This window comes from Oncorhynchus keta, chromosome 8 (assembly GCF_023373465.1).
Source record: "Oncorhynchus keta strain PuntledgeMale-10-30-2019 chromosome 8, Oket_V2, whole genome shotgun sequence".
NCBI classification, from domain to species: Eukaryota; Metazoa; Chordata; class Actinopteri; order Salmoniformes; family Salmonidae; genus Oncorhynchus; species Oncorhynchus keta.
This window is the reverse complement of record NC_068428.1, coordinates 35,986,969-36,059,057: the sequence shown is the minus strand read 5'-3', so window position 1 is coordinate 36,059,057 and position 72,089 is coordinate 35,986,969. Positions and strand designations below refer to the sequence as shown.

The following is a 72,089-nucleotide window of genomic DNA, read 5'->3' as shown; positions in this document are numbered from 1 at the left end:
ATGATTATTATATAAATAAAACATGGGAAATAAGAAAGGAAGCTATATACAGGGTCAGTGCCAATACCAAATGTACAATGTGCAGGATACGGAAGTATTTGAGGTAGATATGTACATGTAGGTGGGGTTTAGGAAAAAGTGACTGGTAGCAGGATCCGTAATAATAATAATAGTAATCAGTGGGTGTGAAAGAAACCTTCCTGTACTTTCCTCCACAAGTAAAGCCTTGAAGTCAAAGAATGCAGAGTGCAGACAGCCTCATTGACAAACGTTTGAATATAAATGTACAATCCAACCTGAAAACTGAAAACTATTTCTACTTAATTGATGAAGTGAGTATTAAAGTATTATTATTATTATCGTTATTATTACATGTACATTATTTATTAAATGTGTATGTTTTAATAAAAGTATTCAAAGAATGTGAGCGCTTTGTCTTATTCTTACCTCCACAATCTCTGATTGGGAGGCTACATGACAGAGACTTGTCTTGTTGTAGGACTCAGCATTATAGGGAAGAGGAATGGAACATTAAAAAACCCAAGTTCCAAGGTTGACAGAATATTTATCCATTCTGAGCAGATTGTACTTCTGTCTATAACAAAATAGAGTCACTCTCATTTCTCTTTTTCTAAAGAAAATGGATTTAAACATTTTTGCAGACCAACTCACTTGAATCCACTTTTTCCTAAGACATCTTTTTTATTTTCTCTTGTCTGAACTCTTCCATGGTGGTTGGTGGGCTATTTTCTGTTGCCATGGAAACATTGTTTCATTGGCCAACCCTGGCATTATGGAGAGAGAAGAAAAGTTCAGCCACGTGAACAATGTACCATTGTGTACCCAGAATGACCCATGCAAAGATCAACCACAGGTACCAGCATTCTGATGATTCTCCAGTGTGTTTCAGTGGCACCATCAACATCAACTGACTGGTCTGAAAGTGACAGTAACCTTTAACCTACCATAATAAAACACACAGAGAGAGAAATAGAGACAGATGAGAAAAGAGAATGTGAGAGAGCGAGACCGAGAGTGAGCGAGAGAGAGGAGAGAATATTACATTACATTTAAGTCATTTAGCAGACGCTCTTATCCAGAGCGACTTACAAATTGGTGCATACACCTTATGACATCCAGTGGAACAGCCACTTGCATCTAAATATTTTTTTTTTGGGGGGAGAAGGGGGTGAGAAGGATTACTTACCCTTACTTACCCTATCCTAGGTATTCCTTGAAGAGGTGGGGTTTCAGGTGTCTCCGGAAGGTGGTGATTGACTCCGCTGTCCTGGCGTCGTGAGGGAGTTTGTTCCACCATTGGGGGGCCAGAGCAGCGAACAGTTTTGACTGGGCTGAGCGGGAACTGTACTTCCTCAGTGGTAGGGAGGAGAGCAGGCCAGAGGTGGATGAACGCAGTGCCCTTGTTTGGGTGTAGGGCCTGATCAGAGCCTGGAGGTACTGAGGTGCCGTTCCCCTCACAGCTCCGTAGGCAAGCACCATGGTCTTGTAGCGGATGCGAGCTTCAACTGGAAGCCAGTGGAGAGAGCGGAGGAGCGGGGTGACGTGAGAGAACTTGGGAAGGTTGAACACCAGACGGGCTGCGGCGTTCTGGATGAGTTGTAGGGGTTTAATGGCACAGGCAGGGAGCCCAGCCAACAGCGAGTTGCAGTAATCAAGACGGGAGATGACAAGTGCCTGGATTAGGACCTGCGCCGCTTCCTGTGTGAGGCAGGGTCGTACTCTGCGGATGTTGTAGAGCATGAACCTACAGGAACGGGACACCGCCTTGATGTTAGTTGAGAACGACAGGGTGTTGTCCAGGATCACGCCAAGGTTCTTAGCGCTCTGGGAGGAGGACACAATGGAGTTGTCAACCGTGATGGCGAGATCATGGAACGGGCAGTCCTTCCCCGGGAGGAAGAGGAGCTCCGTCTTGCTGAGGTTCAGCTTGAGGTGGTGATCCGTCATCCACACTGATATGTCTGCCAGACATGCAGAGATGCGATTCGCCACCTGGTCATCAGAAGGGGGAAAGGAGAAGATTAATTGTGTGTCGTCTGCATAGCAATGATAGGAGAGACCATGTGAGGTTATGACAGAGCCAAGTGACTTGGTGTATAGCGAGAATAAGAGAGGGCCTAGAACAGAGCCCTGGGGGACACCAGTGGTGAGAGCGCGTGGTGAGGAGACAGATTCTCGCCACGCCACCTGGTAGGAGCGACCTGTCAGGTAGGACGCAACAAGCGTGGGCCGCGCCGGAGATGCCCAGCTCGGAGAGGGTGGAGAGGAGGATCTGATGGTTCACAGTATCGAAGGCAGCCGATAGGTCTAGAAGGATGAGAGCAGAGGAGAGAGAGTTAGCTTTAGCAGTGCGGAGCGCCTCCGTGATACAGAGAAGAGCAGTCTCAGTTGAATGACTAGTCTTGAAACCTGACTGATTTGGATCAAGAAGGTCATTCTGAGAGAGATAGCGGTAGAGCTGGCCAAGGACGGCACGCTCAAGAGTTTTGGAGAGAAAAGAGAGAAGGGATACTGGTCTGTAGTTGTTGACATCGGAGGGATCGAGTGTAGGTTTTTTCAGAAGGGGTGCAACTCTCGCTCTCTTGAAGACGGGAGGGACGTAGCCAGCGGTCAGGGATGAGTTGATGAGCGAGGTGAGGTAAGGGAGAAGGTCTCCGGAAATGGTCTGGAGAAGAGAGGAGGGGATAGGGTCAAGCGGGCAGGTTGAGAAGAGGGATATATATATATATATATATATATTAATATATATATTAGAGAGAGAGAGAGCAATAACGAGAGAGAGAGAGAGAGAAAGATGAGAAGAGAAGAGGGAGAGAGAGAGAGAGCAATAATGAGAGAGAGAGAAAGAGAGAGAGAGAGAGAAAGAGAGATGGGGGGGAGAGAGAGAGAGCGAGAGAGAGAGAGAGATGGGGGGGAGAGAGAGAGAGAGGTGAGAGATATGACAAACATCAGCGCCACAGGTAACTTCCACAAAGCTGTGAACGATCTGAGAGACAAGGCAAAAAGGGCATTCTATCAAAAGGAACATAAAATTCAACATACCAATTAGGATCTGGCTAAAAATACTAGAATCAGTCATAGAGCCCATTGCCCTTTATAGTTGTGAGGTCTGGGGTCCGCTCACCAACCAAGAGTTCACAAAATGGGACAAACACCAAATTGAGACTCTGCATGCAGAATTCTGCAAAAATGTCCTCTGTGTACAATGTAGAACACCAAATAATGCATGCAGAGCAGAATTAGGCCGATACCCACTAATTATCAAAATCCAGAAAAGAGACGTTAAATTCTACAACCACCTAAAAGGAAGCGATTCCCAAACCTTCCATAACAAAGCCATCACCTACAGAGAGATGAACCTGGAGAAGAGTCCCCTAAGCAAGCTGGTCCTGGGGCTCTGTTCACAAACACAAACACACCCCACAGAGCCCCAGGACAGCAGCACAATTAGACCCAATCAAATCATGAGAAAACAAAAAGATAATTACTTGACACATTGGAAAGAATTAACAAAAAAACAGAGCAAACTAGAATGCTATTTGGCCCTAAACAAAGAGTACACAGTGGCAGAATACCTGACCACTGTGACTGACCCAAACTTAAGGAATGCTTTGACTATGTACAGTAACAGTGAGCATAGCCTTGCTATTGAGAAAGGCCGCCGAAGGCAGACATGGCTCTCAAGAGAAGACAGTCTATGTGCTCACTGCACACAAAATGAGGTGGAAACTGAGCTGCACTTCCTAACCTCCTGTCCAATGTATGACCATATTAGAGACACATATTTCTCTCAGATTACACAGATCCACAAAGAATTCGAAAACAAACCCAATTTTGATAAACTCCCATATCTACTGGGTGAAATACCACAGTGTGCCATCACAACAGCAATATTTGTGATCTGTTACCACAAGAAAAGGGCAACCAGTGAAGAACAAACACCATTGTAAATACAACTCATATTTATGCTTTTCCCTTGTGTACTTTAACCATTTGTACATTGTTACAACACTGTATATATACACACAATGACATTTTTAATGTCTTTATCTTTTTGAAACTTCTGTATGTTTAATGTTTACTGTTACTTTTATTTCACTTTTGTATATTATCTACCTCACTTGCTTTGACAATGTTAACATGTTTTCCATGCCATACAGCCCCTTGAATTGAATTGATATATACACTGCTCTAAAAAATAAAGGGAACACTTAAACAACACAATGTAGCTCCAAGTCAATCACACTTCTGTGCAATCAAACTGTCCACTTAGGAAGCAACACTGATTGACAATACATTTCACATGCTGTTGTGCAAATGGAATAGACAACAGGTGGAAATTATAGGCAATTAGCAAGACACCCCTAATAAAGGAGTGGTTCTGCAGGTGGTGACCACAGACCACTTCTCAGTTACCATGCTTCCTGGCTGATGTTTTGGTCACTTTTGAATACTGGCGGTGCTTTCACTCTAGTGGTCGCATGAGACGGAGTCTACAACCCACACAAGTGGCTCAGGTAGTGCAGCTCATCCAGGATGGCACATCAATGCGAGACGTGACAGAGTCTGGAGACGCCGTGGAGAACGTTCTGCTGCCTGCAACATCCTCCAGCATGACCGGTTTAGCGGTGGGTCAGTCATGGTGTGGGGTGGAATTTCTTTGGGGGGCCGCACAGCCCTCCATGTGCTCGCAAGAGGTAGCCTGACTGACATTAGGTACCGAGATGAGATCCTCAGACCCCTTGTGAGACCATATGCTGGTGCGGTTGGCCCTGGGTTCCTCCTAATGCAAGACAATGCTAGACCTCATGTGTCTGGAGTGTGTCAGCAGTTCCTGCAAGAGGAAGGCATTGATGCTATGGACTGGACTGCCCGTTCCCCAGACCTGAATCCAATTGAGCACATCATGTCTCGCTCCATCCACCAACGTCACGTTGCACCACAGACTGTGTAATTTTGTTGTTAGCACATTCAACTATGTAAAGAAAAAATATTTACTAAGAATATTTCATTCATTCAGATCTAGGATGTGTTATTTTAGTGTGTGAGAGAGAGGAGAGAGAAGAGAGAGAGAGATGACGGAGGGAGAGATGAGAGAGAGAGAGAGAGATATGAGAGAGATATGACAGAGAGAGCGAGAGATATGACAGAGAGAGAGAGAGAGAGAGAGAGAGAGATAGCCTTGCTATTGAGAAAGGCCACCATAGGCAGACATGGCTCTCAAGAGAAGACAGGCTATGTGCTCACTGCCCACAAAATGAGGTGGAAACTGAGCTGCACTTCCTAACCTCCTGCCCAATGTATGACAATATTAGAGACACATAATTCCCTCAGATTACACAGATGCACAAAGAATTCGAAAACAAATCCAATTTTGATAAACTCCCATATCTACTGGGTGAAATTCCACAGTGTGCCATCACAGCAGCAAGATGTTGTTTTGAAACTTCTGTATGTGTAATGTTTACTGTTAATATATTATTATATATATACTGTTATATATTATCTACCTCACTTGCTTTGGCAATGTTAACACATGTTTCCCATGCCAATAAAGCCATTGAATTGAATTTAATTGAGAGAGAGAGAGATGACAGAGAGAGCATGACAGAGAAAGAGAGAGAGAGAGATGACAGAGAGAGAGAGAGATGACAGAGAGAGAGAGAGAGATGAGAGAGAGAGAGAGAGAGAGAGAGAGAGAGAGAGAGAGAGAGAGAGAGAGAGAGATGACAGAGAGAGATGACAGAGAGAGAGAGAGATGCCAGAGAGAGAGAGAGGGAGAGATATGACAGATGACAGAGAGAGAGGGAGAGATATGACAGATAGAGAGAGAGAGGGAGAGATATGAAAGAGAGAGAGAGAGAGAGAGAGAGAGAGAGAGATATGACAGAGAGAGAGAGAGAGAGAGAGAGAGAGAGAGATATGACAGAGAGAGAGAGAGAGAGAGAGAGGGAGAGATATGACAGAGAGAGAGAGAGGGAGAGATATGACAGAGAGAGAGAGAGAGAGAGAGAGAGAGAGAGAGAGAGAGAGATATGACAGAGAGAGAGAGAGAGAGAGAGAGAGAGAGAGAGATATGACAGAGAGAGAGAGAGAGAGGGAGAGATATGACAGAGAGAGAGAGAGAGAGAGAGAGAGGGAGGGAGAGATATGGCAGAGAGAGAGAGAGAACCAGATAACAGCAATTGGAAGAATGCCAATTCTCTTTTTAGCAGTGGCCTTTCAAATGTAGACTTTAGCTTTAGGATTAGAGAGGAAACATGCCTGACTACCATTGTCAACGTCACTGGCCTTACTAGATGGCATAAATATGGGTTTGTTACATCTAAGCCTTGCTCTCGGTAGGTCTCTATCTCACGACCCAGCTGTCCCGATAAGACACCACACGATGTTAGATGAACACTTTTGTTTGAATAAATCTTGCCAGCCCAGTGGATAAAGGAGAGAGGAAGTAAATGGCAAACTTGGGAAAGGGAATAAATTACCTGTTGCCGCCTCAGCAGGAGCTCACCTTAGCGAGACCCCTTCGCAGCGCCAGACACATTCATAAATCAACCAGAGCTTGTGCATCAGGAAGTTAATTGTGCTCCCTCCATACGTAATAGGGTCGTGAAAGCGCTTTCCTCTCTCCATCTACCTGTGATTTATGTAGCATCTCTAACTTTTGTGAAATATTCAATTTCGACAACATTAATTCAGCACGGCATGCATGGAGACGAGAGGCGCCTCAGGAGAGTGAGCAAGTGCGGGTGTTGTAGGTGTTGACCAACCTGCTGACTTGACTGCTTCTCTGATCTCCATCCGGCTGCTCCATCCTCTGCTCTACCCTGAGCACAATACCACTTCCCAACGTGAGCATCGTCTACTCTACTACGCTACAAACCTTTAAATCACTTCGTTAGCCACGCTAGCTGTCCTGAGCACAAATACCACTTCCCAACGTGAGCATCGTCTACTCTACTACGCTACAAACCTTTAAATCACTTCGTTAGCCACGCTAGCTGTCCTGAGCACAAATACCACTTCCCAACGTGAGCATTGTCTACTCTACTACGCTACAAACCTTTAAATCACTTCGTTAGCCACGCTAGCTGTCCTGAGCACAAATACCACTTCCCAACGTGAGCATCGTCTACTCTACTACGCTACAAACCTTTAAATCACTTCGTTAGCCACGCTAGCTGTCCTGAGCACAAATACCACTTCCCAACGTGAGCATCGTCTACTCTACTACGCTACAAACCTTTAAATCACTTCGTTAGCCACGCTAGCTGTCCTGAGCACAAATACCACTTCCCAACGTGAGCATCGTCTACTCTACTACGCTACAAACCTTTAAATCACTTCGTTAGCCACGCTAGCTGTCCTGAGCACAAATACCACTTCCCAACGTGAGCATCGTCTACTCTACTACGCTACAAACCTTTAAATCACTTCGTTAGCCACGCTAGCTGTCCTGAGCACAAATACCACTTCCCAACGTGAGCATCGTCTACTCTACTACGCTACAAACCTTTAAATCACTTCGTTAGCCACGCTAGCTGTCCTGAGCACAAATACCACTTCCCAACGTGAGCAAGAGTCCCATCTATATGAACATACAGGTACTGGAGCGCTGCCTTTGGTGGGTACATATCAATCACACCTTCGCCACTAGAGGCCTCATCAACACCGAGAGAGAGATGATCATCCCAAATGGCACCCTATTCCCGTCTTCGTGCACTACATATGACCAGGGCCCGTAGGGCTTGAACACGACTTCGTTATTATCCCAAAATGACTTTACAAATACAAAAGACACACTTACTGTGCACCGTTTTACTACAGATCTCTACAGAGGTTTTTTGTGGTGTAACAACATTTTAGTTCAGGAAGTGTCGTAGCCTCGTTCAGGTAAATGTGCAACACAAAACGCCTCAGTGGGAATCTGTGTTAAAATGGTGCATCTTTTTGTATTTATAAAACTATTTTGGGTGGTGTGAAAGCAGAGTTTATTAACAGGATTATTAACGGTTAGACAGAGCGTTGGGTGCACTGTGACCAGTAGTCCACTAGGGACGGCCCATTGGATTCTCAACACTAGACACAACCCAGTAACAGGTCTCTGCATTACAATATGAAGCTAATATAACAGTGTTAACAGGTCTCTCTCTAAAGCAGTAAAACACTTTGTCTAAATTATGGATCATATCATGACAGTGCCAAAATATCCATTGAGACCTATGCCATCCATTTAGGCCTCTCACTACCAAATTCAGTTTTTGCTTTACCCTTTCTCTCTCTCTAAGACAGAGTCGAAGACACAATGCTCTGAGCACACAATTCATTAATCTATATTTCAGCAGCAAATGTATGTCTTGGACCCTGACCAACACTTATGCGTCTGTGTGCTTGGTCATTACTCATGACTGAGGTGTGTGGCCCTATTAAACCGAACAAACCCGAAGCGTGCTACCAGCATCCTGCCCGGACATCCCATCTAACCGCTGGGATTCATGGTTTAAAATGAGTTTCTTTCTTGTTTCCCAACTCCATACCCAGTGACTAGGTGGAGTGCTGTGGTCCTATAGCAGTGAGACTCATCAATCCTCACCTCTACAGCTCATTGTAAAGATTTCCTGACCAAATAACTGTCTAGATATGGGTTGTGTTCATTCGTCACCAAAAGGAAGAAAATGGACTGAAACAGGGAGGGACTACAAGGACTAGCCAACAAGAAAGGCTGATTTGTTTTATAATGGTCAGTCAGGACTAAACCCAATACAAAAACATGGGAGGGAACAAACATCATATAAAACATATATATAATCACAAATGAATCAGATGTCATGCAGTATCAAACTAGAATCCTCCTAACTCAACTCCAAAAGACGTACTCTCTGAAACACAGATGGAAATGCAAAATAACTTCTCCGTCCTTTAACGTTGAGCAATAACGTCTCCGTCCTTTAACGTTGAGCAATAACGTCTGTCCTTTAACGTTGAACAATAACGTCTCCGTCCTTTAACGTTGAGCAATAACGTCTCCGTCCTTTAACGTTGAGCAATAACGTCTCCCTCCTTTAACGTTGAGCAATAACGTCTCAGTCCTTTAACGTTGAGCAATAACGTCTCCTTCCTTTAACGTTGAGCAATAACGTCTCCTTCCTTTAACGTTGAGCAATAACGTCTGTCCTTTAACGTTGAACAATAACGTCTCCGTCCTTTAACGTTGAGCAATAACGTCTCCGTCCTTTAACGTTGAGCAATAACGTCTCCTTCCTTTAACGTTGAGCAATAACGTCTGTCCTTTAACGTTGAACAATAACGTCTCCGTCCTTTAACGTTGAGCAATAATGTCTCCTTCCTTTAACGTTGAGCAATAACATCTCCTTCCTTTAACGTTGAGCAATAACGTCTGTCCTTTAACGTTGAACAATAACGTCTCCGTCCTTTAACGTTGAACAATAACATCTCCGTCCTTTAACGTTGAACAATAACGTCTCCGTCCTTTAACGTTGAGCAATAACGTCTCCGTCCTTTAACGTTGAGCAATAACGTCTCCCTCCTTTAACGTTGAGCAATAACGTCTCCCTCCTTTAACGTTGAGCAATAACGTCTCCCTCCTTTAACGTTGAGCAATAACGTCTCCCTCCTTTAACGTTGAGCAATAACGTCTCCGTCCTTTAACGTTGAGCAATAACGTCTCCTTCCTTTAACGTTGAGCAATAACGTCTCCTTCCTTTAACGTTGAGCAATAACGTCTCCGTCCTTTAACGTTGAGCAATAACGTCTCCTTCCTTTAACGTTGAGCAATAACGTCTCCGTCCTTTAACGTTGAACAATAACGTCTCCGTCCTTTAACATTGAGCAATAACGTCTCAGTCCTTTAAAGGACAGAGTGATTAACTAATATAGTCTGTGTAATAATCCAGGAAGGAAATATTCCATAGAGACAATGACACTATAAATATGCCAGTTTATGTCAAATTGACATAAAAAGTTTCAAACTTTTGCATTTTAGCTAGCCCTAACCCTAACCCTTTCCCTAACCTTAACCTAACCATCCTAACCTGCTACAAAAAGTCAATTTTTACATCATTTGTATTCTATCTAGTCAAAACCGCTAGGGAGTGACCGGGGTGGAGACTATGCACATCACAATGAACCATGGAACATGTTTTTTGTTGCAAAACTTAATAAAACGTTTTCTGTTTCCATGCCCTAATTTAAAACCACCCTGGAGAGTCACACTGCAGTCTCTGAAAGTCTATTAATTCAGTGACATGGTTATTTCTCCCTGCATGTCGTATCTAAATGATAAAATAGGAATAAACACAAATAAGAATTAATATGATGGTGCGTGTCTCTGGAAATCTATCTTTAATAAATCTGCTTTTCAGAATGGGTGACAATCACTGACCTCCATTTTTTTTGCAATTGCTTTTTAATGTAATTGAAATACAAGGTTCACACAGAGTTTTAGAAGACACATTAAATGAAACAGTATTCAGACCTTGTCTGGCTACCCAGACACATCACTCCGGACAAACGCCACGCCCACTCTAACGTTTCTTCTCCACGATGAATCTGGAGTCGGGTTCCCCTGACGCTGCATTGCATCAACCAATGGTTGCTCAGATGTTGCATTGCATCAACCAATGGTTGCTGCCACGTCATCAACTGTGCAGTCAGGCACAAGATTGCTATAACATACTGTATGTTGTTAGCTGCTATGTAAAATACATATTCAGGCATTGTAAGATCTGTCATGTGTCAGAAACGTCTGAGCAGGGGAACACGATCTGAATCTGATCACCTCCCACCTGCATCTCGAACATGAACACATTCAAGCCATTGAGATTGGTCACAGAAACCTTTTGGTGTGGCCAGAGCCAGAACACACGTGGGTAAAGCGGCGTTTCAGAAATAGTAATTAGCTTTGATGCTCTCGATTGGTTGGAGACGATCCATTCGCTAATGACTTGTTTTGTACAACGCTCCTCACTTTGACGTCAGCAGAAAGGACTTCTAGGACGGCAGTCTGACTGAATGGATCAGCAGAAGGGACTTCTAGGATGGCAGTCTGACTGAATGGATCAGCAGAAGGGACTTCTAGGATGGCAGTCTGACTGAATGGATCAGCAGAAGGGACTGGAGCAGAAAGGACTTCTAGGACGGCAGTCTGACTGAATGGATCAGCAGAAAAAGGACTGGAATGGAAAGGACTTCTAGGACGGCAGTCTGACTGAATGGATCAGAGAAAGGACTTCTAAGGACTGGGAGAAAGGACTTCTAGGATGGCAGTCTGACTGAATGGATCTGACTAGGATGGCAATGGATCAGCAGAAAGGACTTCTAGGATGGCAGTCAATGGATCAGGAGAAAGGACTTCTAGGACGCCAGTCTGACTGAATGGATCAGCAGAAGGGACTTCTAGGATGGCAGTCAATGGATCAGGAGAAAGGACTTCTAGGACGCCAGTCTGACTGAATGGATCAGCAGAAAGGACTGGAGAAAGGACTTCTAGGACGGCAGTCTGACTGAATGGATCAGCAGAAAGGACTGGAGAAAGGACTTCTAGGACGGCAGTCTGACTGAATGGATCAGCAGAAGGGACTTCTAGGATGGCAGTCTGACTGAATGGATCAGCAGAAAGGACTTCTAGGATGGCAGTCTGACTGAATGGATCAGCAGAAGGGACTTCTAGGACGGCAGTCTGACTGAATGGATCAGCAGAAGGGACTTCTAGGATGGCAGTCTGACTGAATGGATCAGCAGAAGGGACTTCTAGGATGGCAGTCTGACTGAATGGATCAGCAGAAAGGACTTCTAGGATGGCAGTCTGACTGAATGGATCAGCAGAAGGGACTTCTAGGATGGCAGTCTGACTGAATGGATCAGCAGAAAGGACTTCTAGGATGGCAGTCTGACTGAATGGATCAGCAGAAAGGACTTCTAGGACGGCAGTCTGACTGAATGGATCAGGAGAAAGGACTTCTAGGACGGCAGTCTGACTGAATGGATCAGCAGAAAGGACTTCTAGGATGGCAGTCTGACTGAATGGATCAGGAGAAAGGACTTCTAGGACGGCAGTCTGACTGAATGGATCAGGAGAAAGGACTTCTAGGATGGCAGTCTGACTGAATGGATCAGGAGAAAGGACTTCTAGGATGGCAGTCTGACTGAATGGATCAGCAGAAGGGACTTCTAGGATGGCAGTCAATGGATCAGGAGAAAGGACTTCTAGGATGGCAGTCTGACTGAATGGATCAGCAGAAGGACTGGAGAAAGGACTAGGATGGCAGTCTGAATGGATCAGCAGAAAGGACTTCTAGGACGGCAGTCTGACTGAATGGATCAGCAGAAAGGACTGGAGAAAGGACTTCTAGGACGGCAGTCTGACTGAATGGATCAGCAGAAGGGACTTCTAGGATGGCAGTCTGACTGAATGGATCAGCAGAAAGGACTTCTAGGATGGCAGTCTGACTGAATGGATCAGCAGAAGGGACTTCTAGGACGGCAGTCTGACTGAATGGATCAGCAGAAGGGACTTCTAGGATGGCAGTCTGACTGAATGGATCAGCAGAAGGGACTTCTAGGATGGCAGTCTGACTGAATGGATCAGCAGAAGGGACTTCTAGGATGGCAGTCTGACTGAATGGATCAGCAGAAGGGACTTCTAGGATGGCAGTCTGACTGAATGGATCAGCAGAAAGGACTGGAGAAAGGACTTCTAGGACGGCAGTCTGACTGAATGGATCAGCAGAAGGGACTTCTAGGATGGCAGTCTGACTGAATGGATCAGCAGAAGGGACTTCTAGGATGGCAGTCTGACTGAATGGATCAGCAGAAAGGACTGGAGAAAGGACTTTCTGAATGGATCAGCAGAAGGGCAGTCTGACTGAATGGATCAGCAGAAGGGAATGGATCATGGATCAGAAAGGACTTCTAGGACGCCAGTCTGACTGAATGGATCAGCAGAAAGGACTGGAGAAAGGACTTCTAGGACGGCAGTCTGACTGAATGGATCAGTCTGACTGAATGGAAAGGACTTCTAGGACGGCAGTCTGACTGAATGGATCAGCAGGGAATGGCAGGACTGGATCAGAGAAGGACTTCTAGGACGGCAGTCTGACTGAATGGATCTGAATGGCAGAAGGGACTTCTAGGATGGCAGTCAATGGATCAGGAGAAGGGACTTCTAGGACGCCAGTCTGACTGAATGGATCAGCAGAAAGGACTGGAGAACTTCTAGGACGGCAGTCTGACTGAATGGACGGCAGTCTGACTGAATGGATCAGCAGAAGGGACTTCTAGGATGGCAGTCAATGGATCAGGAGACTAGGATGGAAAGGACTTCTAGGACGCCAGTCTGACTGAATGGATCAGCAGGAAGAAAGGGACAGTCTTCTAGGACAGTCTGACTGAATGGATCAGCAGAAAGGACTAGGATTCAATGGATCAGGAGGGAAGGAGGAGTCAATGGATCTAGGACGGCAGTCTGACTGAATGGATCAGCAGAAGGGACTTCTAGGACGGCAGTCTGACTGAATGGATCAGCAGAAGGGACTTCTAGGACGGCAGTCTGACTGAATGGATCAGCAGAAAGGACTTCTAGGACGACAGTCTGACTATATGTACCAATGGATCGAGCAGGGGAATTAAATTCAGTACGAGTCATCCCTTTATCTTGGTGACATCATTTTACAAGGTACAACCAAGGAATTAGGAATTGGGTAATGTTGACATTATGTTGACATTAACTTTTTGTACATAGTTTCTCTGAGGCACTCAAAGTTTATTTTTTTTAATTTTTTATTTTACCTTTATTTAACCAGGCAAGTCAGTTAAGAACATATTCTTATTTTCAATGACGGCCTGGGAACAGTGGGTTAACTGCCTGTTCAGGGGCAGAACGACAGATTTGTACCTTGTCAGCTCGGGGGTTTGAACTCGCAACCTTCCTAGTCCAACGCTCTAACCACTAGGCTACGCTGCCGCCCCAAAGTACACTACAACAGGCAACAGCAGCCCAGTATGCCCACCATCCATCACTTTGAGCAGAGCAATTTGCAGAAACAGCAGGACCATGTAAAAAATAACAGAAAAACAAACAAAAACAAAATGTCCCCAAAATACTACCACAGAGCTGGCTGGAAGAACAACATTTTTCTCCAGAAGCGCAGTTGGATTGCTAGATCTATATAGGCCAAACTTCTAAACAGTCTAGGCCATTCTCTCAGGATTTAGACAGGAGACAAATAGGAGAGAGCGAGAGCAAAGAGATATTCATGAGATAAAGCAGTCCAAACGGAACGCTTGTTAGGGGCCATTGAGAAGAAGAGGATCTTCAGAGCACAAGATCACAGTAGAGAAGAGGGGACTAGAAGAGAGAGAGAGAGTGAGAAAAGCTTGTTAACAGTGAAATACTAGCCAAGAGGCTGTCTCGTTAGAGGAAGACACATCACTGGCTACATTGGGTCATATATGCTGCAAGATCCAGATAGTCAGATCCCTGACGTGATGCGCGTGGATGGAACAAGAGATGGTCACCCATCTTGGTGAAAAAGATTAGATCTAACAAAGTTAATATTGAAATGGAAAGGCAGTTGGAATGGAAACGGAGCTATGCTTTGGCATTAGAGTTTCACTTAAAGGGATAGTCCAACCATATTACAAAATTATATACTAGTTTCCTTACCCTTTAAGCAGTCTGTCCTTTTGTAATTCGAGATAACTATCCCTTTAAGTTAAACAAATAGTCTGCCAAAACTAAAGAAGTTTCCATTAGGTTAGTGTAAATCAATTGAAGTACACTGCTCAAAAAAATAAAGGGAACACTTAAACAACACAATGTAACTCCAAGTCAATCACACTTCTGTGAAATCAAACTGTCCACTTAGGAAGCAACACTGATTGACAATACATTTCACATGCTGTTGTGCAAATGTAATAGACAACAGGTGGAAATTATAGGCAATTAGCAAGACACCCCCAATAAAGGAGTGGTTCTGCAGGTGGTGACCACAGACCACTTCTCAGTTCCTATGCTTCCTGGCTGATGTTTTGGTCACTTTTGAATGCTGGCGGTGCTTTAGTGGTAGCATGAGACGGAGTCTACAACCCACACAAGTGGCTCAGGTAGTGCAGCTCATCCAGGATGGCACATCAATGCGAGCTGTGGCAAGAAGGTTTGCTGTGTCTGTCAGCGTAGTGTCCAGAGCATAGAGGCACTCCAGGAGACAGGCCAGTACATCAGGAGACGTGGAGGAGGCCGTAGGAGGGCAACAACACAGCAGCAGGACCGCTACCTCCGCCTTTGTGCAAGGAGGAGCAGGAGGAGCACTGCCAGAGCCCTGCAAAATGACCTCCAGCAGGCCACAAATGTGCATGTGTCTGCTCAAACGGTCAGAAACAGACTCCATGAGGGTGGTATGAGGGCCCGACGTCCACAGGTGGGGGTTGTGCTTACATTCCAACACCGTGCAGGACGTTTGGCATTTGCCAGAGAACACCAAGATTGGCAAATATGCCACTGGCGCCCTGTGCTCTTCACAGATGAAAGCAGGTTCACACTGAGCACATCTGCCAGACGTGACAGTCTGAAGACATCGTGGAGAACGTTCTGCTGCCTGCAACATCCTCCAGCATGACCTGTTTTGCTGTGGGTCAGTCATGGTGTGGGGTGGCATTTCTTTGGGGGGCCGCACAGCCCTCCATGTGCTCGCCAGAGGTAGCCACACTGCCATTAGGTACCGAGATGAGATCCTCAGACCCCTTGTGAGATCATATGCTGGTGCGGTTGGCCCTGGGTTCCTCCTAATGCAAGACAATGCTAGACCTCATGTGGCTGGAGTGTGTCAGCAGTTCCTGCAAGAGGAAGGCATTGATGCTATGGACTGGCCCGCCCGTTCCCCAGACCTGAATCCAATTGAGCACATCTGGGACACCATCCACCAACGCCACGTTGCACCACAGACTGTCCAGGAGTTGGCGGATGCTTTAGTCCAGGTCTGGGAGGAGATCCCTCAGGAGACTGTCTGCCTCCTCATCAGGAGCATGCACAGGCGTTGTAGGGAGGTCATACAGGCACGTGGAGGCCACACATACTACTGAGCCTCATTTAGACTTTTAAGGACATTACATCAAAGTTGGATCAGCCTGTAGTGTGGTTTTCCACTTTAATTTTGAGTGTGACTCCAAATCCAGACCTCCATGGGTCGACAAATTTGATTGATTATTGATTTGTGTGATTTTGTTGTCAGCACATTCAACTATGTGAAGAAAAAAAAGTATTTAATAAGAATATTTCATTCATTCAGATCTAGGATGTGTTATTTTAGTGTTCCCTTTATTTTTTTGAGCAGTGTAGTTAAGTTAAGGGAAAATGGAAGGCAGTGATGGTCAGGCAGCTCTTACATGATGCTCACGCTTCATTTCTGGACAGGACTGTCTTCAGTTAGACACCAGCAGACCACTAGGTCTGAAATTACTATTACTATGGGTGAACCCAAGTACCGTAGCAGTTCACATGAAAATTCTGAAACAGTTTGACTGCTGATACGTATTCAGTGAAAACTAAGTATGCTGCGATCAAATACTAGTTTCTACAAATGTCTGCCCTGCTAGAGCTGCCCTGGTCAACTGTAATTTCTGTTATTGTGAAGTGGAAACGCCTCGGAGCAACAACAGCTCAGCTACGAAGTGGTAGGCCATACAAGCTCCCAGAACGGGACCGCCTGTCCTCGGCGCAACAACAGCTCAGCTACGAAGTGGTAGGCCATACAAGCTCCCAGAACGGGACCGCCTGTCCTCGGTTGCAACACTCACTACAGAGTTCCAAACAGCTTTGGGAAATGGGTTTCTACAAGCCTAAAATCACAAATGTGAGTTTGGCAGATGCCAGGAGAATGCTACCTGTCCAAATGTATAGTGCCAACTGTAAAGTTTGGAGGAGGAATAATGGTCTGGAGCTGTTTTTCATGGTTCGAGCTAGCCCCCATAGTTCCAGTGAAGGGAAATCTTAAAGCTACAGCATACAATGATATTCTAGACTATTTTGTGCTTCAAACTTTGTGGCAACAGTTTGGGGAAGGCCCTTTCCTGTTTCAGCATGACAATAACCCTGTGCACAAAGTGAGGTCCATACAGACATGGTTTTTCGAGATCTGTGTGGAAGAACTTGACTGGCCTGCACAGAGCCCTGACTTCAACCCCATCGAACACCTTTGGACCGCAGACTGCAAGCCAGGCCTAAATCACCCAACATCAGTGCCCGACCTCACTAATGCTCGTGGCTGAATGGAAGCAAGTCCCTGCATCAAAATGTTCCAACATCTAGTGGAAATTAGTAGAGGCTGTTATAGCAGGAAAGGGGGGTGGCAACTCCATATTAATGCCCATGCATGTAGACACACACTACAGCTGAGAAATACAAGTCAAAGCACAGTTATCAAATCCATACTAAATTGCTACATTTAAGTGACTTTTAAAAAATCTGGTATTCAAGGAGAGACATTTTCAGGAATTCTTTTTGCAATTTAATTTTTTCACATTATTGCTTTACAGTAAAATGCATTGGTTGGATATGTCCAGTATAGCGAGACAATACATTCATATAAGTTATACAGATGTTTTCGATAAATGTTTCATATGAACTAACTTTACATTAAATATATTATCATTATGTTTTATGTCTCATTTTTATTGGTTGACAAATGACTCCCACATCACATTGAGCTCACAGTGCATCAGGTCGTTTCATTCATTCAATAGAATTACATACGGCTCCACTCTGGTGTTGAGAAGTCATAATTATTGAACGTGTGTGTGTGTGTGTGTGTGTGGGCAACATTTTCATAGTGCAAAAAAATAGTTGCTGAGTGCAAAAAAAATTCAGTAACCCTCTATAATCTGTTAGTTTGACAATTAACTTTTCTTCAACAAGGTGTGCTATAAAGAGATGATTTAACTATAGTTTAGTACACAGAGCAATACAGTCTTAACACACACTGAGGAAAAGTTAAATTAAATCACACTACTAGATTATAAATGAGGTTCATGGTCATTTTTGCCAGGGGGGGTGTAGATTTGTGCACTTTTATTTTGTACAACAGTTTCCATACAATCTGTATTTTCGATGCAGAGCTATGACATTTATGGCATCTGAATTCTACTTCTTTTTAAACAGTGATAAAGTTGTGGCAGATTGCCCAGAGAATTATTCCACGGTGACGTGTGTGGGTGTTAGATGAGTTAGGATAGTCAAGCAGGAAGAGCAGTGTGACCTGCTGTGGTGAGGTGTATTCATTAGGTGCAGACCGTTACAAATAGTTTTGACTGTTGCAAAACATTTATTTAACGGAAACCGTTTACTCTAGGAACCAAACAGGGAGGGACCTACCTGAATTTGTCCAATAGAAACTCTCGTTTTCGTTGCAAAACATTATCCATTTAAAGTAAACAGTTTCAGTTTCAAAACATTTTGCAGCAGTCTAACTAATGAATACACCCGTTGTCACCTCTCAGAACCTGGCACCGAGGGCCCAATTTAAAGCAACCCCTAGACCCTATACACTAGTGGAGATCTGAGAGGATTTGACTGGTATTAGCGCAATATGGTGAAACTACTGAGCAATGTGGAGCGATTACTGACAGCTGTTAAACACTCAACAAGTACCTAGGGCGTAGGGTCTAGGGGTCCATTGGGGATTGGACCAAGGACATGACCACACAGGTGTTGTACACCGCTCATAACCAAGACAAACAAAGGGAAATGTACAAAGGAAATCAGGTCTACTCTTGACCCAAAAAGCAAGCATCATATGTTCAAAAAATATCTATGTATGTACAGTTAATAAGAACCAGTGAAAAGATTAAGAATGCAGTGATCGTTGCAAAGAAGACAACAATGAGAATCAGAATGGCACTAGCAGAGAACACTATGGGGAAAAGACCCACTGGGGTATATACAGAGCAGTGGGGGTAACTGCTATAAACTGATGGTCCAGAAGGGGGGGGGGGTTCAGAGAGAGCATCGGGGTGTGATGAGGAGAAGGGAGGATAAAGAGGGGGGCAGTAGAGTCTTGAACACAGCGAGTCTACCCCCCCAGGGTATCAGTTTAGGGGTCCTGCTACTAAAATGTCTGCTCCTCAGGTCCTTACAGGTCCATACAGAGTGGAGATCTCATCTCACAAAGTTCGTCCATGGAGAAGGAAAACTTCCAGAAAGTTAAGAGGATTCTGGACTAAACCATCTGTAGCCAGCCTGGGGGGGTGTTTCCCAGCAGGAGTCCTTCCCCTCCGCTCCTCAGGTAGAGTTGGTGATTGAGTAATGCCCTTGTACCAGAGGGTCGGACTCCCCCGCACACAGAATCTCCAGTTCCAGAACCTTTCCTCCATGTCCTCTGGCTCGGTCCCTTAGCGGGTCATTCAGACCAGTGAGCTCATATTAACCACTAACATTATGGCAACACCAAAGGAGTTCCTCCAGAGTCCAACACACATTACGTTGAGATTGCATATACAAGTACCTGCTGCCAACACAAAGGGAAAGAGAAGTCCTCATCTTTAACACTCCCCTATCTCTCTTTAACACTCCAAGTCTCTCCAGCTTATTGTAGACTAAGTTCCTGCAGGTGTTTTTGCATGATGTCAAATGTCTTAGATTGCAGTAGCATGTAGCTGCCGTTTATTTATAAAGTGGTTGCCAGGTGGGGGGGTGGGTCGTGCCATGGAGGAGCCTGCATTTATTGTCCCAACATGCATTGCACTGCAGACAGAAATGGGTATGTGTTCACGATGTTAGAGGTTCAAGTCTATAGGGGATTAGGGAAGGGGGAGGCGGTGAGACCAAGCTGGGCGCGAGCCTGCAAGTCAGCACACACCCTCGTCATTCTCTCACACAAACACACAGTACATACACAACCCCCCCCACACACACACACAGGAAGCACTATTTGATTCAGAAAGTAGGACAGCTCTGCTTGTTTTAAAGTGCAATATCTACATGTAATTCAGAGAGAGAACACCTATGTCGCCCCCTACTGGATCTGCGGAGGCTCCAGATATTCCCTGATAACCAAACGGCTGTGGTTGCTTGAGACCCCTGCCATGCAGATAGATCAGTGAGGGGACATTGCCCCCTGGTGGTCAAAAGGGGTCGAGCAGACAAAAGAACAGACCGAATCCCATCTGTAACACGATACATATACATGCTACTGTCCAAAGACGTCCGAATATGGACACCGTCCAAAAGGTTTCTCCCAACTCTGGAGCAGGTGTTTTTTCTCTTCATGGTTGTGCAGTCTGAGGGTGTGTGTGTGATCTCTCAGAACAAGAAAAAAAAAGGCTGAAATTTCAGCACCACGGATTTTGGAGTTTCCGCCATGAGCTAGACACCACCCTTCGAGGGGGAGCCAAATGTCCTTACAATAAAAGTATTTTCTCTGTGTGCTAATTCATTACTGTGAAACAGGCAATGTCCTTTGTGATTGCAACAAGCTCTCAAAAGTATTTTGTCATTTTTAAACTCTATAAAACAAAAATACGATACAAAAACAAGAAAAAAAAAGATGTTCACAAGTTTTCCATTGTGCTGCAAATATACATGACTCTTCTGGTAGTCAGAGACACAAAGCTTCCTGACAAAATGTCTTGAAGATCTGATGGAGAGAAGAGAAAAGTTAGAGTAGATAGCAGTGAAAGATGAGTGTCTGCTGCAGAGGGGTGGGAAGAAGCAATCTGGAAAAAGTCAAAGTTCGGACTATGTCTGAGGGGTCCAGGTCTGAAAGAGGAGGAGGAGAGTTCCCCCTCCACAGGTTGAGGGTACAAGCAGGATTCGGGGGAGAGGTAGAGTTTTAGGGTGAGGTTGTGTATTCTCCGTAGGGTCTTCGGGTGGATCGGTGGGGTGGGGATGAGAAGAAGGGGGTCAATGTTGAGGGTTAGGACTATAACCCTAACTTGGACAGAGGTATGTTTGGGTTGTTTGTAAGAGGCAGACTACTGTAGGGTTGATTCTAGGGCCTGTGGGGGAAGGCTAAGGAAAGCCAGTCAGACTACAGATCGTGTGGATGGGGAAATGGGAAATGGAATAGTCTGAAAATGGGTCCAGTTCGTTTAATGCGTCTGTCCACTCCTCAGAACAAAGCCTCATGGGAAAGTGAGTCCAAGCACAGGGAAAGAAAATATTTAAAGACCAGGATCAGATCAAGAGGTCAACAGGTCTGTAATGAAAATGAAAGGTGACCTGTCAGACAGGAGATAACCAGGTTTAGTAACGTGGTGGAGGATGGGGAAAGTTGATTGTGATTGGTTGCCGTTAGGAGTTGAGTGGAGCTTCCTAGTTGAGGTGGGCGTGGTCCAGCTACTCCTCCATGCACATGGGCAGGTTGACGAAGGTGAACACGTTGTACTCGATCATGATGGAGAAACACAGGAAGACAGCGTAGAGGACCAGCGTGTAGATACCCAGCTTCAGATCCAGCTTCCAGTGGTTCACATGAATCCCCCCCACCTGCCGAGGGGAACACACACATCATATATAGTCCCTCTGCAGAGGGGAACACACACATCATATATATAGTCCCTCTGCAGAGGGGAACACACACATCATATATATAGTCCCTCTGCAGAGGGGAACACACACATCATATATAGTCCCTCTGCAGAGGGGAACACACACATCATATATAGTCCCTCTGCAGAGGGGAACACACACATCGTATATATAGTCCCTCTGTAGAGGGGAACACACACATCATATATAGTCCCTCTGCAGAGGGGAACAGTACATCCTATATATAGTCCCTCTGCAGAGGGGAACACACACATCCTATATATAGTCCCTCTGCAGAGGGGAACACACACATCATATATAGTCCCTCTGCAGAGGGGAACACACACATCATATATAGTCCCTCTGCAGAGGGGAACACACACATCATATATAGTCCCTCTGCAGAGGGGAACACACACATCATATATAGTCCCTCTGCAGAGGGGAACACACATCATATATAGTCCCTATGCAGAGGGGAACACAGTACATCCTATATATAGTCCCTCTGCAGAGGGGAACACAGTCCATCCTATATATAGTCCATCTGCAGAGGGGAACACAGTACATCCTATATATAGTCCCTCTGCAGAGGGGAACACAGTACATCCTATATATAGTCCCTCTGTAGAGGGGAACACAGTACATCCTATATTTAGTCCCTCTGTAGAGGGGAACACAGTACATCCTATATTTAGTCCCTCTGCAGAGGGGAACACAGTACATCCTATATATAGTCCCTCTGCAGAGGGGAACACAGTACATCCTATATATAGTCCCTCTGCAGAGGGGAACACAGTCCCTCTGCAGATCATATATAGTCCCTCTGCTATATATAGTCCCTCTGCAGGGGAACACAACACAGTACATCCTATATATAGTCCCTCTGCAGAGGGGAACACAGTACATCCTATATATAGTCCCTCTGCAGAGGGGAACACAGTACATCCTATATATAGTCCCTCTGCAGAGGGGAACACACAGATCATATATAGTCCCTCTGCAGAGGGGAACAGTACATCCTATATATAGTCCCTCTGCAGAGGGGAACACAGTACATCCTATATTTAGTCCCTCTGCAGAGGGGAACACAGTACATCCTATATTTAGTCCCTCTGCAGAGGGGAACACACAGATCATATATAGTCCCTCTGCAGAGGGGAACACAGTACATCCTATATTTAGTCCCTCTGCAGAGGGGAACACAGTACATCCTATATTTAGTCCCTCTGCAGAGGGGAACACACAGATCATATATAGTCCCTCTGCAGAGACAGGGGAACACAGTACATCCTATATATCTGCAGCGACAGGGGAACACAGTACATCCTATATATCTGCAGAGACAGGGGAACACAGTACATCCTATATATCTGCAGAGACAGGGGAACACAGTACATCCTATATATCTGCAGAGACAGGGGAACACAGTACATCCTATATATCTGCAGAGACAGGGGAACACAGTACATCCTATATATCTGCAGAGACAGGGGAACACAGTACATCCTATATATCTGCAGAGACAGGGGAACACAGTACATCCTATATATCTGCAGAGACAGGGGAACACAGTACATCCTATATATCTGCAGAGACAGGGGAACACAGTACATCCTATATATAGTCCCTCTGCAGAGACAGGGGAACACAGTACATCCTATATATAGTCCCTCTGCAGAGACAGGGGAACACAGTACATCCTATATATAGTCCCTCTGCAGAGACAGGGGAACACAGTACATCCTATATATAGTCCTTCTGCAGAGACAGGGGAACACAGTACATCCTATATATAGTCCTTCTGCAGAGACAGGGGAACACAGTATATCCTATATATAGTCCCTCTGCAGAGACAGGGGAACACAGTACATCCTATATATAGTCCCTCTGCAGAGACAGGGGAACACAGTACATCCTATATATAGTCCCTCTGCAGAGACAGGGGAACACAGTGCATCCTATATATAGTCCCTCTGCAGAGGGGAACACACAGATCCTATATATAGTCCCTCTGCAGAGGGGAACACAGTACATCCTATATATAGTCCCTCTGCAGAGGGGAACACAGTACATCCTATATATAGTCCCTCTGCAGAGGGGAACACAGTACATCCTATATATAGTCCCTCTGCAGAGGGGAACACAGTACATCCTATATATAGTCCCTCTGCAGAGGGGAACACAGTACATCCTATATATAGCCCCTCTGCAGAGGGGAACACAGTACATCCTATATATAGTCCCTCTGCAGCGGGGAACACAGTACATCCTATATATAGTCCCTCTGTAGAGGGGAACACAGTACATCCTATATATAGTCCCTCTGCAGAGGGGAACAGTACATCCTATATATAGTCCCTCTGCAGAGGGGAACACAGTACATCCTATATATAGTCCTTCTGCAGAGGGGAACACAGTACATCGGGCGGCAGGGTAGCCTAGTGGTTAGAGCGTCTCTGCAGAGACAGGGGGACTATATATGGACATATGCACAATGACATACGCACAATGTCAAATCAAATTTGTGCATATTAACATTTATAAATGATACCCCCAAATTTCATGTGTAAGCAATTACATTTTCCAATTAGTTGTGATTTAAGATGCAGTACACTTATGTTAACTGCACATGGTCCCTTTAAAACAACTACTACAGTGCAACAGCATGTCGTGTTCCTTATCAGCAAATTCATCTAATGACCCTTTCCATTAGCGCAATTCAGCTTATTGCACTTTTTTCTAACGCACACAATCTCTGGCCACAGCCTAATAAATACACTGGCAGATTGGTCAGCGGCAGTCATAGATAATACACTACTGACCGGTCATACTGTGTGTAGAGACTACAACACATGTATAAAATATGCCATATAGCAGACATTTTTATCCAAGTGACTTAGTCATTCGTGCATACACATGTTTTACGTATGGGAGGTCCCATGGAACCCACTACCCTGGCATTACAAGCATCCTGCTCTACAAAAGAGGGTATCTGCTCACCGTCAAAGCCACAGATCCCAGGAGCAACACCACAGAGTAGACCAGTCCTCGACTGTTGATCATGACCTAGAGGGGGAAGGTATAGTGCACGTTAGTTAGACAGGGAATATTTCAATCATGTTTTCTAACTGAAAGTTTAGAATTAGAACAATATTCAACATTCTAAAAGTTGTTCCGACCTCCGTAAAGGCAGACACAGTCAACCTCCGTAAAGGCAGACACAGTCAACCTCCGTAAAGGCAGACACAGTCAACCTCCGTAAAGGCAGACACAGTCAACCTCCGTAAAGGCAGACACAGTCAACCTCCGTAAAGGCAGACACAAAGGCAGACACAGTCAACCTCCGTAAAGGCAGACACAGTCAACCTCCGTAAAGGCAGACACAGTCAACCTCCGTAAAGGCAGACACAGTCAACCTCCGTAAAGGCAGACACAGTCAACCTCCGTAAAGGCAGACACAGTCAACCTCCGTAAAGGCAGACACAGTCAACCTCCGTAAAGGCATTTTAACATTTAAGTCATTTAGCAGACGCTCTTATCCAGAGCGACTTACAAATTGGTGCATTCACCTTATGACACAGTCAACCCCCGTAAACACACGGCTCCAGGTCATAGTCAACCCCCGTAAACACACGGCTCCAGGTCATAGTCAACCCCCGTAAACACACGGCTCCAGGTCATAGTCAACCCCCGTAAACACACGGCTCCAGGTCATAGTCAACCCCCGTAAACACACGGCTCCAGGTCATAGTCAACCCCCGTAAACACACGGCTCCAGGTCATAGTCAACCCCCGTAAACACACGGCTCCAGGTCATAGTCAACCCCCGTAAACACACGGCTCCAGGTCGTAGTCAACCCCCGTAAACACACGGCTCCAGGTCATAGTCAACCCCCGTAAACACACGGCTCCAGGTCGTAGTCAACCCCCGTAAACACACGGCTCCAGGTCGTAGTCAACCCCCGTAAACACACGGCTCCAGGTCGTAGTCAACCCCGTAAACACACGGCTCCAGGTCGTAGTCAACCCCGTAAACACACGGCTCCAGGTCGTAGTCAACCCCCGTAAACACACGGCTCCAGGTCGTAGTCAACCCCCGTAAACACACGGCTCCAGGTCGTAGTCAACCCCGTAAACACACGGCTCCAGGTCGTAGTCAACCCCCGTAAACACACGGCTCCAGGTCGTAGTCAACCCCCGTAAACACACGGCTCCAGGTCGTAGTCAACCCCCGTAAACACACGGCTCCAGGTCGTAGTCAACCCCCGTAAACACACGGCTCCAGGTCGTAGTCAACCCCCGTAAACACACGGCTCCAGGTCGTAGTCAACCCCCGTAAACACACGGCTCCAGGTCGTAGTCAACCCCCGTAAACACACGGCTCCAGGTCGTAGTCAACCCCCGTAAACACACGGCTCCAGGTCGTAGTCAACCCCCGTAAACACACGGCTCCAGGTCGTAGTCAACCCCCGTAAACACACGGCTCCAGGTCGTAGTCAACCCCCGTAAACACACGGCTCCAGGTCGTAGTCAACCCCCGTAAACACACGGCTCCAGGTCGTAGTCAACCCCCGTAAACACACGGCTCCAGGTCGTAGTCAACCCCCGTAAACACACGGCTCCAGGTCGTAGTCAACCCCCGTAAACACACGGCTCCAGGTCGTAGTCAACCCCCGTAAACACACGGCTCCAGGTCATAGTCAACCCCCGTAAACACACGGCTCCAGGTCGTAGTCAACCCCCGTAAACACACGGCTCCAGGTCGTAGTCAACCCCCGTAAACACACGGCTCCAGGTCGTAGTCAACCCCCGTAAACACACGGCTCCAGGTCGTAGTCAACCCCCGTAAACACACGGCTCCAGGTCATAGTCAACCCCCGTAAACACACGGCTCCAGGTCATAGTCAACCCCAGTAAACACACGGCTCCAGGTCATAGTCAACCCCCGTAAACACACGGCTCCAGGTCATAGTCAACCCCTGTAAACACACGGCTCCAGGTCATAGTCAACCCCTGTAAACACACGGCTCCAGGTCATAGTCAACCCCTGTAAACACACGGCTCCAGGTCGTAGTCAACCCCTGTAAACACACGGCTCCAGGTCATAGTCAACCCCCGTAAACACACGGCTCCAGGTCATAGTCAACCCCTGTAAACACACGGCTCCAGGTCGTAGTCAACCCCTGTAAACACACGGCTCCAGGTCGTAGTCAACCCCTGTAAACACACGGCTCCAGGTCATAGTCAACCCCTGTAAACACACGGCTCCAGGTCATAGTCAACCCCCGTAAACACACGGCTCCAGGTCATAGTCAACCCCTGTAAACACAAGGTATTAGTTAACTCAAGGGGCGTATCTCTACAGTCTTAAGTGGCTTCCTCCGGCCATGATGAGCAGAGAACGTCTTATACTATTGAGATGCACTCCTAGTAGACAGGTGGGAGAGAGGGAGCGTCAATAAGGTCAAGGACTCACACAGTACTGAAACAGTCCTTAAAAAAGGTTTTATTCCCCTCTTCAATTTGAGTGTATTCACTTCCAGAAAGATGACTACTATACTACAAATATTTAGTGCATATTGAGCTAAAGTTGTACATCTCTCAGTAGTTCCCTATGCTCTTCTCTGTTCCCTATGCTCCAGGGTGAAGGTATCAGCTTCCACTCCCCCCATCCTAACTAAAAAGCTACACTGATCCAAGATCAGTGTCCGGGGGCAACCTCACCCTACTCCGTTCCCTATAGCTGTTCTTACCTCGGAGCCGTAGCTGACCGCCATGGTCTGTAGTGCCCAAGGAACGCCCAGCCCAACCAGGATATCAAACACATTACTGCCGATGGTGTTGGATACTGCCATGTCACCCAATCCTAAACACAAATAGCTGTCGTTCAAATATAAGCATTTTACATAAAAAACGACCTCCAGAATTAACTTTGAAAAGCCTTAAAGAGTATGGCTAAAGATGGTACATTTCGAAGACCCCCCACCCAATGAAAAAAAGCCAATGACTAGATGTCCTATCAAACAGTTCAGGGAAATGACAGAAAGTAGAGCTGTACCTTGCCGAGCAACAATGAGACTGGCGATGCAGTCTGGAACACTGGTGCCGGCTGCCAGGAAGGTGATGCCCATAATGACATCTGGGATGCCAAGGGTGTAGCCGATGATGGTGACCTGTGACCCACCCCCACACATGTTACGGCTGATAATTGACCAGAACGACAGACAAACAACCCTTGCCGCCCCCCCCACACACGTTACGGCTGATAATTCACCAGAACGACAGACAAACAACCCTTGCCCCCCACCCGTTACGGCTGATAATTCACCAGAACGACAGACAAACAACCCTTGCCGCCCCCCCACCCCCACCCACACACACCCTCTACCCTGAGACTCACCATCCAGACCATGAAGTAGGAGAAGACAGCGATCCAGACGGTAGAAAGGAAGAAGGAGACCATGAAGAACTTCTCCCAGCGAGGCTTCGCACAGTTGGGGATGGTGAAGAACAGGAGGAGCAGCAGGGGCCACGAGATCAGCCACTTGCACTTGCTGCCGATGCCATCTGCAGAACAGCCGTGGAAGATAAAACATATCAAATGTATGTATTTATAAAGCCCTTTTTACATGCAGTCAAAGTGCTTTACAGTAAACCATGGGGCTAAGAGTCTGGAAAAGCATGCAGAAGCACAGTGGTGACAAACTCCCTAGATGAACCTACTACTCTACAACATTCTAGAACAGTGTTCTGGTCCTGGAGATCCACAGAGGTCTGAAGGTATTTGTTCCAGCCCACACAACTTACAGAACTAATTTAACTCATCATTAAGCACTTGACAGCTGAAACAAGTCTGTTTCATACACACACTTGGCAGAGTTTGTCATGCACATAACAGTCTGTCAGAGATCATTAGAGTTTGTCATGCACATAACAGTCTGTCAGAGATCATTAGAGTTTGTCATGCACATAAGTCTGTCAGAGATCATTAGTTTGTCATGCACATAACAGTCTGTCAGAGATCATTAGAGTTTGTCATGCACATAAGTCTGTCAGAGATCATTAGAGTTTGTCATGCACATAAGTCTGTCAGAGATCATTAGAGTTTGTCATGCACATAAGTCTGTCAGAGATCATTAGAGTTTGTCATGCACATAAGTCTGTCAGAGATCATTAGTTTGTCATGCACATAACAGTCTGTCAGAGATCATTAGAGTTTGTCATGCACATAACAGTCTGTCAGAGATCATTAGAGTTTGTCATGCACATAACAGTCTGTCAGAGATCATCAGAGTTTGTCATGCACATAACAGTCTGTCAGAGATCATTAGAGTTTGTCATGCACATAACAGTCTGTCAGAGATCATTAGAGTTTGTCATGCACATAACAGTCTGTCAGAGATCATTAGAGTTTGTCATGCACATAACAGTCTGTCAGAGATCATTAGAGTTTGTCATGCACATAACAGTCTGTCAGAGATCATTAGAGTTTGTCATGCACATAACAGTCTGTCAGAGATCATTAGAGTTTGTCATGCACATAAGTCTGTCAGAGATCAGAGTTTGTCATGCACATAAGTCTGTCAGAGATCAGAGTTTGTCATGCACATAAGTCTGTCAGAGATCATTAGAGTTTGTCATGCACATAACAGTCTGTCAGAGATCATTAGAGTTTGTCATGCACATAACAGTCTGTCAGAGATCATTAGAGTTTGTCATGCACATAACAGTCTGTCAGAGATCATTAGAGTTTGTCATGCACATAAGTCTGTCAGAGATCATTAGAGTTTGTCATGCACATAAGTCTGTCAGAGATCATTAGAGTTTGTCATGCACATAAGTCTGTCAGAGATCATTAGAGTTTGTCATGCACATAACAGTCTGTCAGAGATCATTAGTTTGTCATGCACATAAGTCTGTCAGAGATCATTAGAGTTTGTCATGCACGTAAGTCTGTCAGAGATCATTAGTTTGTCATGCACATAACAGTCTGTCAGAGATCATTAGTTTGTCATGCACATAAGTCTGTCAGAGATCATTAGAGTTTGTCATGCACATAAGTCTGTCAGAGATCATTAGAGTTTGTCATGATATGATAGTCACTGAATAATTTGGGTAATGGCCCCACGTCTACTGAAGTGGAAGCAAATGGCACCAATCTTGTCGACAAAACATTTCCTATCGACAGTCATGTTAGACTCTGTCTGGATAAACATCACGCTAATACACACACACACCAGGGATATGAAAGGGGGAGATTGTTTCATTCTCCTGCTCCTCCTCTGCTGGTTTGTCTTCGGGCACGTTGCCATTCTCAATGTCCACCTTCCCCTCCAGAACCTGGGTCTCCACCCCGTTGGCACCCTGGACTAGCTTCTGACGCTGTGAGGAAGAGGCAAAACAGGACGCTGTTCATTACGGTACACATCCGAAAACATCCAGGGGTGAATTCATTACTCGCAGACCGTAGAAAACCTTTTGGCCTGTTGCAAAACATTTTTCAACTGAAACACTTTACCGTTTACTCTAGCAACCAAATGGAAACAGAGCGAAACAGGGAGGGACCTACCTGAATTAATCCAATAGAACCTCCATTTTTTGTTGCAAAACTTATTCCGTTTGGAGTTATAACAGTTTGCGTTGCAAAGCGCAAAACGTTTTGCAAACAGACCAAATGTTTTGCTACGGTCTGCGACTAGTGAACACACCCCAAGCAGACCCCCGCTGTTTCAGTCAGATTCTTTCTGTCTGGTGTCTAATGAACACTGTAAAATCCATATCTGAGACAATTGCATTTTTTAACATGCAAACAATCTGCTCCTCATCTCGTTCCTGTAGTTGCATCCCTATCTATTCATACCTCAGTGATGATGAGGCGACTGGCCATGCGCAGCCGGGTCTTTGGTCCAAAATGGCTGGTGACCATGACACGGAGGCCGGCCTCTGGGAAGCGTAACTTGGGAGGGCTGGCGTGCATAATCTCATCGACCATGACCACAGAGCCACGACTGTAAGCCTTACTGGGCTTAACTGGAGATAGACAGACACATTAGTCCTTCACACTGACATGCAGACGCTAACACACAAACATGCTAGCAAAAAACACAAAAAAAAACACTGAAGTAATTATCCAGTGAAAATCTCACTTAAAAAAAAAAACTCATACCCACAAGTTGTTGTTGTCTCATCCTGTACTCGTGGCCAAAACATAAATTGGAGAACAAAACACTTCATAACTACCTCAAACTTGTATCTCAAACAGACAGCTGTTTGCTATTTCCTCAGGGGATAAGGTCACTCCCTTAGTCAGCTCCATTAGGAGCTCTATTTTGGTGGACTCTTGTAGGAAAGACATGACTTTACATGTTCAGTCATTTGAACATGTATGTATTCAGTGTTAGTTGTTTGAATGTCATCTAAATCTAGGCCAATATGAGCAGGACTATTTTCTAGGAGAACATTTAACCCTTTAACATGCAACTGGTCTTCTCATGAGATTAAAGTCTTTACAGTTTTAATGCAAAATATGTATTGCCACAATGTTTGTTCTAATAAAATACATAATTTGAAGAAGAGCAAAATTAAGTAAATTGCCCACATCTTGAAGAAAAAAAAGGAATATCAGTGAAGTATGTGTCAGATTTGACATCGCCTAAATTAATTAATGATCATTAGTTGGGGCCCTATAAAATATACAGTGAGCTCCAAAAGTATTGGGACAGTGACAGAGGTTCAGCAGCAGGCTGTCAGCTTTAAGGGTGTTTTAATCCATAAACCGGGTGCACCGTTAAAGAAATTGCAGGAAAAGTCTTGGGACAAATTCACACATGTATATTAATGTAGTCAAAAGTTTAGTATTTTGTCCCATATTCATAGCATGCAATGATTACGTCAAGCCTTTGACTCTACAAACTTGTTCAATGCATTGGCTATTTATTTCACATTTCTAATAGAAATATGGAAACACAGGACAATTATTTTAAAGTGTAAAAACATCTTCCCGCGAAACCTTTTCACTTGTGTTTTAAACATACTCCTAGTATAATGCCTGGATGCAGGGTTTAAGTCTTCTATATTCAATTAGCAAGAGTATATTGATTATATAGAAATTGATATGCATATATTAAGTAAACAAAGCTGACAAACATTCCCTATATTTGGATATTTAGTACCATAAGTCAGTGGGCTGAAACATCCAGAGATGAGCAGAGCAACACGCTGCAGAGAAACACTGCATTCTAGCAAGCAGAAACAGTTACTACACACAATAAGCAACAGAAGGTTTTAGTAAGGCTAAACAGACAGGCGCTTTGACAGTGGAAAGAAAAAGATATGAGTCGCATCTACACAAGTTACAAGCCGCTTATGACATTAATACCAAAGATAAGGTGTCTAGGCTGAGAGAGAGGCAGTGAGAGAGAGAGAGCACTGTGGTTGGGCAGAAGGGTACCTCTTATCCAGTGTTAGTGAGCGTAGTAGAATGGAGACTTGAGCTGCAACACCTTCACCACACTGACAGAGGAAGTCCTACCCAAATCCCAGAAGTCCATATTCCAACTTCCCTTCCACAACTCAACCAAGACCAACGCAATTGAACCAAACAGCCATTCCCTCCAAAAAACACAGCCATTCCCTCCAAAAAACACAGCCATTCCCTCCAAAAAACACAGCCATTCCCTCCAAAAAACACAGCCATTCCCTCCAAAAAACACAGCCATTCCCTCCAAAAAACACAGCCATTCCCTCCAAAAAACACAGCCATTCCCTCCAAAAAACACAGCCATTCCCTCCAAAAAACACAGCCATTCCCTCCAAAAAACACAGCCATTCCCTCCAAAAAACACAGCCATTCCCTCCAAAAAAACAGCCATTCCCTCCAAAAAAACAGCCATTCCCTCCAAAAAAACAGCCATTCCCTCCAAAAAAACAGCCATTCCCTCCAAAAAAACAGCCATTCCCTCCAAAAAAACAGCCATTCCCTCCAAAAAAACAGCCATTCCCTCAAAAAACAGCCATTCCCTCAAAAAACAGCCATTCCCTCAAAAAACAGCCATTCCCTCAAAAAACAGCCATTCCCTCAAAAACAGCCATTCCCTCAAAAAACAGCCATTCCCTCAAAAAACAGCCATTCCCTCAAAAAACAGCCATTCCCTCAAAAAACAGCCATTCCCTCAAAAAACAGCCATTCCCTCAAAAAACAGCCATTCCCTCAAAAAACAGCCATTCCCTCAAAAAACAGCCATTCCCTCAAAAAAACAGCCATTAGTCAATTTGGGGTATTTCAAAGAAGACCAGTTGAGAATATGTCTTCGAGAAGCCTTGGTGTGTACTACAGCCTGTCTGGTCAGCCTTACCTGCTGCTGTGCTGAGTATAGGTAATGAGGGGTCATCAGCCCAATAACAAGCTGTATTACCATCCTCCATCTCGCTGCTAGCCGCAGCGTTACCGTTGGCCTGGTTCTTGTCTTTACCCCCTTTCCCCGTGAACAACTTCTGCAAGCTCTGGTTAAACCTGGGAGAAGAGGAGAGAGGGACACTGGTCAATGTCTCCCTTGATCAGCAACAGCCAATAACTCAATTGTATGCAGTGCTGTGTGAACTCTAGGGACCAGTTTCCTGGACACAGATGAATAAATTGACTTAATTCTCCATTGAAAAAAACAAACATTTTAGGACTAGGATTAAAAGGTGTAATCTGGATCCTGTAAACTGGCCCTGTGTATACAGTAAACTGCATCAACATTGTTACAACTGGTCATATTTACAAAAACTGTGGCAAACTCAGTTCTGCAACTTCTGGGGAATGTGAACCATGTTATATATTTGACATCCTATGTATATGCACACTTCTAATGATACAGCAACCCCTATGGATGGAAAAGTCTGAAATAGTCAGTGAGTAGGCCATTTTCCCCGAGTGGCTTTCATAATGGGTCATAGAAGGGCAGTCACAAGTCCTTTCCTCCAAACTAGACAGGAGACAAGTGATATCCAGTTAAGTCTGGTGCTCTTTAGCCACTGCAGAGGGAGGATTAAAGTGTTATGGCTGGGCTGGGAGTGAGCAGGCTGGGGCTGAGAGACAGATTACTGGCAGCAGAAAGTGTCCTGGATGAACCAAGGCAGAAACAGACAGGAAAAAAATAAACTCCCATCCCCCCAAAAAATCTAATTCAATATCTTTGCATTCAGTCTTTGTACATTTCTTAGAAAGATATACACAACATCTTGAAAGAGATGTTACAGAAAATGTAAACCTCTCGCTTTGGGCTGGATGTGTCAATGTGTAGTTTGTATTTATTATGGATCCCCATTAGTTCCTGCCAAAGCAGCAGCTACTCTTCCTGGGGTTTATTATGGATCCCCACTAGTTCCTGCCAAAGCAGCAGCTACTCTTCCTGGGGTTTATTATGGATCCCCACTAGTTCCTGCCAAAGCAGAAGCTACTCTCCTGGGGTCCAGCAAAATTAAGGCAGTTTATATCATTTTAAAACATTCACAGATTTCACAACACACCGTGTGCCCTCAGGCTCCTACTCCACCACATATCTACAGTACTAAATCCATGTGTATGTATAGTGCGTATGCAAATGTTTGTGTTGCTTCACATGTTCAAACTATCACCAGAATTACGGTCTTACCTAAATTAGCCACCAAATCCCTAGGGTGTTTTCTGGTAGCTGTGCTTCACCATTTTCCCTACATTTTCCCACCCACGTGGGCCAGCCCCCAAGCAATTCAAGTTCTAGCCATTGAGCTTCACCACCTTGCCATTTGAGTTAGATGAACACACAGCAGAGAGCGAGCGAGGACGTGGTGCACATACAATAAAAGGCCCAAAGTATGTGGACATCCCTTCAAAGGAGTGAATTTGGCTATTTCAGCCACACCTGTTGCTGACAGGTGTATAACATCGAGCACACCGCCATGCAATCTCCATAGACAAACACTGGCAGTAGAATGGTCCATACTGAAGAGCTCAGTGACTTAACGTGGCACCGTTATAGGATGCCATCTTTCCAACAAGTCAAAATGCTGCCCTGCTAGAGCTGCCCCAGTTAACTGTAAGTGCTGTTGTGAAGTGGAAACGTCTAAGAGGAACAACGGCTCTTACCACGAAGTGGTAGGTCACACAAGCTCACAGAACAGGAAGCACATAGCATGTAAAAAGCCTCGGTCGCAACACTCACTAGAGAGTTCCAAACAAACCTCTGGGAGCAACACTCACTAGAGAGTTCCAAACAAACCTCTGGGAGCAACACTCACTAGAGAGTTCCAAACAAACCTCTGGGAGCAACACTCACTAGAGAGTTCCAAACAAACCTCTGGGAGCAACACTCACTAGAGAGTTCCAAACAAACCTCTGGGAGCAACGGCAGCACAAGACCTGTTCGTCCGGAGATTAATGAAATGGGTTTCCATGTTAGAGCAGCCGCACACAAGTTTAAGATCACCATGCGCAATGCCAGGTGTCGACTGTAGTGGTGTAAAGCTCATCGCCATTGGACTCTGGAGCAGTGGAAACACGTTCTCTGGAACGATGAATCACACGTCACCATCTAGCAGTTCAATGGGCGAATCAGGGTTTGGCGGATGCCAGGCGAACGCTACCTACCAGAATGCATAGTGCCAACTGTAAAGTAGGTGGAGGAGGAATAGTGGTCTAAGTTCCTCGGCGTAGACGTCGTTGACAAACTGAAATGGTCCACCCACACAAACAGTGTGGTGAAGAAGGCGCAACAGTGCCTCTTCAACCTCAGGAGGCTGAGGAAATTGGTCTTGTCACCCAAAACGCTCAAACTTTCACAGCTGCACAATCGAGAGCATTCTGTCGGGCTGTATCACCGCCTGGTACGGCAACTGCTCCGCCCACAACCACAAGGCTCTCCAGGGGGTGGTGCGGTTTGCACAACGCATCACCGGGGGCCAACTAACAGCCCTCCATGACACCCGATGTCACAGGAATGCCAAAAAGATCATCAAGGACCTCAACCACCCGAGCAACTGCCTGTTCACCCCGCTATACCATCCAGAATTTGAGGTCAGTACAGGGGCACCAAAGCTGGGACTGAGAGACTGAAAAACAGCTTCTATCTCAAGGCCATCAGACTGTTAAACAACCACCACTAACTCAGAGGCTGCTGCCTACATTGAGACCCAGTCACTGGCCACTTTAATAAATGGATCACTAGTCACTTCATACAATGCCACTCTAAATAATGGTTTACATGTCTATACTGCATCTTATACCATCTATTGCACCTTGCCTATGCCGCTCGGCCATATACTTATATGTACATATTCTCATTCACCCCTTTAGATTTGTATGTATTTGGTGGTTGTTAGGGAATTGTTAGATATTACTGCACTGTCAGAACTAGAAGCACAAGCATTTCGCAACACTCACATTAACATATGCCAACTATGTGTATGTGACAAATAAAATGTGATTTGATTGTTTGGGCTAGCACCCTTAGTTCAAGTGAAGGGAAATTCTAAACGATACAGCATACAATAATATTCTCGACGAGGCTGTGCTTCCAACTTTGTGGCAACAGTTTGGGGAGGGCCCTTTCCTGTTTCAGCATGACAATGCCCCTATGCACACAGCGAGGTCCATACAGAATCCCCCCCCCGAGATCGGTGTGGAAGAACTTGACTGGCCTGCACAGAGCCCTGATCTCAATCCTATCGAACACCTTTGGGATGAATTGGAACACCGACTGCGAATGCAGAGCTAATCACCCAACATTAGTCCCCGACCTCACTAATGCCTTCGTGGCTGAATGGAACAAGTCCCTGCAGCAATGTACCAACATCTAATGGAAAGCCTTCCCAGAAGAGAGGAGGCTGTTATAGCAGCAATGTTACAACATCTAGTGGAAAGCCTTCCCAGAAGAGTGGAGGCTGTTATAGCAGCAATGTTACAACATCTAGTGGAAAGCCTTCCCAGAAGAGGTGAGGCTGTTATAGCAGCAATGTACCAACATCTAATGGAAAGCCTTCCCAGAAGAGAGGAGGCTGTTATAGCAGCAATGTTACAACATCTAGTGGAAAGCCTTCCCAGAAGAGTGGAGGCTGTTATAGCAGCAATGTTACAACATCTAGTGGAAAGCCTTCCCAGAAGAGTGGAGGCTGTTATAGCAGCAATGTTCCAACATCTAGTGGAAAGCCTTCCCAGAAGAGAGGAGGCTGTTATAGCAGCAATGTTACAACATCTAGTGGAAAGCCTTCCCAGAAGAGTGGAGGCTGTTATAGCAGCAATGTACCAACATCTAGTGGAAAGCCTTCCCAGAAGAGAGGAGGCTGTTATAGCAGCAATGTACCAACATCTAGTGGAAAGCCTTCCCAGAAGAGTGGAGGCTGTTATAGCAGCAATGTTACAACATCTAGTGGAAAGCCTTCCCAGAAGAGAGGAGGCTGTTATAGCAGCAATGTACCAACATCTAGTGGAAAGCCTTCCCAGAAGAGTGGAGGCTGTTATAGCAGTAATGTACCAACATCTAATGGAAAGCCTTCCCAGAAGAGTGGAGGCTGTTATAGCAGCAATGTACCAACATCTAATGGAAAGCCTTCCCAGAAGAGAGGAGGCTGTTATAGCAGCAATGTTACAACATCTAGTGGAAAGCCTTCCCAGAAGAGTGGAGGCTGTTATAGCAGCAATGTTACAACATCTAGTGGAAAGCCTTCCCAGAAGAGTGGAGGCTGTTATAGCAGCAATGTTCCAACATCTAGTGGAAAGCCTTCCCAGAAGAGAGGAGGCTGTTATAGCAGCAATGTTACAACATCTAGTGGAAAGCCTTCCCAGAAGAGTGGAGGCTGTTATAGCAGCAATGTACCAACATCTAGTGGAAAGCCTTCCCAGAAGAGAGGAGGCTGTTATAGCAGCAATGTACCAACATCTAGTGGAAAGCCTTCCCAGAAGAGAGGAGGCTGTTATAGCAGCAATGTTACAACATCTAGTGGAAAGCCTTCCCAGAAGAGTGGAGGCTGTTATGGCAGCAACGTTCCAAAATCTAGTGGAAAGCCTTTCCAGAAGAGTGGAGGCTGTTATAGCAGCAACGTTCCAAAATCTAGTGGAAAGCCTTCCCAGAAGAGTGGAGGCTGTTATAGCAGCAACGTTCCAAAATCTAGTGGAAAGCCTTTCCAGAAGAGTGGAGGCTGTTATAGCAGCAATGTTCCAACATCTAGTGGAAAGCCTTCCCAGAAGAGTGGAGGCTGTTATAGCAGCAATGTTCCAACATCTAGTGGAAAGCCTTCCCAGAAGAGAGGAGGCTGTTATAGCAGTAATGTTCCAACATCTAGTGGAAAGCCTTCCCAGAAGAGGCGAGGCTGTTATAGCAGCAATGTTCCAACATCTAGTGGAAAGCCTTCCCAGAAGAGTGGAGGCTGTTATAGCAGCAATGTTCCAACATCTAGTGGAAAGCCTTCCCAGAAGAGTGGAGGCTGTTATAGCAGTAATGTACCAACATCTAGTGGAAAGCCTTCCCAGAAGAGTGGAGGCTGTTATAGCAGCAATGTACCAACATCTAGTGGAAAGCCTTCCCAGAAGAGTGGAGGCTGTTATAGCAGTAATGTACCAACATCTAGTGGAAAGCCTTCCCAGAAGAGTGGAGGCTGTTATAGCAGCAATGTTCCAACAATGGAAAGCCTTTCCAGAAGAGTGGAGGCTGTTATAGCAGCAATGTTCCAACATCTAGTGGAAAGCCTTCCCAGAAGAGGTGAGGCTGTTATAGCAGCAATGTACCAACATCTAGTGGAAAGCCTTCCCAGAAGAGTGGAGGCTGTTATAGCAGTAATGTACCAACATCTAGTGGAAAGCCTTCCCAGAAGAGTGGAGGCTGTTATAGCAGCAATGTACCAACATCTAGTGGAAAGCCTTCCCAGAAGAGTGGAGGCTGTTATAGCAGTAATGTACCAACATCTAGTGGAAAGCCTTCCCAGAAGAGTGGAGGCTGTTATAGCAGCAATGTTCCAACATCTAGTGGAAAGCCTTCCCAGAAGAGTGGAGGCTGTTATAGCAGCAATGTACCAACATCTAGTGGAAAGCCTTCCCAGAAGAGTGGAGGCTGTTATAGCAGTAATGTACCAACATCTAGTGGAAAGCCTTCCCAGAAGAGTGGAGGCTGTTATAGCAGCAATGTTCCAACATCTAGTGGAAAGCCTTTCCAGAAGAGTGGAGGCTGTTATAGCAGCAATGTTCCAACATCTAGTGGAAAGCCTTCCCAGAAGAGTGGAGGCTGTTATAGCAGTAATGTACCAACATCTAGTGGAAAGCCTTCCCAGAAGAGTGGAGGCTGTTATAGCAGCAATGTACCAACATCTAGTGGAAAGCCTTCCCAGAAGAGTGGAGGCTGTTATAGCAGTAATGTACCAACATCTAGTGGAAAGCCTTCCCAGAAGAGTGGAGGCTGTTATAGCAGCAATGTTCCAACATCTAGTGGAAAGCCTTTCCAGAAGAGTGGAGGCTGTTATAGCAGCAATGTTCCAACATCTAGTGGAAAGCCTTCCCAGAAGAGTGGAGGCTGTTATAGCAGCAATGTACCAACATCTAGTGGAAAGCCTTCCCAGAAGAGTGGAGGCTGTTATAGCAGCAATGTTCCAACATCTAGTGGAAAGCCTTTCCAGAAGAGTGGAGGCTGTTATAGCAGCAATGTTCCAACATCTAGTGGAAAGCCTTCCCAGAAGAGTGGAGGCTGTTATAGCAGCAATGTTCCAACATCTAGTGGAAAGCCTTCCCAGAAGAGTGGAGGCTGTTATAGCAGCAATGTACCAACATCTAGTGGAAAGCCTTCCCAGACGAGTGGAGGCTGTTATAGCAGTAATGTACCAACATCTAGTGGAAAGCCTTTCCAGAAGAGTGGAGGCTGTTATAGCAGCAATGTTCCAACATCTAGTGGAAAGCCTTCCCAGAAGAGTGGAGGCTGTTATAGCAGTAATGTACCAACATCTAGTGGAAAGCCTTTCCAGAAGAGTGGAGGCTGTTATAGCAGCAATGTTCCAACATCTAGTGGAAAGCCTTCCCAGAAGAGTGGAGGCTGTTATAGCAGTAATGTACCAACATCTAGTGGAAAGCCTTCCCAGAAGAGTGGAGGCTGTTGTAGCAGCAAAGGGGCGACCAACTCCATATTAATGCCAATGATTTTGGAATGAGATGTTCAACGGGGCGGCAGCGTAGCCTAGTGGTTAGAGCATTGGACTAGTAACTGGAAGGTTGCAAGATCAAACCACCGAGCTGACAAGGTACAAATCTGTTGTTCTGCCCCTGAACAGGCAGTTAACCCACTGTTCCTAGGCCGTCATTGAAAATAAGAATTTGTTCTTAACTGACTTGCCTGGTTAAATAAAGGTCAAATAAATAAAAACAAGCAGGTTTCCACATACTTTTCACATGTCTGCACATACAGTACCAGTCAAAACAGTTGACACACCTACTCATTTCAGGGTTTTTCATGTATTTTTCCTATTGTCTACATTGTAGAATAATAGTGAAGACAAACTATGAATCATGTAGTAACCAAACAAAGTGTTAAAAATATATATTTCATATTTGAGATTCTTCAAAGTAGCCACCCTTGATGACAGCTTTGCACACTCTACAATGTAGAAAACAGTCAAAAGAAAGAAAAACCCTTGAATGAGTAGGCGTGCCCAAACTTTTGACTGGTGCTGTATGTGAAGTCGTACACCATTTTCTTTTTTTCTGGGGACCACTTTTGGCTCGCTAGCTCTACTTTTAGAACTACTGGCTAAAAAGTACAGGAGAATCTCTTCAAGATATCCGCCCTCAGTTTCATTGGCCGCCCTGAGTTGCGTGATGTCAGACTTAGTAGTGCAGCAATTACTTCATGATGAGGATGTATCCACAGTACATGAGCACCAACACCAGGCTCTCCCACCTGAGACGGACAGAGGAGCACAGACCAATGAAATCACATCACAGTAACCCAATAAAATCACATATGACCCAATAAAGGAGCAGAGTTCAGGTACATAACCAATGAAATATCAAAAGTCATATTTAAAAAAGGGGCAGATCACTTACCACACCACCTTCTCATCGTAAATGAACTGGGGAAAAAGAGCACAGGCAGAAATCAAAACAATGCCAGTTAGGAAGTATTCAATAAATATATTGTTTATGGTGGAATACAGTACATGTTAAGAGCAATTTAATGTAAAGACTTACTGCAATAAGAGCTAGGATAGACAAGATGTAGTAGAATGAATCTCGGAAAACAGACCACCAACCCAACATTACGACCTAGAAAGAGAAAGAGTCAGGAAAGAGATCCCGTTCTGGTATTCAGTAACTAAAGTGTCCCAGACTAGACGTTCTGATCTAGGATCCCTTTTTCTACGTATAGCGCATTCGGAATGTATTCAGAAACCCTGACTTTTTCCACGTTAGGTTAAAGCCTGATTATAATATTGATTCAATTGTTTTTACACACAATAGCCCATAACGGTGAAGAAAAAACAGGTTTACACATTTTTGCTGCTTTATAAAAAAAAAAAACATTTAAAAAAATTAAAAAACTGAAATATCACATGTACATAAGTATTCAAACCCTTTACTCAGTACATTGTTGAAGTACCTTTGGCAGCGATTACAGCCTCGAGTCTTCTTGGGTATGATGCTACAAGCTTGGCACACGTGTACTGGGGGAATCTCTCCCATTCTTCTCTGCAGATCCTCTCAAGCTTGTGTCATGTTGGATGGAGAGTGTTGCGGTTGTTCAAATCAGGTTCAAGTCCAGGCTCTGGGACACTCAAGGATGTTCAGAGACTTGTCCCAAAGCCACTTCTGTCATCTTGGCTGTGTGCTTAGGGTCGTTGTCCTGTTGGAAGGTAAACTGCTGCCACTACAACACTTCCCAGCACGCTGCTGCCACTACCACGCTTCACAGCACGGATGCTGCCACTACCACGCTTCACAGCACGGATGCTGCCACTACCACGCTTCACAGCACGGATGCTGCCACTACCACGCTTCACAGCACGGATGCTGCCACTACCACGCTTCACAGTAGGGATGCTGCCACTACCACGCTTCACAGCACGATGCTGCCACTACCACGCTTCACAGCACGATGCTGCCACTACCACGCTTCACAGCACGATGCTGCCACTACCACGCTTCACAGCGGGATGCTGCCACTACCACGCTTCACAGCGGGATGCTGCCACTACCACGCTTCACAGCAGGGATGCTGCCACTACCACGCTTCACAGCAGGGATGCTGCCACTACCACGCTTCCCAGCAGGGATGCTGCCACTACCACGCTTCCCAGCACGATGCTGCCACTACCACGCTTCCCAGTAGGGATGGTGCCATGTTTCCTCCAGATGTGATGCTTGGCATTCAGGCCAGAATAAAATGTTGGTTTCATCAGACCAGAGTATGTTGTTTCTCATGGTCTGAGAGTCCATTAGGGAGCTTTTGGCAAACTCCAAGTGGGCTGTCATGTGCCTTTTACTGACGAGCTGCTTCTGTCTGGCCACTCTACCATAAAGGCAGGATTTGTGGAGTGCTGCAGAGATGGTTGTCCTTCTGGAAGGTTCTCCCATCTCCACAGAGAAACTCTGGAGCGCTGTCAGTGTGACCATCGTGTTCTCTGTCACCTCCCTGACCATTGCCATTCTCCCCTGTTTGCTCTGTATGGCCGGGTAGTCAGCTCTAGGAAGTCTTGGTGAATCTAAACTTCCTCCATTTAGAATGGAGGCCACTGTGTTCTTGGGGACCTTCAATGCTGCAGAAATGTTTTGGTACCCTTCCCCAGATCTGTGCCTCGAAACAATCCTGTCTCGGAACTATACAGACAATTCCTTCGACCTCATGGCTTTGTTTTTGCTCTGACATGCACTGTCAACTGTGGGGCCTTATATAGACAGGCGTGTGCTTTCCCGAATCATGTCCAATCACCTGAATTTGCCACTGGTGGACTCCAAATAACTTGTAGAAACATAGATGATCAAAGGAAACAGGACCAGAACTCAATTTAGGGTCTCAAAGCAAAGGGTCTGAATACGTACAGTTGAAGCCGGAAGTTTACAGACACTTAGATTGGAGTCATTAAAGCTCGTTTTTCAACCACTCCACAAATTTCTTGTTAACAAACTATAGTTTTGGCAAGGACATCTACTTTGTGCATGACATGTAATCTTTCCAACACTTGTTTACAGACAGATTATTTCACTCTCACAATTCCAGTGGGTCAGAAGTTAACATTGACTGTTCCTTTAAACAGCTTGGAAAATTCCAGAAAATTATCTAATGGCTTTAGAAGCTTCTGATAGGCTAATTGACATCAGTTGAGTCAATTGGAGGTGTACCTGTTGATGTATTTCAAGGCCTACCTTCAAACCAGTGCCTTTTTGCTTGAAATAAAAATAAAAATCTGTTTTTTTTAATCAGCCAAGACCTCCACAAGTCTGGTTCATCCTTGGGAGCAATTTCCAAACGCTTGAAGGTACCACATTCGTCTGTACAAACAATAGTATGCAAGTATAAACACCATGGGACCACGCAGCTGTCATAACCACTCAGGAAGAAGACACATTCAGTCTACTTGAGATGAACATACTTTGGTGCGAAAAGGTGAAATCAATCCCAGAACAGCAGCAAAGGACCGTGTGAAGATGCTGGAGGAAACAGGTACAAGTATCTATATCCACAGTAAAACGAGTCCTATAATCAACATAACCTGAAAGGCTGCTCAGCAAGGAAGAAGCCACTGCTCCAAAACCACCATAAAAAGCCAGACTACAGTTTAGAGGTCGACCGATTAATCGGAATGGCCGATTTTAAGTTTTCATAACAATCGGAAATTTGTATTTTTGGACACCGATTTGGCCAATTTTTTTTTTATACACCTTTAAAATCTTTATTTAACTCGGCAAGTCAGTTAAGAACATATTCTTATTTTCAATGACGGCCTACCGGGGAACAGTGGGTCAACTGCCTCGTTCAGGGGCAGAATGACAGATTTTTAACTCAGCTCGGGGGATTCAATCGTGCAACCTTACATTTAACTAGTCCAACGCTCTAACCACCTGCCTCATTGCACTCCACGAGGAGACTGCCTGTTACGCGAATGCAGTAAGCCAAGGCAAGTTGCTAGCTAGCATTAAAGTTCTTGTAAAAAAATCAAATCAATCATAATCACTAGTTAACTACACATGGTTGATGATATTACTAGTTTATCTAGCGTGTCCTGCGTTGCATATAACCGATGCGGTGCGTATCGTTGCTCCAATGTGTACCTAACCATAAACATCAATGCCTTTCTTAAAGTCAATACACAGAAGTATACATATTTAAACCTGCATATTTAGCTAAAAGAAATCCAGGTCAGCAGGCAATATTAACCAGGTGAAATTGTGTCACTTCTCTTGCGTTCATTGCGCGCAGAATCAGTGTATATGCAACAGTTTGGGCCACCTAATTTGTCAGAATTTTACATAATTATGACATAACATTGAAGGTTGTGCAATGTAACAGGAATATTTAGACTTATGGATGCCACACGTTAGATAAAATACGGAACTGTTCCGTATTATATTGAAAGAATAAATGTCTTGTTTGAGATGATAGTTTCCGGAGTCAACCATATTAATGACCTAAGGCTCGTATTTCTGTGTGTTATCATGTTATAACTAAGTCTATGATTTGATAGAGCAGTCTAACTGAGCGATGGTAGGCACCAGCAGGCTAGTAAGCATTCATTCAAATAGCACTTTCGTGCGTTTTGCCAGCAGCTGTTTATGACTTCAAGCCTATCACCTCCCGAGATTAGGCTGGTGCAACCGATATGAAATGGCTAGCTAGTTAACGGGTTGCGCGCTAATAGCGTTTCAAACGTCACTCGCTCCGAGACTTCAAGTGGTTGTTCCCCTTGCTCTGCAAGGGCCGCGGCTTTTGTGGAGCGATGGGTAATAAAGTCCTATAATAACTTCAACCTAAAACTTATCTTGGAATATTGAAGACTCATGTTAAAAGGAACCACCAGCTTTCATATGTTCTCATGTTCAGAGCAAGGAACTTAAACGTTAGCTTTCTTACATGGCACATATTGCACTTTTACTTTCTTCTCCAACACTTTGTTTTTGCATTATTTAAACCAAATTGAACATGTTTCATTATTTATTTGAGACGAAATTTATTTTATTGATGTATTATATTAAGTTAAAATAAGTGTCCTTCAGTATTGTTGTAATTGTCATTATTACAAATAAATCAAATCTATATATATAAAAATAAAAAAAACAATCGGCATCGGCTTTTTTTGGTCCTCCATTAATTGGTATAGGCGTTAAAATCAGTCGGTCGACCTCTACTACAGTTTGCAACTGCACATGGGGACAAAGAGCATACTTTTTGGAGAAATGTCCTCTGGTCTGATGAAACAAAAATCTAACTGTTTGGCCATAATGACCATCGTTATGTTTGAAGGAAAAGGGGGAGGCTTGCAAGCCGAAGAATACAATCCCAACTGTGAAGCACGGGGGTGGCAGCATCATGTTGTGGGGGTGCTTTGCTGCAGGAGAGACTGGGGCACTTCACAAAATAGATGGCATCACGAGGCAGGAAAATTGTGGATATATTGAAGCAACATCTCAAGACATCAGTCAGGAAGTTAAAGCTTGATCGCAAATGGGTCTTCCAAATGGACAATGACCCCAAGCATACTTCCAAAGGTGTGGCAAAATGGCTTAAGGACAACAAAGTCAAGGTATTGGAGTGGCCATCACAAAGCCCTGACCTCAATCCTATAGAAAATGTGTGGTCAGAACTGAAAAAGCGTGTGTGAGCAAGGCCTTCAAACCTGACAGTTACACCAGCTCTGTCAGGAGGAATGGAAGGCTACTCAAAACATTTAACCCAAGTTAAACAATTTAAAGGCAATGCTACCAAATACTAATTGAGTGCATGTAAACTTCTGACCGAGTGGGAATGTGATGAAAGAAATAAAAGGTGAACTAAATAATTCTCTACTATTATTCTGACATTTTTACATTCTTAAAATAAAGTGATGATCCTAACTAATCACAGGGATTTTTTACTATGATTAAATGTCAGGAATTGTGAAAAACTGAGTTTAAATGTATTTGGCTGAGGTGTATGTAAACTTCCAACTTCAACTGTACATAAATAAGGTATTTGTTTATTTTTAATACATTTGCAAAAATGTCAAAAGAAATCTGTTTTCACTTTGTCATTATGGAGTATTGTGTGCAGATTGCTGATGATTTTGTTTTAATGGTCTTAATACTTTCTGAAGGCTCTGTAATCCTATTCATTATCATCTAAAAGAGGCTAAACTGATCCTAGATCAGCACTCCTGCTCTTTCTGAACACGGGACCAGAAATATGCTTTCCAAGACAAACATCAACAGTCATCTGGACATGGTTCCCCTTAGGGGAACTCAATCTTCCCATTTACTTCTCAGCCCATAAGTGATCTAAACGCAAATGCTGCGCTAAACGAGACCTGCACGCACACATGCATACGTGGAAAGAAACACACACACCTGTCCGGCGAAGATTCCGCACACACCGATGATGCACAGGATATTAAAGACGGCTGAGCCAACGATTGTCCCAACGCCCACATCACCGTGGGTGATGAAGACACCTGCACAGAGGGAGGGAGCCATCCACAATCAGCCCTGACAACAGCCATCTGGGAGAGTGTGTGTGTGTTTTTTATATTTGGATATATTGGGGTGTGTGTGTGTGTGTGTGTGTGTGTGTGTGTGTGTGTGTGTGTGTTAAATCTGGTGAACAGACACACGTAGTGTCTGTCAGAAGACTGTGGGATGTGATGATTAAGTCACTTTTTTCCGGTACGCAGGTTTTTTTTTTAGACACTGATCATTTGGACAAATCACAGTTTCCCAGGAGTTGACATCTTTCACATTTCAGAATGGGGAGGGGACATTTGGTTCATGCTTTGTCTGAAAGTTCACGTTTAGGGGGGTGGAGACTTCTCTAGTATGGTTAGTATTTTATCCCATACATCTCTCCACAAAACATAATCCAGCATCTGACGCAAATACACAAGACTTTACTTCTGGGTATCAGAGATGATGTGTTGGTGTGTGTGTGTCATATCTTACCAATGACAGAGGCAAACAGCTCTGGAGCAGAACTCCCAGCTGCCATAAAAGTGGCTCCGGCAACATCCTCACTTAGGTCTAGTTTCTGACGGACAGAAAGAGACGAGAGAGGAGACCAGAGAGGAGAGTGTGCTTACCAGAGAGACCAGAGTGCTTACTCAAGGTGAGCTTCCAAAAAGCTTTGCATTTCAAATGTGGCACTTCATGCATCGTCACACCCAAATCAATCATAGAATAGAGAAGTACTTCATTAGGAATATTTGATTCAGTTCTCAAAGAATATTGATTAGTGAAAGTATTACTCGAGAAGTAAAGTGCCAACCTAGCTACTATGTTAGCAGAAAACTTACCTGTGTTAAGAACATAAGGCCTAATATCTCTGACCACTTTCACCAGATTGTGTTCCTAACAAGGGTGGGGGGAAACTGTCCCTCACCTCACAGATCTTCTCCAGCGATGTCACAAAGTAGTCATCACAGATTATAGCCAGGGCCAGGAACATATAGAGGGCCTGTGGAGAGACGGGAGAGAAGTCATGGTGTGTGCGCGAGCATACGCGTCAAACATGAACTCCAACAGAAATTTGCTTAACTGATAGGAAACTTGGCAGATCAAGGAAGGAAGGAAGGAAGGACCTAGAGAGCACTATCGACCAATCCCAAAATGGAGCCCTAACACATAGCTGCTAGGTATGACGTAGATCTGAGAGGATTAGAAACATCTAGGATTACATTCCTAAGGTAATAAATGTGGGGAACCTTCTACCTAACATATCTGAAGATGGAACTACTACTACCACCTAGTAGAATGATAGCCATCTGATCTGGGATTGATACGATCACGTTGAAAATTGTTTGCATATTGCTTAGACATTAACTGCAGTGCATACTGCATAATATCCGCCTAGCCTGGTCCCAGATCTATTCGTGCTGGATAGCCAACTATTGTGATCATTTTCATGCCAAATAACCATAGCAGTTGGCAAGACAGCACAAAGACGTGAGCAGGCAATTGTTCCTTAGCATTGTGGGAGAAAAAAAAACTATTCTATTTCAGTACAGCTGACGTGATAGATATATAAATTATAGATCAAGACTGACACTGGGTCCAGAGGGTGCTGTGCTCCAGCCCAGCCACAGGGGGCACTGTAAGACCAGTGAATAATTAGCTCCAATTTACCATTAGTCCTCTCATCTCACCCTCATAGCATTACGTTAAGAAGAATCTTGATTCATTTAATTTGACACATATTACATGTGAGATGCATTTTATTTATACAGCTAAGTCGATTAAGAACACATTCATATTTACAATGAAGACCTGTAAAATTGAGGAAAGGTTCCCAGACCAGGGCTGAACCCAGCGGGACAGAACCCACAGACCAGGGCTGAACCCAGCGGGACAGAACCCCCAGACCAGGGCTGAACCCAGCGGGACAGAACCCCCAGGCCAGGGCTGAACCCAGCGGGACAGAACCCCCAGGCCAGGGCTGAACCCAGCGGGACAGAACCCCCAGACCAGGGCTGAACCCAGCGGGACAGAACCCCCAGACCAGGGCTGAACCCAGCGGGACAGAACCCCCAGACCAGGGCTGAACCCAGCGGGACAGAACCCCCAGGCCAGGGCTGAACCCAGCGGGACAGAACCCCCAGGCCAGGGCTGAACCCAGCGGGACAGAACCCCCAGGCCAGGGCTGAACCCAGCGGGACAGAACCCCCAGACCAGGGCTGAACCCAGCGGGACAGAACCCCCAGACCAGGGCTGAACCCAGCGGGACAGAACCCCCAGACCAGGGCTGAACCCAGCGGGACAGAACCCCCAGACCAGGGCTGAACCCAGCGGGACAGAACCCCCAGACCAGGGCTGAACCCAGCGGGACAGAACCCCCAGACCAGGGCTGAACCCAGCGGGACAGAACCCCCAGACCAGGGCTGAACCCAGCGGGACAGAACCCCCAGACCAGGGCTGAACCCAGCGGGACAGAACCCCCAGGCCAGGGCTGAACCCAGCGGGACAGAACCCCCAGACCAGGGCTGAACCCAGCGGGACAGAACCCCCAGACCAGGGCTGAACCCAGCGGGACAGAACCCCCAGGCCAGGGCTGAACCCAGCGGGACAGAACCCCCAGGCCAGGGCTGAACCCAGCGGGACAGAACCCCCAGGCCAGGGCTGAACCCAGCGGGACAGAACCCCCAGGCCAGGGCTGAACCCAGCGGGACAGAACCCCCAGGCCAGGGCTGAACCCAGCGGGACAGAACCCCCAGGCCAGGGCTGAACCCAGCGGGACAGAACCCCCAGGCCAGGGCTGAACCCAGCGGGACAGAACCCCCAGGCCAGGGCTGAACCCAGCGGGACAGAACCCCCAGGCCAGGGCTGAACCCAGCGGGACAGAACCCCCAGACCAGGGCTGAACCCAGCGGGACAGAACCCCCAGACCAGGGCTGAACCCAGCGGGACAGAACCCCCAGACCAGGGCTGAACCCAGCGGGACAGAACCCCCAGACCAGGGCTGAACCCAGCGGGACAGAACCCAACAGGACAAGGTTTGCTGTTAGTGAGGCAACAGAAGGGGGCAGGAGACCCTGCTTTGGGTCAAATTAGTGTGAGATCAAGCTGGTGTGGTGGAAAATGGAGACAAGGTATGCCAGTCCATTCAACCCTTAATAGGGTGTCCAATTAACACATATTTTGACCAATGGGTAAAAAAAATGTATTAAAAAAAATTGGGGTGACTAAATCAGTGGAGGCCAGACCAAAAAAAAGCAGTCAAATATCAGAAAAATAGCATCGCTTCCAGAGCATATAAAACAATACAGCTAAGATAGACATGACATGTAGTATTTTCAGATTTGAGTGTAGTATTTTCAGATTTGAGTGTACGCTTTTACATATTAATGCAAAATTCCTGTTCTTTTTCAAAGATGTCTCTCAAAAACAAAGACAGTATCACTGTGAAATATCAGAGCACTGAGCGTCCCACAAGCTTTGTATTTGCAAAGCCTTTTACATTTAATTCAGTTTATGTCATGTTAATTTGGCTTTTTGCGACCACCACAAGTCGCTGCGAGAAAGCGCACCGCTCGGTCAACAGAGCTCAGTGCGTATTATGGGATGTATTAGGTTACGAAATCAAACTTAGACATAATGTTAATAATATGAGACAGACCCCCTGAACGATTCACAACATGAACAATCATATGTCTTGGTAAAAATTAATTTTAGAACATAAGTGAAATGTCATCACCAAAGTGCATTTTTCACCCACTCTGGGCAGTGTGAGTTGACACCCTACCCTTAGTGGCCTACCCTCAGACACCTCTTGATAATACTGGGGGGGTACCAGACGTTTCTTACCCACTGAAACCGAGATCACTTGACCCCTTAAATATTTTCAATTTTCATGATTACAAAATACAAGATATAAAATATAATTAATGTGAAGATATTGAATTAAGCCATCAGTACCCCAGCAAATATTTTTGGTGAAAACTCCAGCCATCATTCTAAGACCAAGGTCTAGGTGGAGGAATTCCCATATTACTTACACCTGTCATACCGGGGGCAATCAAGAAGTCTACCAACTAGGGCTAGGGACAAGAGGTTGATTTTGGACTGGACCAGTGATGAAAGCATCATAATTAGTAATAGATGCATTCAAAGAGCTGCCTTACCGCCACTATGTGCAGCAGGACGGCCCCACTCTTGCGCTCGTTGTTGGTGAAAAGGTCTTCAGGGAACTCCTTGATCGCTGAGGAGAGAAAACATCACCGCATGTCAGTAATGTGCCCGATGTGCCAGATGTCCAAACTCCAAGGACGAGGTCACAACACTGACCCAGAGGATTGTAAAGACTTTGAAAATGTTCCAGGCAACTCTGAAACACATTACTTCATTTCTGTGGTGACGTGATTGACAGAAGTTTGTAAAGACACAATGCGTGTACAAATACATGTCAACTACGAAACACGACTTCATTTCTGTTTGCATTGTGTCACCAATGGACCCATCCTCATCACCTAAAATAATGACAATAAGGTAATTCTCACAGGGCATGAACTGGTTTGTGTGTTCAGTAGGGATAAACAGTTTGGAACCATATATTACTACCTGAACTTGTGCAATATGAAACCCTTGTTTTCCATTGCAAACATTTCAAAGAGCTTTCTTTACAGTGTGCCCTACTGAACACGGACCTGATAGAGTGCAAGGAAGCTAGGTGGCGACACAGACAAGGCTCATTCACCACCTCTAAACCTGGCCAGAAGCCCATGAAAAAACACCAGAAGCCCTTTAAACCTGGCCAGAACACAGGTTGACCCCTGACTCTACTGATCCCTGCACTGCCCAAAAACGTGGTCACTCTGCTAAGCATCTGGCCACAGCAGTGAGCAACAGACTGGCCCTCCATGGGACCCAGCTAGTGTCTGGAGTAGGAATAATGTTATATCCACCAGAAGTCAGATATACTCCCACCTGCATGTACCTTCTCTTCCCATTACTTCCATTGTGTAGAATAATGTCACAGGCAATCAGGATACCAGACCATGAAGTTATATGATCCTAGATTGTCCAAAAGCCCCCATAGGCTACGTGTAGATCAGCTCTCCTGCATTTGTACATGCTTTGATACAATAGTCATGCAAACAATCATGCATTACAGTTCAAAAACTAGCAGAAGTCCTAAGCAGTTTCATACTAAGTACGCACCAATAACCTACATTTGATCTTCTGCGGCATATAGACTCATGAAATGGCAATGATCACCTGAGACCCTATACCAGTGCACCTGTCACACACCTAGTGCAATACACAGTCTATATACATTAGATGGCGCTCATGACTGATTCACTAACCCAAGTTCTAAATCCTCCTTGGGATCATTGCTTTGGCCCAACTCTTCCAATGGATATCATATGATATTACAGTGGCCTATGACATCCCTTCCCTAGTAGACATGCAGGTAGGGACGAGGAAAGAGAGCGTTTAAATGTCAGATCGGGGATTCCCGTTGGTCGCTGTCCATGGTGCTTAATCTCCGCTAGCAGCATGAATTGTTTACATTAGCGCAGTGTCGGTACTTTGCCACGTGACAAAGTCCCCACAGAGAAATGTCTGAGTCCTCCCAAGGTCGGATGCTGCATGTCACAACAGATAGTCAAAGGCAATATGTGAAATTCAATGCGGGAAAATATTACACCACCGACTAGATTTTGCCTATTGTATTTATGAAGGCAGTCTTGTGGCGAAAGCTTGGTGTAGACTACTGTTCTGGAGATCACAGGTGCAATAAATTAAAACGACAGCTGCACACGAGGCTTTGTTCTCGAGTGGCATTATGTAACACAACAATAACATTAATAGCCCAATTCGGGAAATACTATAGGCATCATTAACTTGACTCATTTGGAAATGACGACTACAAAGCTTAGAGGAATCAAATAGAGCTGCCATCCAAGTAAATAACATACGTTTCCCCTAGAGTGGCTTTAACCCGCTCTCTGTACAGTCCACGTTTGCCCGTTACGTCTTCCAATACCGACTGGGGTGTTCTGAGAGTCAATCTATAATTGAATGGCTCTACCAGCCATCACCATCTCTCCCTCTTTGCAGTTAATGGCACAATCACTTGGTGCCACGATGCAATCAGATCTGGCTGTGCGCGTGGTATAAATAGGTACGATAGCAAAAAAGTACTTAGAGGACGCGACCGGGAGCTAGCGCACAGTTGGGCGGACGGAGGGGTTCGCCTCTCGCTCAACGCGTTGTAAACAGTGAACCGGACACCGTTTGCGCAGGGTTTGCCCGTGTCCTTCCCTGCGGAGGTCAGTCCGGACAGGAACATGCTTCAACAGCCCTTTGCCACACGGGGATAGGCGGGGAGTTTGCTAGGCTACTGCTACAGCAGACAGAAAGGGGAGCAGCCCTTAGGCGTGAGCGTGCTGCTTGATTAAATGACGAGTCTCAAACCTGGCCCAAGAATAGCATCATATAGACTAGCTAGATTAACACCCTCACATAGGACAAGGTTATCTATATGCTCGCTTTCTGCCAAATGTCTCGCTATTAATTGGAAGAACGTAATCATGCATCGGTATATATCGATTTATCCGACAGTGTTGATGTTTAAACATTGGCAATCTGCGGTATCTACATCAACTTTTGTTCACAAACGTAATTGTAAACAAACACCATATCATTAAAGCATGGTTAAAACTATCATGTTGATTTAATGGATGGTCAGTCCTTGCCTCCATAGCTCTGTCCATGAGTTTGAGAGGAGTTACATTAATCCAGCCCCATCCCTCAGCTGTTCACCAAATCAGTGGTGGGGTTGTCCATTTATTTTTCCAAATGCAGATTCACCCTTTTAAAAAATGCGGCACACAAGTGGGATCCAGAGGTGACGGCAGTTGCACTGACAACCCGCTGCTGTGTTCTGCAGGTTGTGGCAGCTGGTCAGTGTGTGGAACAGTGTGTGGAACCCTTTTGGGGGATATCTCATTGGAGTAGGCTATGTATCATTCCGTTTCAACCCGAGTCAACTTTCAAATAATATATATATATATACATATATATATACATATATACATATATACATATATACATATATACATATATACATATATACACACATTTTTTTAAATCAACATTCCTGAACATGGTAAGCACAAATTGAAACGCAGGCTCTCACCACCCTTCCGACCCATGCATAAGAGAGGTATATCTGTGTACCAGCTAAATGTGTAAAATGGACACTGCACCACTTTGATATGAATGTCAAGTGGCACACCATACATTAATGCACTGCCACAATGCAACTTGAAAATCACATGCAGTGATACACCTTGGCCCCGGTATAGACACTCAGGTTGTACAACTGATGCATGACAATGGTTGTGATCCAACAGAGAGTTTCCAAAGTCGGGATTTATTATCGTTTAGAAAAACTCTTGTTATGAATCACATCTAGTGCCAAATGTGTTGCACAACTTGAGTGTACAGGACCCTAATCCACAAAGTCATACTAAAAGCATGCCAATGTGAATCAATTTCAACTAGAATACCTTTAGTTATGACAAAACAACGTACAAAGTAGTAGGCTAAGATAACATCTGAGTGACATATTGCACACATGCAAGGTTAAAATAGTTTGGTGCCCTTAACTTCTATCATATTAGATTCTGTGCCAATGATAGTAGCAGTTAATGCTGTCACCACAGCTTTACGTCACATGAGCTGAGCCATCTGACTCAGACAAAATACAATGTTAAAAATGATTTGATTTCCAGCGATTACCTTTTTAAAATGCCCAAGCCTTTATTTTAGTCAGTCTACAAAAAAAATGTACATTCTATCGATATTGTTTTCCACAACGGTAGTTAGTGTAAACCGGCACTAATGAGTGGCATTAACAAGCTACATTTTGTACCATGTAAATACATAGTGTTCTCAATGGACCTTGTGGAAAAGGACAACAGCAGAATAACCTCCTTTGTCACATTGTTGTTGAATTTGTTTGGGATTGTTGCATTGGGAAGTCTAACTGGGAAGGCAGAGAGAAACGTCTATTAATAAATCACTGGCTTTTCTGTTTGGACACCTGACGAGTGGCGGCTGCTTATGCAAGAAAATGCTGGCAACACTTTTGTTTATCCGTCTCCTCCACACCCACACACCACAGCCCACAGCCCCAGGAGTAATCTAAGTCCAGAGCTCTGTTGGAGGGTTTACCAGCACAAGCCTCTGCCCTGCTAGTGCGAACCACTGGTTGGTCAATGAGATTCTTATCCAATCATCTCCTGCCACATACCAGATCCTATAGGCCACACCTTTCTGGACATTAGGCCTGTGATCATAAGTAGCTCGAGTGCCCTCCTCGCCACATCTCTCACACACTAAATACATTTGTTAAGCTTGGACTTGACAAACATATCTCCATATGTATTGGTACATCAACATGACTGAATAGGCTGTGTGTGTGTGTGTGTGTGTGTGTAGTACATGGATATGGTCTGCCATCTCTGCCATATTTAATGCATGCATTTCATGTTCTTATCCGGGTGCACCTAGGACTGTGGAGTCACAAAATTGCATCAGCTGGTGATTGTCATGCAAATGACTGTCGGTCTCACGGTAATTGACCGTTAATTAACAAACTAATTTAGCATCTCCTGGCTTCCACACAGCCACTGATTCAGACCTTTGGAACATCTACATTTTAAAAAGTCATAATAAATCCATGTAATAGTCTACACCGTCATAATAAATCCATGTAATAGTCTACACCGTCGTAATAAATCCATGTAATAGTCTACACCGTCGTAATAAATCCATGTAATAGTCTACACCGTCGTAATAAATCCATGTAATAGTCTACACCGTCGTAATAAATCCATGTAATAGTCTACACCGTCATAATAAATCCATGTAATAGCCTACACCGTCATAATAAATCCATGTAATAGTCTACACCGTCATAATAAATCCATGTAATAGTAATAGTCTACACCGTCTAACCATGTAGTCTACACCGTCATAATAAGCCTACACCGTCATAATAAATACATGTAAAGTCTACAGTAATAAATCCATGTAATAGTCTACACCATAATAAATCCATGTAAATAAATAAATCCATGTAATAGCCTACACCGTCATAATAAATAATAAATCCATGTAATAGTCTATAATAAACCATGTAATAGTCTACACCGTCATAATAAATCCATGTAATAGTCTACATAATAAACCATGTAATAGTCTCGTAATAAATCCATGTAATAGTCTACATAATAAATCCATGTAATAGTCTACACCGTCATAATAAATCCATGTAATAGTCTACACCGTCATAATAAATCCATGTAATAAATCCATGTAATAGTCTACACCGTCATAATAAATCCATGTAATAGTCTACACCGTCATAATAAATCCATGTAATAGTCTACACCGTCATAATAAATCCATGTAATAGTCTACACCGTCACAATAAATCCATGTAATAGTCTACACCGTCATAATAAATCCATGTAATAGTCTACACCGTCAATAAATCCATGTAATAGTCTACACCGTCATAATAAATCCATGTAATAGTCTCACCGTCAATAAATCCATGTAATAGTCTACACCGTCATAATAAATCCATGTAATAGTCTACACCGTCATAATAAATCCATGTAATAGTCTAAACACCGTCACAATAAATCCATGTAATAGTCTACACCGTCACAATAAATCCATGTAATAGTCTACACCGTCACAATAAATCCATGTAATAGTCTACACCGTCACAATAAATCCATGTAATAGTCTACACCGTCACAATAAATCCATGTAATAGTCTACACCGTCACAATAAATCCATGTAATAGTCTACACCGTCACAATAAATCCATGTAATAGTCTACACCGTCACAATAAATCCATGTAATAGTCTGAGCCCTGATGGAGGGATTGTGTGTTCCTGGTGTAACTCGGGCAGTTTTTGTTGCCATCCTGTACCTGTCCCGCAGGTGTGATGTTCGGATCTACCGATCCTGTGCAGGTGTTGTTACACGGTCTGCCACTGCGAGGACAATCAGCTGTCCGTCCTGTCTCCCTGTAGTACTGTCTTAGGCGTCTCACAGTACGGACATTGTAATTTATTGCCCTGGCCACATCTGCAGTCCTCATGTCTCCTTGCAGCATGCCTAAGGCACGTTCACGCAGATGAGCAGGGACCCTGGGCATCTTTGTGTTTTTCAGTCAGTAGATATGAAAACCTAGGCCTCTTTAGTGTCCTAACTGTGACCTTAATTACCAGCCCTCTGTAAGCGGTTAGTGTCTTAACGACAGTTCTACAGGTGCATGTTCATTATTTGTTTATGTTTCTCATTGCTTGTTCAATGAACCAGTGTTTAAACCCTTTACAATGAAGATCTGTGAAGTTATTTGGATTTTTACGAATTATCCTTGAAAGACAGGGTCCTGAAGAAGGGATGTTTCTTTTTTTGCTGAGTTTATTAAATAAGATATGTGAAATTAGGCTGTGCTCCTGTTGTAAAGGCTATACTCCTGTTGTAAAGGCTATACTCCTGTTGTAAAGGCTATACTCCTGTTGTAAAGGCTATACTCCTGTTGTAAAGAGAAGCAATGTGCTGAATGTTAGGAAATTGTTGAGATGTTGAGAAATAAATAGTAAGCCTATAGAAAGCTGAAGGGATCCTCATTATTTTTTTATTTTTTTTTAAAGAGGCCATCTCTCTGTTCTCCTACAATTGCATAGCCTACAGAAATGTTGCGCAACATGAGCTCATGGGCTTTCATTAAGTGTTTGATTAGATGTTCAAGTACATTTGCATTGATGTCAGAGTGATTAGAGGGACAATAGAGTGTTGAGTACCAGGCAGTTAGGAAGTTTGGTAGGCTACTAATGACCATCAGCAACATCAGAGCTTGAAGAAGCCTAATTACTGTAACTAAACGGTCACGTGGAATTTGACTGCCTTCATGAACACCGATGTGGCGTTAATACGGTCACAGCAGAAGCCCTAGGTGCACCTTTCAAAAAGTCCATTCACTTATCAGCCATAATCAAACAGAACACATTAACTATGCTGTAATTTAATGCATTTAGTCTGTAATGTGACTGATAGATGTATGCTGAGGCCTTACATAACAGGGCTCAGTATATGGGGTTCGTCTATCTGTTGTCCTGGATCCATATCAGGACAGACCGACCACGCATCACACTAGCCAGTTCTGATACCATTCTGCCAAGGACTAAACCAGATCAATAAGGTTCCCCACAAGAAATGCCATTACTAAAATTCATACCATAGCATGACAGAATATTACATTCTGATTAGTCAAGAGGGTGTTAATTATTTTCTGAAATACGTACTGCAAAACATAATATTCAACTGGAAAATGTAAATGATGAAAGTTGCAAGTAACGAATCGTAATTCATTATTTGTAGATAATTACTAATTTGCATGACCAGATTGTCATTCGTTATGCCTGCCAATGATGTCTTAGGTACACAAGAATTATGTGACATCATCAATGGAGGCCCACATCATACCGTCTACTCTGGGGAGCTGGTCAGGGTCAGGCTGAACATCTGAGCATGTTGCCGTGGCACCTAGAAACCATGTCAACACTGCAAATCCCACTGTTGGCATGTGGTGGTTGACGTACCAGTCCAAGCTGTGCCTCCGTCACGTGGCTGGGTAAACCCACTCCACAACAGCCGCGCGCACACACACACACACTTGATGTGCACATACAGAGACACACAGAAATGTAATTGACACACACACACACACCTTCTGCTCCAGTAGATTGCCGACACAAGAGTCCCTTCAGACATATGTCAGTGTAGTACACAGGGCCGCAGAGTGACAGGGCCGCAGAGTGACAGGGCCGCAGAGTGACAGGGCCGCAGAGTGACAGGGCCGCAGAGTGACAGGGCCGCAGAGTGACAGGGCAGCAGAGTGACAGGGCAGCAGAGTGACAGGGAAGGCTAGTTGTAGAGGTGGGAGGGGAAGCAGACTTGTTGGACCAGTAGATTGCTGCTTCAATAACCTAACTGTGTAATGGGGTGATAGGTAAAACAAGTCCCCCTAAAGGATCACTCCATGGACATGCAACAAACGCTTATAGCAGTGGGTCCTATTCAGAATGTACTTGGTGGCCAAATCAATGCATCGCTGAATTATAAAATTGCTGCATTGCTCTAAACAGCTAATTGATGTAAAAACCATAAACTCATGAATAATATACAAAAGTGTTGAGTCAAACCTCTCAATGGTGAGCGAGAAGGGGACTTGAATACAAATACATGAATAAATGGGAGTCTGATGTGGGCGTGTTGGACAAGATAGATATGAACATATAGACATGAACGAGAGAAGGTGCTGCATGTAGTACAGGACAGTCACTCCCCCATTCTTCTACTGGGTTCTGGGCAGCACAGTCACTCCCCCATTCTACTGGGTTCTGGGCAGCACAGTCACTCCCCCATTCTACTGGGTTCTGGGCAGCACAGTCACTCCCCCATTCTACTGGGTTCTGGGCAGCACAGTCACTCCCCCATTCTACTGGGTTCTGGGCAGCACAGTCACTCCCCGCATTCTACTGGGTTCTGGGCAGCACAGTACAGTCACTCCCCCTTCTACTGGGTTCTGGGCAGCACAGGACAGTCACTCCACCATTCTACTGGGTTCTGGGCAGCGCAGGACAGACACTCCACCATTCTACTGGGTTCTGGGCAGCACAGTCACTCCCCCATTCTACTGGGTTCTGGGCAGCGCAGGACAGACACTCCCCCATTCTACTGGGTTCTGGGCAGCACAGTCACTCCCCCATTCTACTGGGTTCTGGTCATTTAGTGCCTGCAACGTTTTAAAAACATATTGCAATGGAAATGCCCGCTTCTTGTTGGACCCATTTCAGTCCGCTTCCATCCGTTTGGTGCCAAATGAATACGGCCATATATAGCTCTTCCTGTTGGCATGCGAGCAAGAAAGCGGAAGGAAGGTCATGTTCCAATATGCGGAAGCTGCAGCAGCATAATCCCCTACTTGTGTAATTCCCCTTTTAAAATGCTTCCTTTTGGTGTTTCCCCAGAGTTGATTAACCTGCTTGACTCGCCACCGAAAGGAGCTGGAGAGCGGGGCGGGCTGGAGAGGGGGGCGGGCTGGAGAGGGGGGCGGGCTGGAGAGCGGGGCGGGCTGGAGTGCGGGGCGGGCTGGAGTGCGGGGCGGGCTGGAGTGCGGGGCGGGCTGGAGTGCGGGGCGGGCTGGAGTGCGGGGCGGGCTGGAGTGCGGGGCGGGCTGCAACAACCAGCAGGCTACCGTTTCTAAACGGGTCACATCTGCCCAACAGTCGCCCCTTAAATCAATTTTCCCAACACTACAGCCTTTAATGTACCGCACTTTCTCCAACCCTCTCTCCCTCACAGACACACCAACACTGCAGTTTCAAGGCTGCCAGTATCATAATGTTTCAGCTGTGGCTCACCTTCCCATATCACCCCTGCCAAATCATGCAACATGTACACACACACACACACACACCTCCACCTCTCTCCTGCAGATTAGTGTGATGGAGTATCTAAAACCAATGTAATCAAATCCCCCCAGGGATTATTACATACTACAAACAAGGCTATACTAAAACCTTTGCTTTATGGTTGTTTCACTTAGTTTTTTTTCTGTTCTAATACACCATAAGCATATTAATTATGCTACTGGAATAAATCAATGTATTCCTCCTATGATTTAACCTTGCAATCGAGTAAGTGCCTGTAACAAAGTACAATTCAAAAGCAAGTTGTTCACTCGCCAATTTGGTTCACTTCCCCCTATAGGGGCAAATAAAACACTCAAGTTTTGCAATAAAACATAACTGCTTTCACTCAGAATTATTATATGCTGTCAAATTAGGCAGAGATACAGTTCCATCTGAACGAGTTACAACTACAGCAGAGATACAGTTCCATCTGAACGAGTTACAACTACAGCAGAGATACAGTTCCATCTGAACGAGTTACAACTACAGCAGAGATACAGTTCCAGCTGAACTAGTTACAACTACAGCAGATATACAGTTCCAGCTGAACTAATTACAACTACAGCAGAACTACAGTTCCAACAATTTAGAGCAGAACTACAGTTCCCATTCATCATTGGGCCAGTCAAAGGGGAATTGACATCTCTAAACACACATTTTAATTATATAAAAGGGGGTAATGATGACTCAAGAAAATAAAATACAGAAGCATTCCAGTTGATATGATACTGTGAATGAAGTCAAATATCAAACATTCATTTCCTTTGATGCCTGTGTTTCATAGTCTAGTGTACCAGCAACATCATTCTTAGCTTTTTTTTTTAATAACGTCTATTTCTAAGAACGTAACATTGCTAAATGCCCAATAAACCTCATATACGATAATGGTCTTCCTCAAGCGTCCTCTGCCTCTGATCAACATTAGCACCTCTGGTGAACCCAGGACTTTCTCCTACTGAGCATAGAGATTATGATGTTGAAGAAAGAGAAGACCAAAGCAAGTGGAAGACAATAATTGGCCTAATTACACACAGCATAAAAAAGGCATTGGATAATAATAATAACCATTCAGTTTACCCTGGTGCCATCCCCAACCCAAATCTCCCTGCTCTGTCCCAGGGGGCCGAGGGAGAGATGCCAGGATGTTACATGGTCGTCCCGGTCACACTTTGAGAGCACATTTCTGGAAACACAACCAGACTGTCAAATGAGCATATTTTCATATTAGAAAGACATATGGTCAGCCAGGAGAATGTAGAACAAAAGAGGAGAGGAGGAATGAATGGGGCAGTCTGTCTGGAGGGGGCAAGAAGGCCTTGGATGAGAATAAAAGGTAATCCCCCTCGGGATTAGAAGTACTACGATTTCCAGCTCATAAGCTTGTCAACTGGTACACGTCTCAAAAGGACCCTACTGCGTTTAAATAAAGTTAACAAATATTCTATGCACTTGACAATGTAAATCCAATATACTTTGAGTGTAATACAACAACAAATTAACTCTACAAAATACATTTGTAGAGTAAAAGTGTTAACTCATTAGGTTTATGGAGGCTTTGCTTCAACCTTCAACACTTCCAGTGAGGCCCTTCAACCTTCAACACTTCCAGTGAGGCCCTCAAACGGTTGTGCTCTTTGTGGACTGTAACGAGAAACTGTCAATCTCCATTAGGTCAAACATGTCACAAAGGAGCTATACATACACACACTGCTCAAAAAAATAAAGGGAACACAAACACAATGTAACTCCAAGTCAATCACACTTCTGTGAAATCAAACTGTCCACTTAGGAAGCAACACTGATTGACAATAAATGTCACATGCTGTTGTGCAAATGGAATAGACAACAGGTGGAAATTATAGGCAATTAGCAAGACACCCCCAATAAAGGAGTGGTTCTGCAGGTGGTGACCACAGACCACTTCTCAGTTCCTATGCTTCCTGGCTGATGTTTTGGTCACTTTTGAATGCTGGCGGTGCTTTCACTCTAGTGGTAGCATGAGACGGAGTCTACAACCCACACAAGTGGCTCAGGTAGTGCAGCTCATCCAGGATGGCACATCAATGCGAGCTGTGGCAAAAGGTTTGCTGTGTGGGTCAGCATAGTGTCCAGAGCATGGAGGCACTACCAGGAGACAGGCCAGTACATCAGGAGACATGGAGGAGGCCGTAGGAGGGCAACAACCCAGCAGCAGGACCGCTACCTCCGCCTTTATGCAAGGAGGAGCACTGTCAGAGCCATGCAAAATGACCTCCAGCAGGCCACAAATGTGCATTTGTCTGCTAAAACGGTCAGAAACAGACTCCATGAGGGTGGTATGAGGGCCCGACGTCCACAGGTGGGGGTTGAGCTTACAGCCCAACACCGTGCAGGACGTTTGGCATTTGCCAGAGAACACCAAGATTGGCACATCTGACAGACGTGACAGAGTCTAGAGACGCCGTGGAGAACGTTCTGCTGCCTGCAACATCCTCCAGCATGACCGGTTTGGTGGTGGGTCAGTCATGGTGTGGGGTGGCATTTCTTTGGGGGGGGCCGCACAGCCCTCCATGTGCTCGCCAGAGGTAGCCTGACTGCCATTAGGTACCGAGATGAGATACTCAGATCCCTTGTGAGACCATATGCTGGTGCGGTTGGCCCTGGGTTCCTCCTATGCAAGACAATAATTGACCTCATGTGGCTGGAGTGTGTCAGCAGTTCCTGCAAGAGGAAGGCATTGATGCTATGGACTGGCCCGTCCGTTCCCCAGACCTGAATCCAATTGAGCACATCTGGGACATCATGTCTCGCTCCATCCACCAACGCCACGTTGCACCACAGACTGTCCAGGAGTTGCCGGATGCTTTAGTCCAGGTCTGGGAGGAGATCCCTCAGGAGACCATCCGCCACCTCATCAGGAGCATGCCCAGGCGTTGTAGGGAGGTCATACAGGAACGTGGAGGCCACACACACACACACACACACACACACACACTACTGAGCCTCATTTTGACTTGTTTTAAGGACATTACATCAAAGTTGGATCAGCCTGTAGTGTGGTTTTCCACTTTAATTTTGAGTGTGACTCCAATTCCAGACCTCCATGGGTTGATACATTTGATTTCCATTGATAATTTGTGTGATTTTGTTGTCAGCACATTCAACTATGTAAAGAAAAAAGTATTTAATAAGAATATTTCATTCATTCAGATCTAGGATGTGTTATTTTAGTGTTCCCTTTATTTTTTTGAGCAGTGTATATAGCCAGTCATTACCTTCCTAAGTGTCTGTCACCTTGTGTCACCCTCCGAGTGTTTAAGGAACAACTCCCTATAAAGTCATTTAACATGTTTTAAAGTTTTACTGATCGGAATCACAACAATATCACAGTGGAACAGAAGCTTGAGTCTGCTCATACATAAACTATATACATTTAAATTATATACCAAGTTGTCGTTACCAGTGTACTGTTAAATCAATGCGAATTCATGCACACCTGAGCATTCATCACAATTTATCAAGCCAAATGTGGAGCACCCTTTCAGCAATGTCAGTGGTTTCTTCTGTGTACTGCACAAAAATATCATTCCTAGGAGGACCAAGGCTGCTCTAACATATTCAACACCTGAACTTAGAATTGGTATTTTAGTGTGTATTGCAATGCAAATGATTTAAATGGCCTTGGAGCAAACTAAACGACGCAGAATGCAGGTCAATGGACCAGAAGAACATCTCTGCATTGACCAATAAACCCTGATCAGTGTTTTAAATAGAACACTAATCAGTTACTCTTTGGTTTAGGCTGAGTATCTAAAGTAAAATACATTTCACTGATTAGTGTGAAAATAGTTTTTATCGTCTCAAATAAAACTGAAGGACCTTGGCGTTACTCTGGACCCTGATCTCGCTTTTAACAAACATATCAAGAATATTTCAAGGACAGCTTTTTTCCATCTTCATAACGTTGCAAAATTAAGAAACTTTCTGGCCAAAAATTATGCAGAAAAGCTAATCCATGCTTTTGTTACTTATAGGTTAGACTACTGCAATGCTCTACTCTCCAGCTACCCAGATAAAGCACTAAATAAACTTCAGTTAAGTGCTAAACAAGGCTGCTAAAATCTTAACTAGAACCTGAAAATGTGATCATATTACTCCAGTGCTAGCCTCTACACTGGCTTTCCGTTAAGGAAAGGGCTGATTTCAAGGTTTTACTGCTAACCTACAAAGCATTACACAGGCTAGCTCCTACCCATCTCTCTGATTTGGTCCTGCTGTACATACCTACACGTACGCTACGGTTACAAGACACAGGCCTCCTTATTCTCCCTAGAACTTCTAAGCAAACAGCTTGAGGCAGGGCTTTCTCCTATTGAGCTCAATTTTTATGTAATGTCTGCCTATATCCTTGTGAGAGATGCAGGATCGGTCTCGACCTTTAAGTCTTTATTGAAGACTCATCTCTTCAGTAGGCAGCAGGTCCTATGATTGAGTGTAGTCTGGCCCAGGGGTGTGAAGGTGAACGGAAAGGTAATGGAGCAACTAACTACCCTTGCTGGCCGGTTCCCCTCTCTCCACTGGGATTCTCTGCCTCTAACCCTTTTACGGGGGCTGCCGTTCCATGCCGTCCCTAGGAGGGGTGCGTCAGTTGAGTGGGTTGAGTCACTGACGTCGTCTTCCTGTCCAGGTTGGCGCCCACCCTTGGGTTCGTGCCGTGGGGGAGATCTTCGTGGGCTATACTCGGCCTTGTCTCAGGGTAGTAGGTTGGTGGTTGAAGATATCCCTCTAGTGGTGTGGGGGCTGTTCTTTGGCAAAGTGGGTGGGGTTATATCCTGCCTGTATCGTCGGACAGGGCCACAGTGTCTCCCGACACTTTTTCTCTTTCTCGGAGGACCTGAGCCCTAGGACCATGCCTCAGACTACCTGGCCTGATGACTCCTTGCTGTCCCCAGACCACCTGGTCATGCTGCTGCTCCAGTTTCAACTGTTCTGCCTACGGCTATGGAACCCTGACCTGTTCACTGGACGTGCTACCTTGACTGCTACCCGGACTTGTTGTTTTGGACTCTCTACCGAACCTGCTGTCTCTGACTGATCGGCTATGAAAAGCCAACTGACATTTACTCCTGAGGTGCTGTCCTGTTGCACCCTCTACAACCACTGTGATTATTATTATCTGACCCTGCTGGTCATCTATGAACATCTTGGCCATGTTCTGTTATAATCTCCACCTGGCACAGCCAGAAGAGGACTGGCAACCCTTCAGAGCCTGGTTCTTCTCTAGGTTTCTTTCTAGATGCTGGCCTTTCTAGGGAGGTTTTCCTAGCCACCGTGCTTCTACATTTGCATTGCTTGCTGTTTGGGATTTTAGGCTGGGTTTCTGTACAGCATTTTGTGACATTGGACGATGTAAAAAGGGCTTTCTAAATAAATTTCATTTTCAAATAAATACAAATCTAGGGCCAATGTCACCCAATAGAAGACTAACTCATTAAGAACAATGACGACAGTAGTTTTCTCCAGTGATGGAGCATACCTGGCTCTGTGCAGTTCTTCCACTCGGTCTCATTGTCGTTGTCGGGTTCATGTCCCATGAGCCTCCTTCCCCAATGTTCGTGCTTCTCGTGTCCATTCTCCAGGATCATTCCATGGCCTGGAAGAACAAAATATATTATAAAAGGGAGGGTATCCTTGCTCATCAAAAACCATGTTACAAAGAAGCTGAGGAAACACTGAACAGAACATAACCAATGGATCTGTGAAAAAGATGCTCAAAATTCACTGAAGCATTCACAAATCATGTCAACCATCTTAAATGTATATCTTTAAGATGCTTAATTGATAGATTTGAAACAAAATGTATATGCATTTCTACCACACTTGATAATGAATCACATTGGATGGAGTGGATTTTAGTTCATTTCCCCCTTCCATTCAGGTTTGAATGTGTCAAAGGGTTTTAAATGGGATGAATACAAAATGAGAACGGTTTAATTCCTGATTGCTGGATGCAAATCACCCATACACACGGCCAACTTCCGACGCTTGTGGCTTTTGTTCAGTCATTTCTCAAAGGTTTTACAGAGCTTTTGAATGACATTTTAATGAGAAAATAACCCAGATTTGCAGGCATTCAGTGTTTGGTCCCAGTTAGATTATAGGCTCACTGATTTCAACCACCAACACAAAATTATTACGGTCCTAACCAAATGACTGAGTAGCCTTTCCCTTTGGGTAATGACTTTTGGTCAAGTCTTTGAAAGAACAGAACAGACCAACCAGACTTAAGATGCGTTACAACGGCTGAATTCCATCGGAGATAAAAGCCTCAGGATGAATCCATGGAAATTGCAAGGCAAAACAAGCCCCTTTCTCTGTAACCTAACTAATTTGCTGTCTTGAGGCAGAATACAAAGACGTTACCCAAGCAGAGGAGCAGCTACCTTTGACTGCATTATGCTGCGAGAGAGGGAAAGAAATAGAGGGCGAAATCATCCTGCAACTTGGTCCAATCAGCTGGCAAGGGAGACGGACCAAGGATGCCTATCAATCTCTGCCATGAGCGGCTCCTCTCCGCCTCCCTGCACTGATGTCCCAGCCACCTCTCCATTCCATCGCATCAACATCACACACCCGTCAGACCGGGGCCCTGGCTCTGTAACCACAGTCAGCCGTACTCTACCTTGTCCATCATGGAGACATACACCTCCTCCAATCAGACTGGAGGTGAGAGATGATGGAGACTCCCTCCTTGACAGAACAGAGAAGCATAACCCTTAAGTAGTCCATCACTCAATTCCCATCTATCTGGTCTATTCAGCTTGGCACTACATTAGTCCCAGACATAACCAACCCTGGAGTACTCCCATCTGAGTAAGAGAGGGGACAGAGACATAGTATGTCATGATGAATGCCTGGTTATTATTCTGATGGTGGTTCAAGAATGAGAGCAACATGGAGTGCATTCAGATGAGTTGGGGGGGTGAGTATAGGAGAAGTGAGTACAGGGGGGAGTATAGGAGAAGTGAGTACATGAGAGGGGGAGTATAGGAGAAGTGAGTACAGGGGGAGTATAGGAGAAGTGAGTACAGGAGAGGGGGTGAGTATTGGAGAAGTGAGTACAGGAGAGGGGGAGTATAGGAGAAGTGAGTACAGGAGAGGGGGGAGTATAGGAGAAGTGAGTACAGGAGAGGGGGGAGTATAGGAGAAGTGAGTACAGGAGGGGGGGAGTATAGGAGAAGTGAGTACAGGAGAGGGGGGAGTATAGGAGAAGTGAGTACAGGAGAGGGGGGGGAGTATAGGAGAAGTGAGTACAGGAGAGGGGGGAGTATAGGAGAAGTGAGTACAGGAGAGGGGGGAGTATAGGAGAAGTGAGTACAGGAGAGGGGGAGTATAGGAGAAGTGAGTACAGGAGAGGGGGAGTATAGGAGAAGTGAGTACAGGAGAGGGGGAGTATAGGAGAAGTGAGTACAGGAGAGGGGGGAGTATAGGAGAAGTGAGTACAGGAGAGGGGGGAGTATAGGAGAAGTGAGTACAGGAGGGGGGAGTATAGGAGAAGTGAGTACAGGAGAGGGGGAGTATAGGAGAAGTGAGTACAGGAGAGGGGGAGTATAGGAGAAGTGAGTACAGGGGGTGGGGGGGAGTATAGGAGAGGGGGGGTGAGTATAGGAGAAGTGAGTACAGGAGAGGGGGGTGAGTATAGGAGAAGTGAGTACAGGGGGTGGGGGGTGAGTATAGGAGAAGTGAGTACAGGGGGTGGGGGGTGAGTATAGGAGAAGTGAGTACAGGGGGTGGGGGGTGAGTATAGGAGAAGTGAGTACAGGGGGGTGGGGGGGTGAGTATAGGAGAAGTGAGTACAGGGGGTGGGGGGTGAGTATTGGAGAAGTGAGTACAGGGGGTGAGTATAGGAGAAGTGAGTACAGGGGGGGTTATATTGCTCTCTGACCAAACACCTGCCTCACCTCACAAAAGGTGAGGCTAAAGCATGTCACATGCCGCATGCTGTGTGGCGTTCACACAGCATGCCCCCTCATCAAGTAACCTCTTAATGGCCGACAACCACGGCACACGTCAGCAACCTTGAATAAATGCTAAATAAAGCCAAGCCATTACTTTCGTCCCCAGAGAGACTTTTGGAGATGAGCTCGTCTGCGTGATATCATTCCAGAATAATCTTTTAAGCCTTTTGTTGTTTGTAATGTAATTAATAAAAATTCCAATATATCCGTGAGCGCTGACATAAGCCTACACCACATTGTGTGCCGATTTATTTGTTTCTGAGTTCAAGGGTCAGAGTGATTGACATCACATGGACATGTTCTGCTACTGGGTAGGAGGTGGAGGGTTAAAAGAATTGAGAACAAATCAGATTGTGCCCATTCCTTACCTACATGCCTACAGCAGAATGGCCTTCTGTGTACATTAATATTACTCTGAATGCAAATATGTCAGGTGAATAGATTCATTTTGAAATTGGAGGATTATGTGGTGTGTGTGTGTGTGTGTGTGCGCTCCAAGCTTATTGTGTCCATCCTAAACATGGCTGCCTAATCACTTTAGGCTGATTTTGACAGCCATTGATAATTGATCTCGGGTGAAATCTCCATTCGTGTCAGAACAAGATGAAGACAGTACGAGTGACAGAGCACTTATCAGTAATACATATGATGTACTGTTCAAAAGCCAACTTAAAGAGATACTTGGCTGTGAGATAAAACACATCTAATTTCATTCATGTTTTGTTGTCACATACAGTGCATAGATGCAGTGACATGTGCTGTTTTACAGGGTCAGTAGTACTACAGGGCCCCTGGAGCAAATCAGGGTTAAGTGCCTTGCTCAAATGCACATCTACCGAGGTTTCACCTTGACAGCTCAGGTATACCTACATCATCCTAATTTGTGAGGAAATCTGATTCTGTGAGCCTGTAAATGTTCACACACACCTGAGGTGAGTCCTGCATGGAGGTACATGCCCTTTGGTTGTTGGGCATGTCACACACACACACACACAAATCAATGCATGGTAAGCCATCTGAAACTTAAAAGTTTACACAGAGCACACCTCTGAGCAGCTGCGAATAATGTATTAGCCATCGAGAGAGAGAGACAGAGAACTCCTCATGTGTAACCAATGTCCCAAACGAGTGTAATCTACGGCCTCTGCGTAATCGTATCTCTCCAACTCCTTGAGGAACCAGGGAGCAAGATGCTGGAGAGTGATTAAGGTGATCCAGTGTGCAATGGTGTGTGAAGCCCCGGGCGAGACGCGATGATGCCAGCATTACCACAAGCCTACGCTCACTCGCTCCCTTTCTCTCAACCGCTGGGTGACTGATGATGCGCCTGGCACAGTCCCATTTTGCCATAGGTTGTCAACGCTCAAACCAAAATGTCGACCAACACATAAGCAACTTTCAAATATTTGTGGGGTTCCATGATTTATCCGAGGTGATGTAGGCTGCTACATGCTTGTCAATGTGTTAGCCACCGTGGCAGCTTCTCTTAGAAACGTGTCGTTGCCTCTGCGCACACTGCGGCATATGGACAGACCGACGCATACTCGAAAACGAGGAAGAAAAATATAGCAGTGTGGTTCCCTCACAATTAACAGGTACATGTGAATTATTTAATGACAGCGTGCGGAATGCCGAGACAAACATCAGCTAGGCTAGTCACTGCGTCGACAATGAAACTAGATGCAGTTTCTCTCGACACTGGTATAAAGCAAACATTACGCATTTTGCACTGAATAATTAAGAGTAATAACCCTGCACTATCGGTGGTTCCATCTTATCTCTCCATCGGTTTGATGCAGATAAATATATGGCAATGCGGGAGGGGCGCACCATAAATTATTTGGACTTAATGTTCCGCTTGCATGTCCTTGAAAATGTATTTTTATGACCGTGGCGAAATACAATTCTCGGTAGACTATATAGTTAATGGCTAGCTGGTTATAGGGTGCACCATTACACTGCAGAATTCTCAGCTGTTCCGCTTCGTCCTCCTTGCCCCGCGTTTATCAGCAGTTTCCACGGCTCACACTCACCTGTCTTTGTCAGAAGTGCTGACATGCTCCACGCCATGAAGAGGACACTGCAGAGAAAACACACTTGCACGAAAAGCATCTCTCTCCTCTTGCGAACTTTGAAAATCTTTGCGATTATGGTCTTTTTCGAGACGCTCTTGTTCTCGTCCTGGTCCATGGCTGCAGCTCGGCCAAACCGTGACTTTTCGTCCTTGCCTCACTGCAGACGGGAGAGACCGAAGGAATTGCCCGTTTTCGCAGCTTCACATAGAATAGGCTCGGGACTCGGTCCTCATTTGAAGTGCCCGGAGCGCAGATGGGAAGTGGTGGAGCGGACGGTTTGCACGTGCCGCCGAGACAAGGCTGTTCAGCTGTTTGATTGCTAGAACAGCGCGTGAAAATTCCGTGCCTGCACAACAGGTAATGAATGACACAGGGCGGGCAATTCCGATGGTCTCCAATCAATTCAGCATTCCCTCGCAAATCCCAGATTCTGCCCTTTAAATTTTAGCAAATAAGATTCCATTTCATTTGAAACGAATTATATCACTGGTTGCTTTCAAAATAGCACAAAATCGACTAGTGAATATCAATTTAAATCATCCTCTTCAATGAAATGATTCAACTGGATGTGGCTGCAGAACTAGGTTACACGCACCAACTGCGTTCTGCCGCCGCATATTAATTGCAATCAATCTGATTTCATCAAGGTTCGCCTAATTGTTACATTCGTGAAGCAAAGTCATGTCACCTCGGTATGGCACCTCCCCTTAACTTCCTAGTGCAGAAGAATAGACCCGCAGATGATGAAACAATCATTAACTCCGTCGTTCCAGGTGTAGTCTTCTTGTGCAGTTGTTATGATAACACTTCGCCGGATTCTGCCAACTGCAACTTTTTTGAGGGTGTCATGCGCAGACACGTGATAGTGTGCAACAATAGATAATTCTCTCGTAGAGAGCTCGGTTACAACTGAACTGAAAACAACTGAACCATCATGCCAGCCGGGTATCGATCACTCTGAACGACAACACCTCTTATTTGACCACACATTATTCGCAGGTTGCCGCTGAGGCTAAATAGATTTGGATCAGTGCGGATGAGGTGAGACAAGCCATATCATGCTACGGAAGAGATACCCAGACCCTTCGAGTGCTGCAGTATTGGAGAAACGCAATCTAATATCTGTCTGCATCCTTCCTGAGCATACACCCTTTAAAAACGGACTGACCCTGCTTACTGGGATATTCACAGTTTGATATACCTGTATGAAATTGAGGTGAAAGATCCCATAGCTCCGAGGTACCAATATACCTGGTTGTGCCCTCACCTTGAATTATATTCTCACAATCCCCAAATTTGGTCTAGACTTTGGGGCTTATACATGGCTCTATCCTGCTGAGCAAGAATGCATGCAAATCAGAATGCACAATTGAGTGCCTGGAGGAAAACGTTAACACTGACATTTCAATGGGCTTAATAATAGTGTCAAGTAGCCTATTTCATACAGTGTAGTGTATATAGTTCTATGCCAGTGAAGTATGACGAATATAAAGTATGGGTAGCTGCTTTAGCTATGTGCCTTTGACGATTGAGGTCATTATTGTGTATCTCTCGATGGACGTGTCATCACCTTATGCTCACCTTGTGCGAGAGGTGGCCCTAGTGCACCTACTTCCCATGTAATAATAACAATTTAATAATAATTTGAAGAAAGTCTATATAAAGGGTTGTGTGTGTCTGTGGCTCTACTTCCTTGCACCTATGTGTGTGTCAATGGGTACACAGTGGTGTCACTGTGACTGCTGCATGGGCCCTCAGCTCTGCTGCTTGTTTTGCTCTGTGGGGCCGCATCGCCAGGTCTCCACTGCAGCAGTCGTGTGCAGAGGCCACCCCCATTAACCAGTCTATTAACCAGTTATATTTATAGACTTCTCCTGCAATAATTAACTCCATTCCCATTGTTGAACTTTTAATAGCTTGCCTTGTTCAATTAATTGTTGATGACTTTCCCACTAATGAAGTATGACATACTTGAGTGCCACCAATGTAGCCCACCGTTACAAATCAAACACACACCTGTTTCATAACAATGGACAGCTGTAGACCGTAGCCCTGAGAAGGTGCTGTGGGACAGATATTGCTCCAAACCCCTCAGGTCACCTTAACTGACAAGATAACATGCAGGAGAGGAGATGCCGCATGCACCAATCTGCTGGGTGCAGGTTGATAAGTCAGTAAGCAGCCTGTCAAAAAGCAGCCTGCACCAGAGACTCTTGGTTCGCGCCCAGGCTCTGTCGTAACCGGCCGTGACTGGGAGGTCCGTGGGGCGACGCAC

General features: G+C 45.1%; 2 protein-coding genes across 4 annotated transcripts in view; one reads left to right on the top strand and one right to left on the bottom strand.

The window, feature by feature from the left end:
* LOC118378192 (transmembrane protein 121-like) overlaps positions 1 to 413 on the top strand; it is a 101,411-nt gene extending 100,998 nt beyond the window's left edge. Inside the window, exon 2 of the mRNA XM_052524119.1 lies at positions 1 to 413. This exon is cut by the window's left edge and continues 3,665 nt beyond it. The gene's annotated coding sequence lies outside the window, so the exon portion shown is untranslated.
* An 18,702-nt stretch (positions 414 to 19,115) lies between these two features.
* On the bottom strand, positions 19,116 to 70,810 carry LOC118379751 (sodium/potassium/calcium exchanger 4-like). Of its 3 annotated transcripts, none has more exons than XM_052524118.1 (17): positions 70,503 to 70,810; positions 65,258 to 65,374; positions 50,354 to 50,430; positions 47,119 to 47,193; positions 46,683 to 46,767; positions 46,095 to 46,198; positions 40,749 to 40,823; positions 40,605 to 40,630; positions 40,405 to 40,458; positions 32,977 to 33,074; positions 30,423 to 30,592; positions 29,800 to 29,944; positions 27,963 to 28,129; positions 27,621 to 27,735; positions 27,316 to 27,428; positions 24,563 to 24,628; positions 19,116 to 21,517 (listed from the first exon to the last, which is right to left on the bottom strand). In XM_052524118.1, exons 2-17 carry the CDS (start codon positions 65,364 to 65,366, stop codon positions 21,368 to 21,370), a joined length of 1,629 nt encoding a protein of 542 aa, XP_052380078.1. In that variant the 5' UTR covers positions 65,367 to 65,374; positions 70,503 to 70,810; the 3' UTR covers positions 19,116 to 21,367. The 3 variants fall into 3 exon arrangements, with proteins under 3 accessions (XP_052380078.1, XP_052380076.1, XP_052380077.1); XM_052524116.1 differs by lacking the exon at positions 70,503 to 70,810 and adding an exon at positions 69,773 to 70,482; XM_052524117.1 differs by lacking the exon at positions 70,503 to 70,810 and adding an exon at positions 69,773 to 70,483 and having other exon boundaries at positions 21,483 to 21,553.
* Positions 70,811 to 72,089: the final 1,279 nt, after the last annotated feature.

What these genes read in the sequence shown, in the direction of transcription:
- LOC118379751 (XM_052524116.1), bottom strand. Translation starts at nt 69,929, where the DNA reads ATGGACCAGGACGAGAACAAGAGCGTCTCGAAAAAGACCATAATCGCA. An exon ending in GCTGTTTGCCTCTGTCATTG is followed by an intron (nt 46,199 to 46,682) that starts GTAAGATATGAC and finishes CCCTCTGTGCAG; the next exon opens with GTGTCTTCATCACCCACGGT. An exon ending in GGATACATCCTCATCATGAA is followed by an intron (nt 33,075 to 40,404) that starts GTAATTGCTGCA and finishes CTCTTCTCCCAG; the next exon opens with GTTTAACCAGAGCTTGCAGA.